This window comes from Semicossyphus pulcher, unplaced genomic scaffold (genome assembly GCF_022749685.1).
Source record: "Semicossyphus pulcher isolate SPU_LCO1_2020_fin unplaced genomic scaffold, fSemPul1.0.p SCAF_2, whole genome shotgun sequence".
In the NCBI taxonomy this organism is placed as follows: domain Eukaryota; kingdom Metazoa; phylum Chordata; class Actinopteri; order Labriformes; family Labridae; genus Semicossyphus; species Semicossyphus pulcher.
In genome coordinates this window covers 13805433-13877521 of record NW_027211693.1, presented here as the reverse complement: position 1 = coordinate 13877521, position 72089 = coordinate 13805433, and the positions used below count along the sequence as shown (strand labels likewise).

At 41.5% G+C, this 72089-nt stretch overlaps 1 protein-coding gene across 1 annotated transcript; it reads right to left on the bottom strand.

The window, feature by feature from the left end:
• Positions 1-47606: 47606 nt before the first annotated feature.
• On the bottom strand, positions 47607-71866 carry LOC138598091 (solute carrier family 4 member 11-like). Its single transcript, XM_069669782.1, has 20 exons — positions 71735-71866; positions 66198-66248; positions 65389-65484; positions 65005-65048; positions 63766-63985; positions 63588-63669; positions 63216-63339; positions 60739-60948; positions 58087-58171; positions 57867-57992; positions 57636-57749; positions 55785-55917; positions 55432-55505; positions 53788-54061; positions 52536-52642; positions 52062-52227; positions 50654-50827; positions 50264-50459; positions 49850-50019; positions 47607-48481 (listed from the first exon to the last, which is right to left on the bottom strand). The coding sequence occupies exons 1-20, from the start codon at positions 71769-71771 to the stop codon at positions 48415-48417; spliced, it is 2550 nt and encodes an 849-aa protein (XP_069525883.1). The 5' UTR covers positions 71772-71866; the 3' UTR covers positions 47607-48414.
• Between the last annotated feature and the right edge of the window lie 223 nt (positions 71867-72089).

The following is a 72089-nucleotide window of genomic DNA, read 5'->3' as shown; positions in this document are numbered from 1 at the left end:
TTCCCTGTTATTCTGATTAAACCAAATTAATTTTTGCGTCAGCATCTTGGAACATTTCATGGTATTTCACTTTTGAAGCTTCGATATGAAGTAAAAGACTTCTGATAGTGTGAGTTACAGTATGAAGACGGCAGATATGTGGGAAGTACGTGAGGTTGACACATGCTTCAATCTGGCAGTAACAGTTGATAACTGCATCTGTTTGGGAAAATAAATCTCAAGCTCAAAGTCGGTTATTTTCTGAGTTAGATTTTGTAATTAATAGTGTCAGTTACAGAAATAACACACATCAATTTGCTTTATTTGTTGAGGCATTAATTGGAAATCTATAACAGAAACTAGAGATATTAAACTGTTTCCTAGGTAATCTATTAATGCATCTTGTGTGTGTGTTTGTGAACCTTATAAATCTGTATGTTTCCCAAGCAGAACGACTCCCTGCCCCCTGTCAGCTGGACGCCTACAGGAACGAGGTGGAGCTGCTCAAACAGGAACAGGGCAAGAACCAGCCAATGAGGAGCGAGGAGGACAACACACACACTCTCAGCAGCTCAGCTTCCTGCAGCAGGCTCTGCAGGGCATGCAGAAGGTACTGAAACAAAGATATAAGATACCTCATACATCAGGTTAAACAATGCCATGGAAGGGAAATAAATCAAAGAATACAAAGACATAAATTATCAGGTCTGATGCAATAAAACTACAGTTTTTTTTAAGGTTGGCTTGGTGAGAAAAGTAGCCTCAATTTCAAAACTATGTATTGCATTTTATAACATCATTAGATGTCACCTATGATTTAAGTTTAGTGAGTTGTTTTGGCACATGTAAAACTGTAAGATAGTGTCACCAGAGGGTTTCTGGGGAGGTAGGAGGCAGACTCGAGAGACTGTTGAAGTCCCATCAGTGGATATTTATTTACAGGTGCCACCAGAATACATGCAGAACATATTAAGCTGAGTATGAATTAACTCATAACAGCATGGGTCCTGGCATCCTTCCTCTCTAGCTTCAAACCAATGACTGCATATATAGATGCATCTCCATCTGCCCCTATTGTATGAAATTGATGCCAAAATACCCCCCGTGACGGGCGCTGCCATCTTGAGATGGTGACATCATTTCATGCTAGAGTTGGGCAGTACAGATTGAGCTGCTGTAGCCACTTCTGCTAACCAAAACACTCGCTAAACTTAGCGAAAATAATGGCAAAGATCCTGCATGTCGGCGTGTTTAACAGCAGAACAGCTTCTTGTGTTGGTCTGAAGCAGACGTCCACAGATATGGAAACTTTAATGACTGTCGTGATTGTTTAGTTTCCTCTCGCCGATCCTCCTCTACTCTGCTAATCAGGAACAGATCGGCTGCAGGAGCCGTATTTGTCAACAGAGCTGTCAATCATAATTTTTACAGCATCAAATAACTAATTAAAAGAACTTGTCAGAAAAAAGAACACTTGGACGTAAATCAGCATGATAAGAACTAACTATAATGACAGAAACCATGTTTGAGAAAAATGTATTTGATGTGTACTTTATCGTGACTTTATAGTTTGACTCATGTCCCATCTGTTAACATGGAGGAGGCAGGCTTTATGACCTATACTGCAGACAGTCAGCAGGGGGCGATAGAGATGTTTTGGCTGTCATGTCGTCCCTTTTTTTATACACACTGCTTCAAACACACAGCTGAAGATATAGTGGCATACCTCTCCAGATGCTAGCATTTGCAGGGTTGGGCATCCTAGTTACCACCGTCTAGAAAAACCACACATACGGAACCATTGCGTGGTTCTAGCCATTCGGATCACATATTTCTAATACATATTAATAAGCAGGTCAGCCGATGCTACTTGTAAGGGAGCGATTTGGGGACCACCAACCTAACGATTAGAGGACGACACGCTCTACCTCTGAGCCACATCCACCCCAAATAGATTTTAATCAGTTGGATAAATGAGTATCTGAAGCACAATCAATAAAGTCACAATATCTTAGCTGTTAAAAATATCCACTTTTTCTACAACAACAACAATCAAAGCCCTTCTGTTTCCCGTGCAGCACTTCCTCCTTTGAGGGTTTTATTGTTACCAGAATAATAAGAGATCACTCCACTGTTGTTCTCCAAAAACACTCCTGAAACAGGTTGCTTTGCATCGAAAGCAGGTGACATTATCCCGCCTCAATCACACTCGGAAATTATTCACTTATCAGGGAATCAAGGCACAAAACAAAACCCCAGTTTGAGTCACGCACGAGGGCACAACAACACACCTCAGACACGTCCTGTGTGCTTCCTATCAGCTCCAGTTACATTTTTATTGCTGCTTCAATCAGAGAATTCTTGTACTGAATGAGATAATGTGATACACTTTTATGTATATCAGCTTTTGCCTATTATAGCTGACAGTGATCATTGATACTGTCAAAGATGTGATCAGACTCCACAGCTTAGACTTATTGCAGAGCATCTTCAAGGTGATGAAAGTGCATGATAACCTAGATGTACAGAAAGAAGCAGAGGTGGCGGTGAGTGTTTATCGACAATGATGCATTTGTGCTGGAAAACTAGTATTGAAGCAGTTCACATAGAGAGTTAGATTTCTGGCCAACATAGGAAGGGATTTAAAGTCTTTGTTACCTAAAATGGACTGACATTTTTCAAGATGAGGAAGAAAGTTTGTTCTCTGAGGGCAGTTCTAAAGTTCGTCAAATAGGATCCCAGAAATCATGCGGATGGTTGCTGAGGTAATCAAACTTTTAGCAGGGTGATGCCACCCCAGTGTTTCTGTTAGCTCATTAGCAACCGCCTACTTTACGAGCAGTAAGTACTGATCTGTAGTAAGCTAAAAAAAAATACCCAGATGTGCTGATTTGAAAATAATTCTCCTTAATTCATCAAACCAGTCTACCTTACCAACTGTGTTACACAGTGCAAAGAGCTGGAAGGGTCCCAACACATGTTAATGTAAATACATTTAACTTTTCAGGCTAATCTTATCAGACTGACTTTAAAGTTGTAATCTCGAAGATCTCAGTTCTGTTCTCTTTGGCGGCACCTGTGGCGATAAACAGTAATTGCGGGAGCACACGTCCCAGATATCCAGACAGTGTCGCATGTGTGACGCTCCAGTTGTAACTCTTGATTTTCCTCACTGACGGTCGCTTTCCTTTTTAGACTGTTTGCCTTCATCTGAGCGTCGAATTTGTTTCTTTTTCTTTAGATTTTCACTTCTTTTTGAAGTTGTATCTGTAGTCATCGATCTTTTCTTTGTTTGTTCAGCCATAGCAGATTACTGTTTACTCGCAACACTTGCAGAGAGCGGAAAAGCAGCCGCTTAGCTCCGCCTACCCTCTCTGGCAGACCAACCACTGCTGGCTGATGGAAAACGCATCACAAATTGGGCACCGCTTGTGAGATTATCACTTTAAAAGTGAAAGGACACAAATTAGATCAGTTTTTATGTTTTTGCTTTTATTTGATAGAACAGTGGATGGAGTCAGAAACACGGGAAGAGAGAACTGGGACGTCATGAAGCAAGGGGCCTAGGGTTGGAGTTGAACCCAAGGCTGCTCAGTCAAGGACTGAACCTCTGAACATGGGATCTGCTGAGCTAAACCGGCTCCTCATGTCATCGTTTTTGGTGTTTTTGTATGTGAACGTGCAGCTAATACAGTGGGAGAAATGTTCTCAACACGACCGAACCAGCATGGGCAAGTACATGAAAGAATCGTCCATCTGTCAGCAGAGATAAGGCCCTGAGTTTGATGGAAGCAAGGATTGCAAAGATAACGTTGTAAAAGTTATGAGAAAACCAATGTCGGCGTCACCGCTGAAGTGCTTATATCCTCTTGGGAAATGATCTTCTTTTGGAAAATCATGAAAATCTACATTTACACGTGTAACTTCTTTCTTTTAGAGCCTAAAAAGATGCTTCACAGCAACTGTTTGTCATTAGTTATGCTTTTAATCTGCTTTTTAAATCCAGAAACAGGCGAACACTGGGTCAAAAATACTGCAAAATACATTATTATAACTGCATGTATTATTAAATACAATCCTTCTGTCTCTTCAAAGAGCCTCTCAGGGTAGTGATCTTGGTCATTTGTGCTAATGATGCACACCTGGCGTAGCTGCCTTCAGGTGTATTTAACGGCCCGGCACACCCACCCTGTCTGATGAGGCCTCTGCTCATGTTGATGCATGGCTGAAATATGCGATGCCACCAAACTCCCAAGTACCAATTAAGATGATAAAGGTGGAAGTTTTCCCGCCCTGACTGATGAAACTAACTAACAAGAGAATGAGACGACAGTCACGAACACTCTGTTTACGCCCACTCTGTCCTGAGAAGAGCTCTAATCAGGTGATTAAGTGAAAACACCTGTGTGGATCAACAATGACTGTGTAGTGTGGGGCTTCAAGGCTGCTCATGTACGTTCGTTTTGTTGTAATTTTCATATTTCAGCAGCAATATGTCACTGGATGGGTAAAGTACATTTCTTTAATGTAGCTGATTGTAGGTTGCATTGCAGCTTTTACTGACTAATGTTTGTTACTCTGTTCTAATTTGACTCAGTGTTTGATAGCTGCAGGCATGTGTTTGTGGAGCAGACAGGATGTGAATTAATGTGTTGTTGTTTGGTTGAGTTTGGCATTCAGGCAGAGATTACTCCCTTTAAATGGCCAACGTGAAAAAAAAAGCAGTTAGTCTTTGTGTCCTGAGGACCAGCATTGAGAACCACCGCTTCGGGCCGTAGTTAATAGAATATTACCCTCAGGAACATTTTGTAATCCAGTTGAAAAAAGACAACACATCCTCCGGCGGCAGGCCACTTTCCCGATCACCTGCTGTGTTGTCAAATAGCCCCGGCTCGCAGTTACTCTCCCTGCAGAGATGTCAGAGATAATATTGTTTTTAAAGAAGAGAAGCTTTTCTCCACTTTCATCAGAGTGCATTGTAATTACCTTTTGTAAGTGTCACCAGCTTTTATATACAAGGAACAAATCTGTTAATTATTTGAACACACACTGCTGAAATGTTCTCTGGCCTTGAAAAGACTGAGGATTATCAGCTGATACGTTTATCCTGTGATGTCACACGTGACCTCCACTTTGACCCCTGATGGACTTTTGAATTGTCTTTAATACGCTGGTTCCCGAGCACCTCTCTGTGCCCTTTAAGTTAGCTGTTATTTTCTAGACAATTTTCTTCATAACCTTTATGAAAGAAGTGAACAAAGCTTTTAGGTCTGAAAAGTGAAGTTTACGTGGAAGTGCTTTAAACCTGCTGTCTCTCCAGTAACCAGCAGGGGACGACTCCATTGGTTGAATAAAAAAGTCAGATTTTATAGAAAGTTATGAGAAAATTCACAGTAAACTTTTTCCTTGTGAGTTTATGTCCTCAATCACTAGTTTAAAGTCTGTTTTTAATACAGCATTTAGTTCATTTTGTCAATTGTGGTTTAATTTAGAGTATAATGGACGATAACTAACGGTATGCTTTAAGCAGTCCATCCAGGAAGTTGCAAATTCACAATTGTCGCAACTTTTTCTCAACCTTGCATTTTTGGCTAATTGCTGCAACTTTTCCGCCTTGGTCCCCTGAGGTCTGCAATGTTGTCTAAACATCGGAGGGCACATTTTACTGTATTACTGACTGACTTTCTCATATTTGTTTTATGCTGAAACAAAGAATAGAACAGCATAAATACAATGAATAAAGTGTAGATTCTCTGTTGTGCATTGAATGTGCACATGCAGAGACAAAGGAGCATTTCATGGCTATTGACTTTAGTGTCATTCAATTTTTACACATTTTATTTGGAGTCCTGACATTGAAATTAACCGGAAGGGATGTCAGAAGACAAACAGCTTTATCTTTCAAAAGACAACTTTATTGGTGTTTGTCCCAGTTGTTCACAGTGGATGCATGATACACAGCAAAAGAAAACCTCAACAAATCACAACTTTCATTGCAACTTTTTAAAAAAGCTGCCGCAAAATTGGGCTTTTTTGGCCGCAACAATCACTGAAAATACTTCTTTAAGGCTTTGCTACACTGCTGCTACTGCCGCAACTTGAAAAATTGCTTGTTTAGTGTTTAGTCAAAAGACTTGTTTTAGCTAAGTACATTTTGATGAAAGCCTGATTTCTTGCTAGCCAGAATTTAAAATCACAGCTACCTTCAATGCAGAGGCACTCTTTGCACCAAGCTTGTGCTAGCATTGGCTAATAACTGAGCGTTCGCTAATATTACGCTCCTCTCCAGCCGCACTCCATTATACTCTACTATCTACTCAGGTGATGAAAAGCACTTTTCACATTTAGCTACATAATCATCATTCACTAAACCAAATAATCCTCAACACTCCATGTCATCATTTTAAGATTAAAGTTAGCTATAAAAGGTTGGCTGAGCACACTTGTTGATTTTCCAATGTTCCCACATAGACATTTACATGAGGGAAACCCTGCATCGTGCAGCCACAGTCCTCTGTCTATCACTGTGACAAGGTTCAGTCTCTGAGGGGTGTAAAGCGCATGTGGAGAATCGCCTCTGGTGCTGCCAATAGTCTATTCAGCACTAAGTCTAAATTAAAACAAATTGTGTTTCACTTCTGCAGTCGCTGTTATGACTTCAGGTTATTGAGTCAAACCTTTAAATCAGTGTTGCATCTAATAACGTGTTCAGTAGTATCCTCTTTCCGACCTTAAGCTTCTGATATCTACGTCCTCTGATAAATAAACCCCATTTAAACTTCTTAAATTAAGTTTGTCTTATCTGTATTAAGAATATTTAAATGTCAGATACAAACACTTAATGTGATAAGCTGCTGGTTTGCATGATGACTTGACCTTTGCATCTCATAGGCAGCCAGGTGTAACCGCAACAGTGATTGTCCTTAATGAGAAAATATCCTCCCATCAGATTAAAGGCCTCATTTACATCTGACACTGAAGATACAATCTATTGTAATATGAAGGTGTCATTGGATTATGACCTCGTCTATACATCAGATAGAGAATCTGTTGTTCGCTGTTTTATATCAGAATCTTGTAGGACATTTGATAAGAAGTTGGGAGAACATGAAAACAGCACAAACTTTCTCACAGATGCATCATTTACACTTATTTTAGCTTAATCAGCACTTAGATCAAAAGGTTACATCATAATCTGATGATGTGCTGTTATATTAACATGTCAACTTGTTTTGTTTTAGAAAATCAAATGAAGTAAAATGACACAAGTTAATACAAGGCTTCAAAAAAGATTAACATCTGCTGTGCATCTACATTTTGTGTTTCAGTTTCGGGCCTCTAATCCAGAACACTGGCATAATCAGCTACCCATCACAGTCACCCTGTTTCCTATTAGTATGCAAAGTAATACATTAGTCTTTTGGTTGATTAGCTAACGAGCCTAAAACCAGCTGTTAGTTCAGAAAACTCAAAGTGGTTGCTGTATATCAAACTCCCTTGAATTCACAAATTAAAGGTGTAATATGTCACATTTAATCCTCTATTAAATGTTACTGCGGCTGTGGCTCAGTGATATAGTCGGTCGTTCTTAATCGGATCGTTGGGGGTTTGATCCCTGAGTGCTACGGTCACATGTCGAAGTGTCTTTGGGCACAATCAGAGTTGCTCTCGAAGGCATAGCCAACGGGTATGAATGGGCATAGATCTGATTGGAGATTGGCACTAAGGCCTTTGCCATCAGTGTGTGAATGTGAGTGTGAATGGGTGAATGTGACATGTAGTGTAAAAGCGCTTTGCATGGTCAGAAGACGAGAAAAGCGCTATTATAAAGTACAGTCCATATTAACAAACTACCTTTATGAACCTTACACCCTCCCTTTAATTTTTTTCAATATAACAATATATATATTTCATATCACCAGACATCTCTCAGTCCAATAAAAACGAGGGTCAGAGGTTGGTGTGGACTTTTGTCTGAGGGTGGAGCTTTCCTTTCAGGAGGCAAAGCTGCATGGGACACAGTGCCAAGAAGCAGTAAGATCAATTTTTAACATCTTTAAATTAAAATAAATGTATATTTAAAAAATATATGCATGAACATGAGTATGTTAAGAGGCATGTTTGATTGTTAACATGTGTTTTTGTGTTTTTTGTGCATTTAGACCACTTTTGTTCTGGTAATATCGTGCTGAAATGTGGACATGTGCTCAGATGTTTTGTTATTGCCATAGTCAATGTTTTTACTTTAAAGGGGGGGCATTATTGTAATTTTCACTCTGTGATACCTGTGGAGTAGCTTAGCATAATTTACAGTTAAAAAAACTCCCTTTTAGAAACCCCGCCCCTACAAGCCCGCTTTCTTCTGATTGGTCAGCTCTCCGAAGCCTGCTGAGGCTGCACTTTGTGACGTCACAAAGCGCAGCGTGTTGAAAAAACTGTGTGAAACCTGGCGTTCACAGCAGACTGAGCTGAGAAGCCTGGGGATTACTCCAATATACTTTTACCTACAGATTTGAAACTTCACCCACGTTTAGTCTGAACATCCAACATTGTAACATTATATGTCTTAAAATGTGAAACAGCACAATAACCCCTCTTTAAGATCTACTGACACAGGAAATGGACACACGGGCGGGAAGGGACATGATCGAGTAGTTCGGGTCATTCCCTCTGACAGAGAGGACAGTGAGCCTGAAGAGAGTCAGGACGAGTGGATCAGTTAAACAGCCTAACCCATGTTATGTACTTTGTTGAAGTGGGTGCTTACATTATAGAAAATGTTTCCAACAATATTCCAATTGAAGAAATTATTTAATTTAGGTGCAAACAGTGCATTTCTCACAGGCAAACACAAAATGACATGTTAGAGAATGACGAAGGACAGTTTACAGTGGCCGCTATTTTATAAGAACTAGATGACATAATGTGCATACAACATTACCTCTTAAGTGAACAGGATTTCTGCCTGAGTCATTTCAGATTTCAGGTTGTATTTGGCAATGATTCATTTTAAATGTTAAATGGGCTGCACTTATAGAGCACTTTTCTCGTCTTCTGACCACTAAAAGCACTTTTAAACTACATGTCACATTCACCCTTTCACATACATTCACACACTGATGGCAGAGGCGTGCCAATCTCCAATCAGGAACTAAATACATTGATACAGTAGGAGGAGCATTTCGGAGTTCAGTGTCTTGCCCAAGGACACTTCAACATCTAGATTGTAGAAGTCAGGGATTGAACCACCAAACTTCTGCTTGAGAGATAGCCAACTATAACAGCAAAGACAACAACTCCCATGATCCCACTCTTTCTTCAGTGTCATGAAAATACCTTTCTTATTGTTTTGATGGAGAGACCATTAGCAGCCCATATTACAACATGTGAGGACTGTTAACATTCTCTTCATTGATCTTTAGCAAGAATATTTTCAGGTATTTGTTTGTATTTTGTCCTGTTTAACTCTTTTTTTTATTAATCGAAAGCTCTTTGATATTGCCTCAGGGTCTGAGTTGTGGAATGTATATCAATGAACTTTCTCTGCTTTACCTATTCTCTTCAGATCCTGGACATTTTACCATAACGTGGACATTAATCGTGCTGTATTGCACCACCATCACAGTGCTACGAGTGCTAGACTTGTGCTTCAGCCAACTGCCTACCTACCTGTACTGCAAAGTGTACAGCACACGATGCAGACAGAACACAGACCTTAACAATGAATAATGTAAGACTAATGGGTTGGAAATGGTTCATTCATTATCCAGACAGCACACACAGAAGCATGTTTTTAATGCTCAGTATGAATGAGGTCCCAGATATGCAGAGGAGCTCATTATGTGCAGGTCTGCCTCACTGACCAGCTGCATCTCTCCCGGCCTGCAGAACAGAGCTCATACTTCACCTCGCTTGACTCTGCACAGACCACATGAATTGTTTAGTAGCATATTAAAAGAAGAAGATGATGAGCGTCTCCTTATTTTGGATTCTTCTCAGCAGGAGTTTTACCGTCTGGATTTAAAGTTCATACCTCTGCGGTGCTGGTGCTGCTTCAGATTAACCTATTCCTCCAGCTCTAGTGAAGCATGGCTGCCATGAACATTAATGTCTAACCACTTCTCTTCTTCTTCATTTTTAGTGACTCTTGAAAATATGGGAAGAAGTTAAGGAGCGAGAGACAGAGCTTGAGAAGAATAACGAAGAAAAACATCACACACACTACAGGTCAGAACAAGCACACACACATGATAAATGAAGCTGTGTTCAGGTCCGTGTGTTTGTGAGAACCTTTAATTGAAAATTCTGAATCTGAAATTGAATAAAACGTGCCTCATTTACAGCCTAGTTAGAAAGAAATGACTTCGTAATGAGGTTCAGTCAATGAGAAATATTGCATGTTGGGAAAATGATTGGACACACCCCTGCCTGCGTGTTAGTGAGGATTGTCCCTGAATGAACCCAGCACAGCAAATAAAGGAGGGATGTTAGCTTTCAATCCACTGATAAGGAACAAGTAATCAAAGCTCTTCTGTATTAGTCATGACTGTTGAATAGAAGATTAAAAAAGACAGATGAATTTAATTACCAAAAAAAATCAATTACATGAGATTCAGGCTTCACAATAACAGAACAGACAAAGACAATGAAGGTAAAATATGGTGTCAAAGGCTGCAAATGATGTTAGATTTCAGTCATGGTAGACTTCGACGTGGTTGTTATGGTGACACAAAGTTTGGTTTAAACTCTTCATTGTCAGAAATACAACAGAAGAGCAACAGGTGTATTTGTTTAAATAAAAAGTCGGTTAATCATTCTTTTTTGTTTTGTCATTTGATTGCATTAAATTTGAAGTAACAGTTATATTAAATGTTAAAGTTGTAATCTCGAAGATCTCAGTTTCGTTCTCTTTGGCGGCACCTATGGCGATAAACGGTAATTGCGGGAGCACACAGCTTTCTCCTGAGAACTGTGGATATCTCTCACATGTCTGTGCACAACTTGGTCTCTTATCAACCTCTTACAACACATGTGCCTAACAAGAGACTAAAGAAAGGAAGAACAGTAGAGCAGCTGGAATAAGGAGCAAACATTACACTGAGCGTTGCATTTTCATATTTAAAATAAGATATCTAAAGTCTGACACAAGCTCGCCTATACGAATCTAATTAACCAACTGGGCTTCTTCTACAGTTAAAATAAGAAAGCCATGCTTCCAAAATAAGATCAAAGACAGGAGAGAAATCTGATTACTGACCTGCTGCATATATCATATTTACAGTAACATGGTTAAATCAGTGCTTATAGGGGCCTGTTCTCCAATTATCTGCAATCAACTGGTTTCTCTGAATTTCCAGGTTATGAAAAATAATGAGGCTTACAAGCTGCATTTCAAAAATGGGGCTTGATATATTAAAAATCTTAAGGATTACAAATCAATGTGAGTGAAATGTTAAGAGGATTTTACACCTAATCTGAGAAGTCCTACAGAAATCTCATGTGGTTATATTTTGCACATTGAGATTTCTCTCTAAATTTCAGACTCACATTGAGACGCAGTCTGAAGCTGTTCCCTGCAGCTGTTCCCTGTTTGAGGGCACAGGAAATCCTTGAATGAACTTTTACACCCAAATGAGATTTTTTTTTCACTGTATGAAGCTCTGAAGCAGGAAATGTTTGGGAAACAGTATCCTTGTACTGCTTTGTGTTGATGTTACACCATAAAACTGAAGGTAGGAAGCACAATGGGGGGGATTTTAAGAGGTAATTGATTATTTCTGGTCCAGTTTCAGACTTAAATGGGGAAAAGAGAATGTGTGATCTCCTTTTTGTTTAACAGTGTCGTTCAAGGTGCCCTTCAGTTGAGGACAAACTGACTCTAATGAGGCCGCTCCAACACTGACAAGAGATGACTGCAAATACAGACAATGTAAAGCTTGTTAAATTTAGAGACAAAAGCTTTAAAGAGATTAAACTCTCTGGAACCTGAAAGAAAAAACTACAAAGAAATGATTTCATATCAGGTCATTATTTGAAATTCTGCAGGATTTAAGTACAGGTTCGCTCCGCCACCTCTTACGATTTCCTTTCTGGCTGCTCCAGTCAGGCTCAGCGTGGGAACAGGAAAGAGGGCTGTCAAGAGAATGAGCTTCAAGTTCAATCAGCTATGTAATTGGATAATGATAATGCTAAAATGGTACTGTCAAGTGGTGCCTGATGACTCTGGCAGCTTGCTTCCTGCTCTCAGGTCATCTTTTTGATCGTCAGAGCAGAGTCTTCCTGTGAGCGGAAAAAGTCACTAAGCCGCACATATTCCAACTGTGTGAATTAGCTTTTCTCTTTCATATGTAACTCGCCCTTTAACAGGCCTCACTGTCTTCTGCAGATCAAACCCAATGAACCCCATACCTGCTACGTCGGCATTATGTTTTTTCTAGTTTTGTTGAGAACTAATGTTGTGTCTCTATAGGAGCAGTTTCTCCTCTGTAAAGTTTCTTTATTCTGGCCTCACTCTGCTTTTCTTGGCTGCCATCTTTTTCTCTTTTCAGACCTGGTACACTCTCAGTGGCTGAGGTTAATCTGTCTGGAGTGTTACATGGAGCCCCTTACCCACTACATTCATTCACCTATAAACCTTTACTTTTACCTTTTCTCATATTTTCATTGAAGCTTTCAAGAGAGAAATGTATTTTGGTCAGGCAGCATGGTTAGTGCTGTCGCCTCACAGCTAGAAGGTTCCGAGTTAGAACCCCGCTTCATACACAGTGGGCCTTTCTGTGTGGAGTTTGACAGCTGGGATAGGCTCCAGCCCCCCCCCCCCACCCTGAACAGGATAAGCGGCATAGATAATGGATGGATGATCAGGCAGCATCCTCTTGGGCTAAAAAATAAAGGTAATGCAAAAAATGCAGTACCTCAAATGGCCACTTGAGGCTTGCACCCAAAGCAAGTCAATCCCCATAGACACACATATTAAAATGTCCTTAAATGTATTTAAAATTTGCAACATATAGTCTCTATATGTAACTTTATATTCATTAACACTGTATGGGGACTTTAAAATTGTAACCCAAAACCAATGAATGATGTAAATCCACTTTTTACATAAAGTCTTTTAATATAATAAAATATGAGACAGGAAATAATCAGGTATCCCAGCGTTTACATCCATGTGTGTATTTGTTGTCCATCTCTTTTGGACCGGTTTTCACTAAAGGCGTTTTTTGCGCTGGTAGCACCCACGGCCTCAATTTCAGAGCGCTTCTCACCGACGCTTACTGTTGCTAGGCTACGAAAGTTGTCTGGCAGAACTTCCACTTCCCTTGGTAGTGACGGTTAGGTCTGTTTTAAATTGCTCTGTATGCTTAATATTTGCTTTTCTTCAAGGACATTTTACGAAGAAAACATCAAATGGAAAGGAATCGTGTGCTGGCGTTAGCAGCAGCTCTACACCTGGAAACTGTACCCTCGAAAAAACGAAAGGATTAGCTTCTCCTCTGCCATTGTTGTTGACAAAATTGATATTTGAAGTCCCGCCCCTTCTTGATTTGATGAGTCGTTGAGGGAGAAGTGACATTGACGAGCTTGGCGGTGTTCTAAAAGTTGAACTATTTTCAGCTGAGAGGACTGTGAGCGCAGCGACAAAAAACTGATGGCGCAGAAGACGTTTTAGCGCTGAGGACGCTGCACTGCATTGGCTTTGTATAGAAAATAGGCTGCAGGTGAACACAGGCCCTAGTAAGTAACAGTGAATACACAACACATTATTGGACAGCTAAAATAAAATAGACAACATTAAAGCATATTTCAAAGTTTTAAGTATCCACCAGTGAGAGTAAATGTGCCTAAAATGTCCATGAATTCATCTCCAACAGGGTCAAGAACTCAGGCGAGCTCAGGCATTAATGAGTCTGATGGAAGTCGGCAGGAGGCTTGACATGGCACGCTTGGTCTTGAATGGCAGTGACCTGTATTTGCAGCCGGAGGGTAAGTGGATAATGGTTTGTAGCGTGTATGTGAGCTATCTGAGGCTATTTGTAGTTATTACATTTATATCCAGTTAAAAACAATTTTATTCATCAAGCAGAAAGAAACACAACACAACAAAATAGAGCAGCTGTCATTCTAGAACACGCTGACTGACATTAGCAAGCTACCGCACCTTTAACGGCTACAGGAAGTAGGAGACGGTAGGATTTTGTTTCAAAAACGTACTCTCAAAGGCTGATCACACTAATTAAACATACATTTGAACAGCGTCAGTAATGGTAGGTAACATACTTAATCAATGTATTACTACTTATTCAAGTGGGTGTCAGAGTTGCTGAACCAAGAGTGGTAAAATGGTCTATTTCTATGAGTTTGTAATAGCTCCGCAATTTAACACATATTCATTAATAAGAACACTTACAGAGAAACAAATTTTGACATTAAAATAATACTGAAATAACAAATTATTTCAGGGCGTGTGAATTTGGAAAGATACTGGCCTAGAGTGCCAGTGGAAAATTGTGCTCGTTGTCGACCCCTGTAATGTATCTACCAAAAAATAACATCATATTACCATAATGTTGGTCTGCTGTGATTCAGGTTGCAAGTCCTCAAAATACAAGGAATCTGACAAATACTTAACCACTTCCTGAATAATTAGCAACTGAAAAAACATGGATAATAAAAACCTGGTGGGACCTCAGGCCATATTACAAGATAAAACGTATTTGATGGTGGACAACAGCCAATGTTAGCATTCAACCACTTCCTAGCTAGCTATTCTTGCTGAAACAAAGCATTTCTGAGGGTCTGGTGAAGAGACAGCAAGACAGTTAACGTTAGGTTACATTACACATTTGATGACATTAAGTGCATTTTACTTCCAGGCTTAAATTAATGTTTCCAAAGATGTTATTTCAGAATAATTCATGTATTTCCTAGCGTAACGTGTAACACTATCAAACGTTAATGTTAGTTGTCAAAACAACTATGTTTGCATTCAACCAATTCCCTCTGAATATTACCGTTAGCTGACATTACTATTAACACGCTAACAATACAATCAGCTGGGAATTTACTCCTTTCCTATCATATCCTGCTGTTGTTAGCTAGGAAGTGGTTAAATGCTAACATTAGCTGCTGTCTAACGTTAGCAAACGGGTTGTCAAATATTTTATTTACCTTGAAATATTGCCCAATGTCCCTTTGTATTCTTAATATCTGGTTCCCAACATATATAGGACTTGCAACTAGAAACCTAGCAGTACATTATCTAAATGACAACAACATTTGAGTGTAAACAAGGAATCAAAATGGCCGCCGTGTCTATGGTGATTTGGAATGGATTGGAACAGGTTGGGAGGGGTGAGTGGATGACATCACAGTGCCATCACATTCTGTGACATGACATCACATGACATCACATTCTACAAAGGATCAAGAGCTAAGATCAAAGGCAGCCGATCATAACATTAACTCTGTAAATACATATATACAAGAGACAGATACTAGAACAACCACAAACAAGAGACAGATACTAGAACAACCACAAACAAGAGACAGATACTAGAACAACCACAAACAAGAGCCATGTCTTTACAACTTAAACTAGAGAAAATCCTTCAGAAGGAACACAACGCAGAGATTAACATGGACAACATATCAACAACATCCTCTGAGCTTTCTGATTGTTCCGTCTCCGGTTGTGAGTCTGCAGCCAAGACAGAAAGTGAGAAGCAGCTCGATTTGTTTGTTACCCTGCTGACTGTGAGAGTGTTGACCAAATGTAACGCTTTCCAGAACCGCAGCCAGGAGGACTGGGTCGCCCATACTAAGAGACTGATTAACCAGACAATGGAGGGATTCACTTTAACTGAAGGCACCTGTCCGGGTGTGAAGAGCGTCAAGAAAGTGTGCAAGGCTGTGCTGAAAGACCTGACGAAGCAGTTCTGCGGGAAGCGCATGCTGGAGTCTGCAATATTATCAGAGGACCCAGTAGTGGAAGCAGCCATCGTGAAGTGTTTGCAGGTTTGCATCAAAGATCTGACTGCCAGGCCTGCACAGAAAAAGAGGATTTCCTGGAAGTCGTTCGTAAAGGTGCTGCCGGTCTTGCCTTTGGGTGCATCTGCAATATTTCTTGCCTTACTTTTAGTAGCACTGGTCCTATAACGCAGCATTTCCACTGTGTTAATTCTTAAGTGCCGCTCAGTGGTGAAACTGGCCTCACAGGAACAAGGTCGGGGTCATAGCCATCCCAATCCTGTGCCCAGTTTCAATCTGTGTCGGTTAGGGGTTTTCTCCGGGATGCTCCGGTTTACTCTCCCCGTCATAATTTGGATAATAAAAATATTCAACTTTATTTCTGATGTTTGAGAAACTTCCTAAATTACACTTATTTTGCAGACAATTCTTGTTTTCTGCTGGTGCGCTGTTGCATTTTAATTCTTTCATAAAATATCTGGGTGCTTCATGAAGCACTGGTGATGACCTGAGGTGTTTATAAAGTGTTAGTTCATATGTAACCCGCCCTTTAACAGGCCTCACTGTCTTCTGCAGATCAGACCCAATGAACCCCATGCCTGCTACGTCTGCATTATGTTTTTTCTAGTTTTGTTGAGAACTAATGTTGTGTCTCTATAGGAGCAGTTTCTCCTCTGTAAAGTTTCTTTATTCTGGCCTCACTCTGCTTTTCTTGGCTGCCATCTTTTTCTCTTTTCAGACCTGGTACACTCTCAGTGGCTGAGGTTAATCTGTCTGGAGTGTTACATGGAGCCCCTTACCCACTACATTCATTCACCTATAAACCTTTACTTTTACCTTTTCTCATATTTTCATTGAAGCTTTCAAGAGAGAAATGTATTTTGGTCAGGCAGCATGGTTAGTGCTGTCGCCTCACAGCTAGAAGGTTCCGAGTTAGAACCCCGCTTCATACACAGTGGGCCTTTCTGTGTGGAGTTTGACAGCTGGGATAGGCTCCAGCCCCCCCACCACCACCCTGAACAGGATAAGCGGCATAGATAATGGATGGATGATCAGGCAGCATCCTCTTGGGCTAAAAAATAAAGGTAATGCAAAAAATGCAGTACCTCAAATGGCCACTTGAGGCTTGCACCCAAAGCAAGTCAATCCCCATAGACACACATATTAAAATGTCCTTAAATGTATTTAAAATTTGCAACATATAGTCTCTATATGTAACTTTATATTCATTAACACTGTATGGGGACTTTAAAATTGTAACCCAAAACCAATGAATGATGTAAATCCACTTTTTACATAAAGTCTTTTAATATAATAAAATATGAGACAGGAAATAATCAGGTATCCCAGCGTTTACATCCATGTGTGTATTTGTTGTCCATCTCTTTTGGACCGGTTTTCACTAAAGGCGTTTTTTGCGCTGGTAGCACCCACGGCCTCAATTTCAGAGCGCTTCTCACCGACGCTTACTGTTGCTAGGCTACGAAAGTTGTCTGGCAGCACTTCCACTTCCCTTGGTAGTGACGGTTAGGTCTGTTTTAAATTGCTCTGTATGCTTAATATTTGCTTTTCTTCAAGGACATTTTACGAAGAAAACATCAAATGGAAAGGAATCGTGTGCTGGCGTTAGCAGCAGCTCTACACCTGGAAACTGTACCCTCGAAAAAACGAAAGGATTAGCTTCTCCTCTGCCATTGTTGTTGACAAAATTGATATTTGAAGTCCCGCCCCTTCTTGATTTGATGAGTCGTTGAGGGAGAAGTGACATTGACGAGCTTGGCGGTGTTCTAAAAGTTGAACTATTTTCAGCTGAGAGGACTGTGAGCGCAGCGACAAAAAACTGATGGCGCAGAGGACGTTTTAGCGCTGAGGACGCTGCACTGCATTGGCTTTGTATAGAAAATAGGCTGCAGGTGAACACAGGCCCTAGTAAGTAACAGTGAATACACAACACATTATTGGACAGCTAAAATAAAATAGACAACATTAAAGCATATTTCAAAGTTTTAAGTATCCACCAGTGAGAGCAAATGTGCCTAAAATGTCCATGAATTCATCTCCAACAGGGTCAAGAACTCAGGCAAGCTCAGGCATTAATGAGTCTGATGGAAGTCGGCAGGAGGCTTGACATGGCACGCTTGGTCTTGAATGGCAGTGACCTGTATTTGCAGCAGGAGGGTAAGTGGATAATGGTTTGTATGTGAGCTATCTGAGGCTATTTGTAGTTATTACATTTATATCCAGTTAAAAACAATTTTATTCATCAAGCAGAAAGAAACACAAAACAACAAAATAGAGCAGCTGTCATTCTAGAACACGCTGACTGACATTAGCAAGCTACCGCACCTCTAACGGCTACAGGAAGTAGGAGATGGTAAGATTTTGTTTCAAAAAGGCTGATCACACTAATTAAACATACATTTGTACAGCGTCAGTAATGGTAGGTAACATACTTAATCAATGTATTACTACTTATTCAAGCGGGTGTCAGAGTTGCTGGACCAAGAGTGGTAAAATGGTCTATTTCTATGAGTTTGTAATAGCTCCGCAATTTAACACATATTCATTAATAAGAACACTTACAGAGAAACAAATTTTGACATTAAAATAATACTGAAATAACAAATTATTTCAGGGCGTGTGAATTTGGAAAGATACTGGCCCGGAGTGCCAGTGGAAAATTGTGCTCGTTGTCGACCCCTGTAATGTATCTACCAAAAAATAACATCATATTACCATAATGTTGGTCTGCTGTGATTCAGGTTGCAAGTCCTCAAAATACAAGGAATCTGACAAATACTTAACCACTTCCTGAATAATTAGCAACTGAAAAAACATGGATAATAAAAACCTGGTGGGACCTCAGGCCATATTACAAGATAAAACGTATTTGATGGTGGACAACAGCCAATGTTAGCATTCAACCACTTCCTAGCTAGCTATTCTTGCTGAAACAAAGCATTTCTGAGGGTCTGGTGAAGAGACAGCAAGACAGTTAACGTTAGGTTACATTACACATTTGATGACATTAAGTGCATTTTACTTCCAGGCTTAAATTAATGTTTCCAAAGATGTTATTTCAGAATAATTCATGTATTTCCTAGCGTAACGTGTAACACTATCAAACGTTAATGTTAGTTGTCAAAACAACTATGTTTGCATTCAACCAATTCCCTCTGAATATTACCGTTAGCTGACATTACTATTAACACGCTAACAATACAATCAGCTGGGAATTTACTCCTTTCCTATCATATCCTGCTGTTGTTAGCTAGGAAGTGGTTAAATGCTAACATTAGCTGCTGTCTAACGTTAGCAAACGGGTTGTCAAATATTTTATTTACCTTGAAATATTGCCCAATGTCCCTTTGTATTCTTAATATCTGGTTCCCAACATATATAGGACTTGCAACTAGAAACCTAGCAGTACATTATCTAAATGACAACAACATTTGAGTGTAAACAAGGAATCAAAATGGCCGCCGTGTCTATGGTGATTTGGAATGGATTGGAACAGGTTGGGAGGGGTGAGTGGATGACATCACAGTGCCATCACATTCTGTGACATGACATCACATGACATCACATTCTACAAAGGATCAAGAGCTAAGATCAAAGGCAGCCGATCATAACATTAACTCTGTAAATACATATATACATTAGATCTGACTATTCAAGTACTGAGCACACTTAGGTATCAAAGATAATAGAACAACCACAAACAAGAGACAGATACTAGAACAACCACAAACAAGAGACAGATACTAGAACAACCACAAACAAGAGCCATGTCTTTACAACTTAAACTAGAGAAAATCCTTCAGAAGGAACACAACGCAGAGATTAACATGGACAACATATCAACAACATCCTCTGAGCTTTCTGATTGTTCCGTCTCCGGTTGTGAGTCTGCAGCCAAGACAGAAAGTGAGAAGCAGCTCGATTTGTTTGTTACCCTGCTGACTGTGAGAGTGTTGACCAAATGTAACGCTTTCCAGAACCGCAGCCAGGAGGACTGGGTCGCCCATACTAAGAGATTGATTAACCAGACAATGGAGGGATTCACTTTAACTGAAGGCACCTGTCCGGGTGTGAAGAGCGTCAAGAAAGTGTGCAAGGCTGTGCTGAAAGACCTGACGAAGCAGTTCTGCGGGAAGCGCATGCTGGAGTCTGCAATATTATCAGAGGACCCAGTAGTGGAAGCAGCCATCGTGAAGTGTTTGCAGGTTTGCATCAAAGATCTGACTGCCAGGCCTGCACAGAAAAAGAGGATTTCCTGGAAGTCGTTCGTAAAGGTGCTGCCGGTCTTGCCTTTGGGTGCATCTGCAATATTTCTTGCCTTACTTTTAGTAGCACTGGTCCTATAACGCAGCATTTCCACTGTGTTAATTCTTAAGTGCCGCTCAGTGGTGAAACTGGCCTCACAGGAACAAGGTCGGGGTCATAGCCATCCCAATCCTGTGCCCAGTTTCAATCTGTGTCGGTTAGGGGTTTTCTCCGGGATGCTCCGGTTTACTCTCCCCGTCATAATTTGGATAATAAAAATATTCAACTTTATTTCTGATGTTTGAGAAACTTCCTAAATTACACTTATTTTGCAGACAATTCTTGTTTTCTGCTGGTGCGCTGTTGCATTTTAATTCTTTCATAAAATATCTGGGTGCTTCATGAAGCACTGGTGATGACCTGAGGTGTTTATAAAGTGTTAGTTCATATGTAACCCGCCCTTTAACAGGCCTCACTGTCTTCTGCAGATCAGACCCAATGAACCCCATGCCTGCTACGTCTGCATTATGTTTTTTCTAGTTTTGTTGAGAACTAATGTTGTGTCTCTATAGGAGCAGTTTCTCCTCTGTAAAGTTTCTTTATTCTGGCCTCACTCTGCTTTTCTTGGCTGCCATCTTTTTCTCTTTTCAGACCTGGTACACTCTCAGTGGCTGAGGTTAATCTGTCTGGAGTGTTACATGGAGCCCCTTACCCACTACATTCATTCACCTATAAACCTTTACTTTTACCTTTTCTCATATTTTCATTGAAGCTTTCAAGAGAGAAATGTATTTTGGTCAGGCAGCATGGTTAGTGCTGTCGCCTCACAGCTAGAAGGTTCCGAGTTAGAACCCCGCTTCATACACAGTGGGCCTTTCTGTGTGGAGTTTGACAACTGGGATAGGCTCCAGCCCCCCCACCACCACCCTGAACAGGATAAGCAGCATAGATAATGGATGGATGATCAGGCAACATCCTCTTGGGCTAAAAAATAAAGGTAATGCAAAAAATGCAGTACCTCAAATGGCCACTTGAGGCTTGCACCCAAAGCAAGTCAATCCCCATAGACACACGTATTAAAATGTCCTTAAATGTATTTAAAATTTGCAACATATAGTCTCTATATGTAACTTTATATTCATTAACACTGTATGGGGACTTTAAAATTGTAACCCAAAACCAATGAATGATGTAAATCCACTTTTTACATAAAGTCTTTGATTTTTTAATATAATAAAATATGAGACAGGAAATAATCAGGTATCCCAGCGTTTACATCCATGTGTGTATTTGTTGTCCATATCTTTTGGACCGGTTTTCACTAAAGGCGTTTTTTGCGCTGGTAGCACCCACGGCCTCAATTTCAGAGCGCTTCTCACCGACGCTTACTGTTGCTAGGCTACGAAAGTTGTCTGGCAGCACTTCCACTTCCCTTGGTAGTGACGGTTAGGTCTGTTTTAAATTGCTCTGTATGCTTAATATTTGCTTTTCTTCAAGGACATTTTACGAAGAAAACATCAAATGGAAAGGAATCGTGTGCTGGTGTTAGCAGCAGCTCTACACCTGGAAACTGTACCCTCGAAAAAACGAAAGGATTAGCTTCTCCTCTGCCATTGTTGTTGACAAAATTGATATTTGAAGTCCCGCCCCTTCTTGATTTGATGAGTCGTTGAGGGAGAAGTGACATTGACGAGCTTGGCGGTGTTCTAAAAGTTGAACTATTTTCAGCTGAGAGGACTGTGAGCGCAGCGACAAAAAACTGATGGCGCAGAGGACGTTTTAGCGCTGAGGACGCTGCACTGCATTGGCTTTGTATAGAAAATAGGCTGCAGGTGAACACAGGCCCTAGTAAGTAACAGTGAATACACAACACATTATTGGACAGCTAAAATAAAATAGACAACATTAAAGCATATTTCAAAGTTTTAAGTATCCACCAGTGAGAGCAAATGTGCCTAAAATGTCCATGAATTCATCTCCAACAGGGTCAAGAACTCAGGCGAGCTCAGGCATTAATGAGTCTGATGGAAGTCGGCAGGAGGCTTGACATGGCACGCTTGGTCTTGAATGGCAGTGACCTGTATTTGCAGCCGGAGGGTAAGTGGATAATGGTTTGTAGCGTGTATGTGAGCTATCTGAGGCTATTTGTAGTTATTACATTTATATCCAGTTAAAAACAATTTTATTCATCAAGCAGAAAGAAACACAACACAACAAAATAGAGCAGCTGTCATTCTAGAACACGCTGACTGACATTAGCAAGCTACCGCACCTTTAACGGCTACAGGAAGTAGGAGACGGTAGGATTTTGTTTCAAAAACGTACTCTCAAAGGCTGATCACACTAATTAAACATACATTTGAACAGCGTCAGTAATGGTAGGTAACATACTTAATCAATGTATTACTACTTATTCAAGTGGGTGTCAGAGTTGCTGAACCAAGAGTGGTAAAATGGTCTATTTCTATGAGTTTGTAATAGCTCCGCAATTTAACACATATTCATTAATAAGAACACTTACAGAGAAACAAATTTTGACATTAAAATAATACTGAAATAACAAATTATTTCAGGGCGTGTGAATTTGGAAAGATACTGGCCTAGAGTGCCAGTGGAAAATTGTGCTCGTTGTCGACCCCTGTAATGTATCTACCAAAAAATAACATCATATTACCATAATGTTGGTCTGCTGTGATTCAGGTTGCAAGTCCTCAAAATACAAGGAATCTGACAAATACTTAACCACTTCCTGAATAATTAGCAACTGAAAAAACATGGATAATAAAAACCTGGTGGGACCTCAGGCCATATTACAAGATAAAACGTATTTGATGGTGGACAACAGCCAATGTTAGCATTCAACCACTTCCTAGCTAGCTATTCTTGCTGAAACAAAGCATTTCTGAGGGTCTGGTGAAGAGACAGCAAGACAGTTAACGTTAGGTTACATTACACATTTGATGACATTAAGTGCATTTTACTTCCAGGCTTAAATTAATGTTTCCAAAGATGTTATTTCAGAATAATTCATGTATTTCCTAGCGTAACGTGTAACACTATCAAACGTTAATGTTAGTTGTCAAAACAACTATGTTTGCATTCAACCAATTCCCTCTGAATATTACCGTTAGCTGACATTACTATTAACACGCTAACAATACAATCAGCTGGGAATTTACTCCTTTCCTATCATATCCTGCTGTTGTTAGCTAGGAAGTGGTTAAATGCTAACATTAGCTGCTGTCTAACGTTAGCAAACGGGTTGTCAAATATTTTATTTACCTTGAAATATTGCCCAATGTCCCTTTGTATTCTTAATATCTGGTTCCCAACATATATAGGACTTGCAACTAGAAACCTAGCAGTACATTATCTAAATGACAACAACATTTGAGTGTAAACAAGGAATCAAAATGGCCGCCGTGTCTATGGTGATTTGGAATGGATTGGAACAGGTTGGGAGGGGTGAGTGGATGACATCACAGTGCCATCACATTCTGTGACATGACATCACATGACATCACATTCTACAAAGGATCAAGAGCTAAGATCAAAGGCAGCCGATCATAACATTAACTCTGTAAATACATATATACAAGAGACAGATACTAGAACAACCACAAACAAGAGACAGATACTAGAACAACCACAAACAAGAGACAGATACTAGAACAACCACAAACAAGAGCCATGTCTTTACAACTTAAACTAGAGAAAATCCTTCAGAAGGAACACAACGCAGAGATTAACATGGACAACATATCAACAACATCCTCTGAGCTTTCTGATTGTTCCGTCTCCGGTTGTGAGTCTGCAGCCAAGACAGAAAGTGAGAAGCAGCTCGATTTGTTTGTTACCCTGCTGACTGTGAGAGTGTTGACCAAATGTAACGCTTTCCAGAACCGCAGCCAGGAGGACTGGGTCGCCCATACTAAGAGACTGATTAACCAGACAATGGAGGGATTCACTTTAACTGAAGGCACCTGTCCGGGTGTGAAGAGCGTCAAGAAAGTGTGCAAGGCTGTGCTGAAAGACCTGACGAAGCAGTTCTGCGGGAAGCGCATGCTGGAGTCTGCAATATTATCAGAGGACCCAGTAGTGGAAGCAGCCATCGTGAAGTGTTTGCAGGTTTGCATCAAAGATCTGACTGCCAGGCCTGCACAGAAAAAGAGGATTTCCTGGAAGTCGTTCGTAAAGGTGCTGCCGGTCTTGCCTTTGGGTGCATCTGCAATATTTCTTGCCTTACTTTTAGTAGCACTGGTCCTATAACGCAGCATTTCCACTGTGTTAATTCTTAAGTGCCGCTCAGTGGTGAAACTGGCCTCACAGGAACAAGGTCGGGGTCATAGCCATCCCAATCCTGTGCCCAGTTTCAATCTGTGTCGGTTAGGGGTTTTCTCCGGGATGCTCCGGTTTACTCTCCCCGTCATAATTTGGATAATAAAAATATTCAACTTTATTTCTGATGTTTGAGAAACTTCCTAAATTACACTTATTTTGCAGACAATTCTTGTTTTCTGCTGGTGCGCTGTTGCATTTTAATTCTTTCATAAAATATCTGGGTGCTTCATGAAGCACTGGTGATGACCTGAGGTGTTTATAAAGTGTTAGTTCATATGTAACCCGCCCTTTAACAGGCCTCACTGTCTTCTGCAGATCAGACCCAATGAACCCCATGCCTGCTACGTCTGCATTATGTTTTTTCTAGTTTTGTTGAGAACTAATGTTGTGTCTCTATAGGAGCAGTTTCTCCTCTGTAAAGTTTCTTTATTCTGGCCTCACTCTGCTTTTCTTGGCTGCCATCTTTTTCTCTTTTCAGACCTGGTACACTCTCAGTGGCTGAGGTTAATCTGTCTGGAGTGTTACATGGAGCCCCTTACCCACTACATTCATTCACCTATAAACCTTTACTTTTACCTTTTCTCATATTTTCATTGAAGCTTTCAAGAGAGAAATGTATTTTGGTCAGGCAGCATGGTTAGTGCTGTCGCCTCACAGCTAGAAGGTTCCGAGTTAGAACCCCGCTTCATACACAGTGGGCCTTTCTGTGTGGAGTTTGACAGCTGGGATAGGCTCCAGCCCCCCCACCACCACCCTGAACAGGATAAGCGGCATAGATAATGGATGGATGATCAGGCAGCATCCTCTTGGGCTAAAAAATAAAGGTAATGCAAAAAATGCAGTACCTCAAATGGCCACTTGAGGCTTGCACCCAAAGCAAGTCAATCCCCATAGACACACATATTAAAATGTCCTTAAATGTATTTAAAATTTGCAACATATAGTCTCTATATGTAACTTTATATTCATTAACACTGTATGGGGACTTTAAAATTGTAACCCAAAACCAATGAATGATGTAAATCCACTTTTTACATAAAGTCTTTTAATATAATAAAATATGAGACAGGAAATAATCAGGTATCCCAGCGTTTACATCCATGTGTGTATTTGTTGTCCATCTCTTTTGGACCGGTTTTCACTAAAGGCGTTTTTTGCGCTGGTAGCACCCACGGCCTCAATTTCAGAGCGCTTCTCACCGACGCTTACTGTTGCTAGGCTACGAAAGTTGTCTGGCAGCACTTCCACTTCCCTTGGTAGTGACGGTTAGGTCTGTTTTAAATTGCTCTGTATGCTTAATATTTGCTTTTCTTCAAGGACATTTTACGAAGAAAACATCAAATGGAAAGGAATCGTGTGCTGGCGTTAGCAGCAGCTCTACACCTGGAAACTGTACCCTCGAAAAAACGAAAGGATTAGCTTCTCCTCTGCCATTGTTGTTGACAAAATTGATATTTGAAGTCCCGCCCCTTCTTGATTTGATGAGTCGTTGAGGGAGAAGTGACATTGACGAGCTTGGCGGTGTTCTAAAAGTTGAACTATTTTCAGCTGAGAGGACTGTGAGCGCAGCGACAAAAAACTGATGGCGCAGAGGACGTTTTAGCGCTGAGGACGCTGCACTGCATTGGCTTTGTATAGAAAATAGGCTGCAGGTGAACACAGGCCCTAGTAAGTAACAGTGAATACACAACACATTATTGGACAGCTAAAATAAAATAGACAACATTAAAGCATATTTCAAAGTTTTAAGTATCCACCAGTGAGAGCAAATGTGCCTAAAATGTCCATGAATTCATCTCCAACAGGGTCAAGAACTCAGGCAAGCTCAGGCATTAATGAGTCTGATGGAAGTCGGCAGGAGGCTTGACATGGCACGCTTGGTCTTGAATGGCAGTGACCTGTATTTGCAGCAGGAGGGTAAGTGGATAATGGTTTGTATGTGAGCTATCTGAGACTATTTGTAGTTATTACATTTATATCCAGTTAAAAACAATTTTATTCATCAAGCAGAAAGAAACACAAAACAACAAAATAGAGCAGCTGTCATTCTAGAACACGCTGACTGACATTAGCAAGCTACCGCACCTCTAACGGCTACAGGAAGTAGGAGATGGTAAGATTTTGTTTCAAAAAGGCTGATCACACTAATTAAACATACATTTGTACAGCGTCAGTAATGGTAGGTAACATACTTAATCAATGTATTACTACTTATTCAAGCGGGTGTCAGAGTTGCTGGACCAAGAGTGGTAAAATGGTCTATTTCTATGAGTTTGTAATAGCTCCGCAATTTAACACATATTCATTAATAAGAACACTTACAGAGAAACAAATTTTGACATTAAAATAATACTGAAATAACAAATTATTTCAGGGCGTGTGAATTTGGAAAGATACTGGCCCGGAGTGCCAGTGGAAAATTGTGCTCGTTGTCGACCCCTGTAATGTATCTACCAAAAAATAACATCATATTACCATAATGTTGGTCTGCTGTGATTCAGGTTGCAAGTCCTCAAAATACAAGGAATCTGACAAATACTTAACCACTTCCTGAATAATTAGCAACTGAAAAAACATGGATAATAAAAACCTGGTGGGACCTCAGGCCATATTACAAGATAAAACGTATTTGATGGTGGACAACAGCCAATGTTAGCATTCAACCACTTCCTAGCTAGCTATTCTTGCTGAAACAAAGCATTTCTGAGGGTCTGGTGAAGAGACAGCAAGACAGTTAACGTTAGGTTACATTACACATTTGATGACATTAAGTGCATTTTACTTCCAGGCTTAAATTAATGTTTCCAAAGATGTTATTTCAGAATAATTCATGTATTTCCTAGCGTAACGTGTAACACTATCAAACGTTAATGTTAGTTGTCAAAACAACTATGTTTGCATTCAACCAATTCCCTCTGAATATTACCGTTAGCTGACATTACTATTAACACGCTAACAATACAATCAGCTGGGAATTTACTCCTTTCCTATCATATCCTGCTGTTGTTAGCTAGGAAGTGGTTAAATGCTAACATTAGCTGCTGTCTAACGTTAGCAAACGGGTTGTCAAATATTTTATTTACCTTGAAATATTGCCCAATGTCCCTTTGTATTCTTAATATCTGGTTCCCAACATATATAGGACTTGCAACTAGAAACCTAGCAGTACATTATCTAAATGACAACAACATTTGAGTGTAAACAAGGAATCAAAATGGCCGCCGTGTCTATGGTGATTTGGAATGGATTGGAACAGGTTGGGAGGGGTGAGTGGATGACATCACAGTGCCATCACATTCTGTGACATGACATCACATGACATCACATTCTACAAAGGATCAAGAGCTAAGATCAAAGGCAGCCGATCATAACATTAACTCTGTAAATACATATATACAAGAGACAGATACTAGAACAACCACAAACAAGAGACAGATACTAGAACAACCACAAACAAGAGACAGATACTAGAACAACCACAAACAAGAGCCATGTCTTTACAACTTAAACTAGAGAAAATCCTTCAGAAGGAACACAACGCAGAGATTAACATGGACAACATATCAACAACATCCTCTGAGCTTTCTGATTGTTCCGTCTCCGGTTGTGAGTCTGCAGCCAAGACAGAAAGTGAGAAGCAGCTCGATTTGTTTGTTACCCTGCTGACTGTGAGAGTGTTGACCAAATGTAACGCTTTCCAGAACCGCAGCCAGGAGGACTGGGTCGCCCATACTAAGAGATTGATTAACCAGACAATGGAGGGATTCACTTTAACTGAAGGCACCTGTCCGGGTGTGAAGAGCGTCAAGAAAGTGTGCAAGGCTGTGCTGAAAGACCTGACGAAGCAGTTCTGCGGGAAGCGCATGCTGGAGTCTGCAATATTATCAGAGGACCCAGTAGTGGAAGCAGCCATCGTGAAGTGTTTGCAGGTTTGCATCAAAGATCTGACTGCCAGGCCTGCACAGAAAAAGAGGATTTCCTGGAAGTCGTTCGTAAAGGTGCTGCCGGTCTTGCCTTTGGGTGCATCTGCAATATTTCTTGCCTTACTTTTAGTAGCACTGGTCCTATAACGCAGCATTTCCACTGTGTTAATTCTTAAGTGCCGCTCAGTGGTGAAACTGGCCTCACAGGAACAAGGTCGGGGTCATAGCCATCCCAATCCTGTGCCCAGTTTCAATCTGTGTCGGTTAGGGGTTTTCTCCGGGATGCTCCGGTTTACTCTCCCCGTCATAATTTGGATAATAAAAATATTCAACTTTATTTCTGATGTTTGAGAAACTTCCTAAATTACACTTATTTTGCAGACAATTCTTGTTTTCTGCTGGTGCGCTGTTGCATTTTAATTCTTTCATAAAATATCTGGGTGCTTCATGAAGCACTGGTGATGACCTGAGGTGTTTATAAAGTGTTAGTTCATATGTAACCCGCCCTTTAACAGGCCTCACTGTCTTCTGCAGATCAGACCCAATGAACCCCATGCCTGCTACGTCTGCATTATGTTTTTTCTAGTTTTGTTGAGAACTAATGTTGTGTCTCTATAGGAGCAGTTTCTCCTCTGTAAAGTTTCTTTATTCTGGCCTCACTCTGCTTTTCTTGGCTGCCATCTTTTTCTCTTTTCAGACCTGGTACACTCTCAGTGGCTGAGGTTAATCTGTCTGGAGTGTTACATGGAGCCCCTTACCCACTACATTCATTCACCTATAAACCTTTACTTTTACCTTTTCTCATATTTTCATTGAAGCTTTCAAGAGAGAAATGTATTTTGGTCAGGCAGCATGGTTAGTGCTGTCGCCTCACAGCTAGAAGGTTCCGAGTTAGAACCCCGCTTCATACACAGTGGGCCTTTCTGTGTGGAGTTTGACAACTGGGATAGGCTCCAGCCCCCCCACCACCACCCTGAACAGGATAAGCAGCATAGATAATGGATGGATGATCAGGCAACATCCTCTTGGGCTAAAAAATAAAGGTAATGCAAAAAATGCAGTACCTCAAATGGCCACTTGAGGCTTGCACCCAAAGCAAGTCAATCCCCATAGACACACGTATTAAAATGTCCTTAAATGTATTTAAAATTTGCAACATATAGTCTCTATATGTAACTTTATATTCATTAACACTGTATGGGGACTTTAAAATTGTAACCCAAAACCAATGAATGATGTAAATCCACTTTTTACATAAAGTCTTTGATTTTTTAATATAATAAAATATGAGACAGGAAATAATCAGGTATCCCAGCGTTTACATCCATGTGTGTATTTGTTGTCCATCTCTTTTGGACCGGTTTTCACTAAAGGCGTTTTTTGCGCTGGTAGCACCCACGGCCTCAATTTCAGAGCGCTTCTCACCGACGCTTACTGTTGCTAGGCTACGAAAGTTGTCTGGCAGCACTTCCACTTCCCTTGGTAGTGACGGTTAGGTCTGTTTTAAATTGCTCTGTATGCTTAATATTTGCTTTTCTTCAAGGACATTTTACGAAGAAAACATCAAATGGAAAGGAATCGTGTGCTGGTGTTAGCAGCAGCTCTACACCTGGAAACTGTACCCTCGAAAAAACGAAAGGATTAGCTTCTCCTCTGCCATTGTTGTTGACAAAATTGATATTTGAAGTCCCGCCCCTTCTTGATTTGATGAGTCGTTGAGGGAGAAGTGACATTGACGAGCTTGGCGGTGTTCTAAAAGTTGAACTATTTTCAGCTGAGAGGACTGTGAGCGCAGCGACAAAAAACTGATGGCGCAGAGGACGTTTTAGCGCTGAGGACGCTGCACTGCATTGGCTTTGTATAGAAAATAGGCTGCAGGTGAACACAGGCCCTAGTAAGTAACAGTGAATACACAACACATTATTGGACAGCTAAAATAAAATAGACAACATTAAAGCATATTTCAAAGTTTTAAGTATCCACCAGTGAGAGCAAATGTGCCTAAAATGTCCATGAATTCATCTCCAACAGGGTCAAGAACTCAGGCGAGCTCAGGCATTAATGAGTCTGATGGAAGTCGGCAGGAGGCTTGACATGGCACGCTTGGTCTTGAATGGCAGTGACCTGTATTTGCAGCCGGAGGGTAAGTGGATAATGGTTTGTAGCGTGTATGTGAGCTATCTGAGGCTATTTGTAGTTATTACATTTATATCCAGTTAAAAACAATTTTATTCATCAAGCAGAAAGAAACACAACACAACAAAATAGAGCAGCTGTCATTCTAGAACACGCTGACTGACATTAGCAAGCTACCGCACCTTTAACGGCTACAGGAAGTAGGAGACGGTAAGATTTTGTTTCAAAAACGTACTCTCAAAGGCTGATCACACTAATTAAACATACATTTGAACAGCGTCAGTAATGGTAGGTAACATACTTAATCAATGTATTACTACTTATTCAAGCGGGTGTCAGAGTTGCTGAACCAAGAGTGGTAAAATGGTCTATTTCTATGAGTTTATAATAGCTCCGCAATTTAACACATATTCATTAATAAGAACACTTACAGAGAAACAAATTTTGACATTAAAATAATACTGAAATAACAAATTATTTCAGGGCGTGTGAATTTGGAAAGATACTGGCCTGGAGTGCCAGTGGAAAATTGTGCTCGTTGTCGACCCCTGTAATGTATCTACCAAAAAATAACATATTACCATAATGTTGGTCTGCTGTGATTCAGGTTGCAAGTCCTCAAAATACAAGGAATCTGACAAATACTTAACCACTTCCTGAATAATTAGCAACTGAAAAAACATGGATAATAAAAACCTGGTGGGACCTCAGGCCATATTACAAGATAAAACGTATTTGATGGTGGACAACAGCCAATGTTAGCATTCAACCACTTCCTAGCTAGCTATTCTTGCTGAAACAAAGCATTTCTGAGGGTCTGGTGAAGAGACAGTAAGACAGTTAACGTTAGGTTACATTACACATTTGATGACATTAAGTGCATTTTACTTCCAGGCTTAAATTAATGTTTCCAAAGATGTTATTTCAGAATAATTCATGTATTTCCTAGCGTAACGTGTAACACTATCAAACGTTAATGTTAGTTGTCAAAACAACTATGTTTGCATTCAACCAATTCCCTCTGAATATTACCGTTAGCTGACATTACGGGTTGTCAAATATTTTATTTACCTTGAAATATTGCCCAATGTCCCTTTGTATTCTTAATATCTGGTTCCCAACATATATAGGACTTGCAACTAGAAACCTAGCAGTACATTATCTAAATGACAACAACATTTGAGTGTAAACAAGGAATCAAAATGGCCACCGTGTCTATGGTGATTTGGAATGGATTGGAACAGGTTGGGAGGGGTGAGTGGATGACATCACAGTGCCATCACATTCTGTGACATGACATCACATGACATCACATTCTACAAAGGATCAAGAGCTAAGATCAAAGGCAGCCGATCTAACATTAACTCTGTAAATACATATATACATTAGATCTGACTATTCAAGTACTGAGCACACGTAGGTATCAAAGATAATAGAACAACCACAAACAAGAGACAGATACTAGAACAACCACAAACAAGAGACAGATACTAGAACAACCACAAACAAGAGCCATGTCTTTACAACTTAAACTAGAGAAAATCCTTCAGAAGGAACACAACGCAGAGATTAACATGGACAACATATCAACAACATCCTCTGAGCTTTCTGATTGTTCCGTCTCCGGTTGTGAGTCTGCAGCCAAGACAGAAAGTGAGAAGCAGCTCGATTTGTTTGTTACCCTGCTGACTGTGAGAGTGTTGACCAAATGTAACGCTTTCCAGAACCGCAGCCAGGAGGACTGGGTCGCCCATACTAAGAGACTGATTAACCAGACAATGGAGGGATTCACTTTAACTGAAGGCACCTGTCCGGGTGTGAAGAGCGTCAAGAAAGTGTGCAAGGCTGTGCTGAAAGACCTGACGAAGCAGTTCTGCGGGAAGCGCATGCTGGAGTCTGCAATATTATCAGAGGACCCAGTGGTAGAAGCAGCCATCGTGAAGTGTTTGCAGGTTTGCATCAAAGATCTGACTGCCAGGCCTGCACAGAAAAAGAGGATTTCCTGGAAGTCGTTCGTAAAGGTGCTGCCGGTCTTGCCTTTGGGTGCATCTGCAATATTTCTTGCCTTACTTTTAGTAGCACTGGTCCTATAACGCAGCATTTCCACTGTGTTAATTCTTAAGTGCCGCTCAGTGGTGAAACTGGCCTCACAGGAACAAGGTCGGGGTCATAGCCATCCCAATCCTGTGCCCAGTTTCAATCTGTGTCGGTTAGGGGTTTTCTCCGGGATGCTCTGGTTTACTCTCCCCGTCATAATTTGGATAATAAAAATATTCAACTTTATTTCTGATGTTTGAGAAACTTCCTAAATTACACTTATTTTGCAGACAATTCTTGTTTTCTGCTGGTGCGCTGTTGCATTTTAATTCTTTCATAAAATATCTGGGTGCTTCATGAAGCACTGGTGATGACCTGAGGTGTTTATAAAGTGTTAGTTATTATTTACTTTCGAGTACGTCAGAGAATAAATCTTAAATCTAACTAATTCTAGAAAATGAAACAACAGATTTTCCTTTTCTTTGACTTTGCTCACACATACTGTTCACAAGTGATTCTGCCGAAACGAGGTTATAGAAATAAATATCAGCCTCTGGTGGTCTGTCGCATGTTAAAGCTACTGTGAATTTAGCTTGAAATGGGGCCAGATAAAAATGCATATATAATATAAAAGTTTTATCGAACAAAACAATGATTTTAAATTCAGGGTTCTAAGAAAGTTTATTATGAAAGGAATCAAACTCTTCCCCCCTGTACAAAAAGGAAAAACCTACATGATATGCCACACCTGTGAGGTGGATGGATTATCTCGACAAACGAGAAGTGCTCACTAACACAGATTTAGACAAATTGGTGAACAATATTTGAGAGAAATAGGCCTTTTGTGTACATAGAAAAAGTCTTAGATCTTTGAGTTCAGCTCATGAAAAATGGGAGCACAAACAAAAGTGTTGCATTTATATTTTTGTATGCACTGACACATACAGTATAAAACCACATTTTACAGGCTATCAGCTGTAATGCAGTGTGACAGGATGGTTCTGTGTTGACATCGGATGGTAGATTACATGTAAAACCGTGCAAATATTCATGCACTGTGTGTATTCATGCAGGATTGCCGCTGTCAGTTCTGCATTATTTCCTAATACTGTGTTTTATAATGCAGCAATCATATCAGTGATATAGTCTCCTAAATCCTCTTTTAAGGTGTCATTTTTCATCATACACCTGTCTGCACTGTTGTCATGTTATCACCGCCTCAAGAAAGAGAAGCTACTTTAATCATTTAGACTAGTGTGTCATTGTGTCAACTTAAAAGGAGGGGCATTTTTGAGAGTTGTGGATGCAATTGAGATCAAATAAATCAGAGTGTAGGATTAGTTTCCGGGACCTTTAATACTTCTATGACCTATTTGACTTTTCTTCGCCCGACTTTGTCTCCAAAAGTTGCAGCCCAATCAACCCCCCTCGCTCCCCCCGGCCTGCTCATGCAGTTCATGTTTGTGTGTGTGTGTGTGTGTGTGTGTCAGCGTGTGTGTGTGAGAAAGTCAAAGAGCGGTGTGGAGAGAGTTTTGGTGTGTCTGATTGCATTAGTGGCTGACTTGTCTCTCATTGACGTTTCCTCTCATTTTTCTAATTGACTCTAGCCGGAGACGTTAAAGCGAGATGACAGAGGGAGCGAGGGGAGTGCTAATCAAGTCAGTGTAAGAGGGGGAAAAATATCAGCCCTCTCTGCTCCACACTAAATGTTTGTCTTCCCACTTTTTTAAAAACTATTTCCCTTCCTCTCTGTCTCTCTCCTCTTTTCCCCCTTCTCTCTTAACTCCTCTGCCAACATGACATATCATTAAAGGGCCAGGCTTCACAGGGACTGTATTTGTCAGAGAATAAATCACCCCGACACAACTGGGTTAGAGTATGAAGGCCTTTTGCTGCACCGCAAAAAGACTCATATACACTTAATGTGCACACTCAAATAATCGCACACTCAAACATTAGATAAGTATTTGAATACAAGAAGAGCCACTAAATCCTGATTGGACTGGGCGACTGTACGCAGCCAGATCATCAGTTTAAACATGCCACTCATACAAGGCGCACGTAATATCTTTTTCTGCCACATACACACACATCCAATTTCCTTCTCTGTCCTCTCTCGTGTGTCTCTGCTGTCACAGACTCAAAGCAAACACCAGCTTGATCATGAGCATCACTGGCACTTCCTCTCTTCTTGTCAGAAATCTGGCTGGTGGCTTTTCCTTTTAAATCCTTCATCCTTTGCTTCATATCGTGTCCTTCTTTTTATGTCAATTATTTTTGTACTCTATTTTTGTGCTCCTTCAAAAACATTTTGGTGCATAAGTAGGCCCTTTTAAGATTGCTTTGTAGCATCGTGTTTCATGGTTTTCAACTGTGCTTTGTGATCTCTGCAGCCCTTTTTATGTGTGTGTTTCCTCAGGATGGAACAGCATCATCAGCGGTGTCCTGCAGTCAGACGGAGAAGAATCACCCCAGTCCTGCTCACTCAGAGAGGAATACACTGCGAGATGGTACGCTGTTATTGTATCTTGATGAAACCATTACAAATACAAGTTTTCACTTCGGAGGAAATGTATCTTTTTCACCACATCTCCATAATATGAGGTATAAAAACATAAACCATAAAAGCTGCATGTATAGGCTACATGATTTGTTATGCATTTAGCTGATGCAGCTATCCCAGGCGTTCTGTAAAGGCTTAGCTGGTTTAGATTTAAGGTTCTACTTTCAAAGGAAATGTACGTGTTGATGGACACATGAATGTCATGGCTGAGTCTACAGAATAAAACAGTCAGGACCAGGAGTAAAGCTGCAGTATGAAAATCCTGACAGCCTGTTTTCATCTTTTATCCTCTCAGTTTGAGACTTTTAACTCCGGCTGGTGCTATAGGGTCCGTTTGACAACCACAGTGTCATTTATTCAAAGTGCAGTCAGCAGTTTTAGCCATGTTGTGACTTGGCTTTAGGTAATGCAGTATCTCAACAATTACTTTATAGATTGCCATGAAGTTCCATGGCAGCCAGAGAATAAATCCTTATGACTTTGGTGATCATGTGAGACTATCTATTACTACTATCAGCCCCAGCCGTGCATTGATTAGCATAGATTAGCATGCTAATGTGCTGTGTCATAGCTGGCTCAAAACCAATGACAAATAACGAGAGAAAACAAGAAGTTATTTCAAAACAATAATCCATTTATTTTAACCAAACACAAATCAGGCAATTAACCAACATTATGAAGTGTGGAAATCAGTACGTCAGTGGTGGTAGCGAGTATGCACGAGTGAAAGTGTGACCTATGGGGAGCAGTAGTGAGGGATTCTTATGTAGGATAGGGAACACAGGTATTCCCAATCGTGATGACACGACCACACCCACTGGCATCTGAAACACAGACAGCAGACAACAGCACAAGATGGGGTCATCACAGCTGAACTAAGGTAGTTATTAACAAGACTAGGTCAAAACCTAGTATGTGGCTGACCGCTTCAGGTCAGTGCGCTTTTGTAGGCAACACTGGAAGTGTGGTGTGTGCGGCACGGCTGTGTGTTCATTTTCATTTTAAATGCATGAAAACAGATGAGAGTCTTCACGCTGCTGGTGTGACATGCGCCGAAAATCTAGAGAATAGGAGGCTCGCCTATTTTTACAGCAAGCCGCACGTGGTCAATATACACGGTGAAAATGAATTGTGATGAGTCCTGTTGATCTCTGACAGCAATATGAACATCTCTTCCTGTAGTAAAAGTCACAGGCATGTTGAGCAAAGTAAGTCAACACTTTTGGTATGCTTTTTCAAAGTAAAAGCCCGATCTGGAATTCTGACTCCCCTCGTTTGTACACAATGCTTTTATTTTGAACTTTGTAACTTTTCCAGGAAGTTATTTGATCGATAAAGCCAATCACAGGCTCCTTATTGCGGTTCCTACTTACTTTTCTTTGAAATAAAAACGTAGTCATAAGTCTCCCGCAGGCCGCAAGTCTATATGTTAGTAAAAATAAATAACATCATGTTACAGACGTAACTTGGGTGCGATCTGTCCCTCTCTCCCCCTCGCTCGCTCTCCGTCTCTTCGTCTCGGCTCATATGGTTGTTTTCGCTGTGTGTTAATTAAGTCCTCTTTCTAATGTAAATAAGATCGTTTTCTGTTAAGACCAGCCCACGGAAACCTTTAAAACAAGGACCTGAAACTACCCCTGGATACGCGCTGCGGACGTAGGTGACGACAGCGGACGAGCAGCGGAGGCTCTGAAAGTACACTCACTCACTCACATCAGACCCATGCGTAGGGCTGACCCCGGCGGTCAGCCAAAAATGTAAACATTATCTGCTAGTCATCAGCATTGTCATTGTGGGCATGTTAGCAGGTAGCTCAAAGCATAGCAGTGTAACAGCGCTGCTGCCATGACTGTAGACTTACTTAATCTCATTCACTGCAAAACACTGATCTACAAGACACACTCTGCAGTATATTGTTAATTTATACCGTTATGTTTTTAACAGTGCTAGCGTTAGCGCTGTAGCCTCACACCTAGAAGTGCCTGGTTCAAATCCCAGTTTGGACATACTGGGCCTTTCTGTGTGGAGTTTGCATGTTCTCCCCGTGTGTGTGTGGGTTCCTTCCAGATACTCCAGCTTCCTCCCACAGTCCAAAGACAAGCTTGTTATGTTCACTAGTGACTCTAAATTGCCTGTAGGTGTGGATGTAAGCGTGAAAGATTATGCGTCAGCCCTGTGATTGACTGGTGATGAGTCCAGGGTGTACCCCGCCTCTCCCACCAACAGCTGGGATAGGATCCAGCCCCCCGCGATCCTGAACAGAATAAGCGTTACAGATAATAGATGGATGTTTTAAACACAGTTTCTAACCCTCATACCAGCTTAAACTGCACCACCGATTTTAACAGCATAAACCAAGAAGGAGGAGTTAATATAATAATATAATATGATAAGAATGTAAATGATAATTAAAAAGTAAATGCTGATAATAAATAACAAAACAATAGGAATACTTTACTTTTCACAAAGGGAGTCTTTACTACACAGCTGTTGAATTGCATTGTATTTCATCCTTATGTTCTTTCATTGTCCCTGCCTTGTATTACAACATGCACAGTTCCCACCACTTCTACTGTAGCTGGATATGTCTGATGTGCTTCAGTCGCTTTGAGGTAATAACTAGCCTACACATAATTACATCGCCATTAGAGCGGAAGAGAGAGAGAGAGAGGAGGAAGATATGAGGAGACGAAGAGCCCTTTTTATGCATTAGATTACACAACACAGTGTGACTTTATGATAATGGGAAATATGGCCAACATCTCCCACGTGTATATTAAACTAAATATAGAAGCAAACAAAGCCTTGCCCTATTTTCGCCGCTTGTTTTCCAGCACGCTGCGTTTTTATGTTAATTTTCAAGGACGCCCGTTAGCTCACGAAAGATAAAACTATAAATGTGCTCAAGTTTAACAAATTCCACAATCTGTCCATTTGGTTCAGTTAAACCAGAAATACCTGCTTTAGTGTCTCACAGAAGAGCGACTGTGTGATTGTTTAAAGCTAGTTAGGTAATCAATGGTGTTTGTCCTCCTCATGCTCGCTCTATCTGAGAGATGGACCACAGTTTAAGATGCTGCCACCTTCTCTTGCCACAGTCACTCCTGATGTCGTGCGTGATGCTGAGCTGAAGTGAGCACCGCAGGGAAGTAAAGGGACACTCGGCTCCTGAAGGAAAAGGTTTCATCAGAAGACAAAAGGATTGAACCTCTTCTCTCTCCCTTCACACGGTGAATGAAGAAGAACTCAGCTGCATCGTCTTTGAACCTTTCTCTCCACCAGAAACGAGGAGGAAAAGTACACGAGATTAAAGAGTTTATTGGTTTTATTGTTGGCCATAAAGTCTTAAAACTTCTATTCTTTTAATAGCAGTGAAGCTGTTATTGAAAAGCATCATTGAAATAGTTTATTACACACTGTTAAAGTATAACTCTGGTTCATAACAACATGTGTCTTATCATCACTAGTATAATGTTTAATAAGAAGATTTAAGGCAAGAGCGGGGTCTTTAAAATGTTCCCAGTATTAAACGAAATAAGATCACATCTTATTTATTTATTTAATTGGTTAAATACATTTATATACCTACATTGTGGTTTTAGCATCCATTTACTTCCTTTAGTTTCTTCCTCTAAACTGGTAATTTCCCTTTTATCTTTAAATTCACTTTTTGCCTAAAAAAATAAAGAACAAAAAATTAAATCAGCCTTACTTGTGTAATATGTTCGTAATCATTTCATGTTAACTGAAATAACCTTCTGTAATCAAAGCCATACAATTCCAAGAATGTATTTTCCAGAACAAGACCATATTGTCCGTAAGAGCAGCTACTACAACCCTGTATGTTTATTGGTAAGATCAAGGGATGCTGCAACATTGCTAAACAAGCGATTTGTCCATAAAATCAGAATAATAAATATGTAGTGCTGTAAGATATACTAGGACTTTTCACTATTTAAGTTACAAAGAAACTTTTGGAGCGCTGCCGCGCTCGTCAGTGTCACTTCTCACCGACCAATCAAAATCAAGAAGGGGCGGGACTTCTGATATCAACTTTGTCAACAACAACAACAACAGGAGAAGCTAATCCTTTCGTTTTCTCTTGGGTACAATTTCCAGGTGTAGAGCTGCTGCTGATGCCAGGAGATGATTTGTTTCGTTTGTTTTTTTTTGTTTAATTTCCATTAATAAAAGCAAATATTAAACAATTTAAAGACTTAACGACACTACCGAGGGAAGCGGAAGTGCCGCCAGACAACTTTCGTAACCTAGCAACAGTAAGCGCCAGTGAGAAGCGCTCTGAAATTGAGGTCGTGGCCGCTGCCAGTGCAAAGAACGCTGGAAGTGGACAAAAAACAGGTGTGCAAAGCGTCTTTAAAATATAGAGATGGTCTGTTTGGCCTTGATTGAAATGAATGTTGATGTGAGAATGAAAGATTTTTAAGTCCTCATGTGTAATTGCCTTGACCATGGGAAAGTCAACTACATAATATATATATATATATATATATATTTTTTGATAATATCACCATCCTTTAGCATTCAACCATACATGAAATCTCTGAGAGGACACTTGAGTGTTGCTCAGAAGTTAACCTATTTTTTAAACTAGATTTAGTCGGAAAAAAAATATCTTTCTTTCTTATTTGTGACATTTTTAATGGATTTAAGTTCCTCTTGGTGTTCTGTGTAGAAAGTTGAATTTTAGCCCAGCTCTTCTTCTCTGTAGAGTCCAGATCATCTTAAGACCCATCAACCAAACCTCAGCTGACATTTTTCATCTTTTTACAGCCTCACGGTGCTCGATCGACGAGCAGAGGTTGGAGGATTGTCTCTCTCCTGGCCCTATTGGAGAGTGGAGAGCAGATGCTTTGGTGTGGCTGGTGGAGAGTTTCAGTCGTACACGGCTTTGATGAGAGATAACGGCATCAAAACCATCATCAAACACTCGCTCTAATCTGAAGCCACAGTATACAAGAGGCTCTTAACTGTGTTGTGAGTCTGAGAGGAGCCACTTGATGCAACCTTGCTTGTTTTTCAGTCACACTAAAGGAGCGAGAATCACACAAAGTGATTCTTTATTAATCTGTTGTGGTTTAAAGTCGTGTTTGAGAGGCAACAGAAAATCAAGAGCTGGAGCTATGTGACGTTTTAATTAGCACGCCTGTGTGACCTGTTTGTTTAACCTCAGGGATCATTTCGACCTCCCTGCACGTCCACCTGTTTGGAGCCAGCATGCAGTACATCTGTTACTACCTGCAGCGCTTGGACACAAAGGTAACAGGCACACACACACACACACACACACACACGCACACATCGCAGACATAGTGACATAGATTAAATCCTCCTGCCGAGCTGACATATGGGCCTGCTGTATGCCAGGGTCCCACTGTGCCGTTTTAGACTGCTGGCATGTAAAAAACAAGCCTGAAGTGCAGGAGAGCCATCAGTTACCCTGAGGCTGCTGAACACACATCATTATAAAGCTGCACTGCTTCACACTCATATGCCTATACTTAGGGGTGTATGTAAGTCAGACACACATATATCACTGTTCAAACTGGATTGGTTGAGCTGTGTAGCTGATGTTCCACAGGTGTTTTGTTTTTTTTACCTTACCATCTGCTATAGAAAGAAGTCTGAAGCGGGGGACCTCAAAGTGCATGCAAACGGCCCAGGTGGCATTATTATTATTTAAAGTGCAATTCAAACTAATTGTGCTTTTATCTTGAGAGACTTTTGCCCCACTCATTGCATGCACAATTTTCTGTGACCTTCTGATGAGAGTTATTATCGTCTGCTTTTTGGGCATTTCAGATCAGCCTTGATGAGTCACATCTTCCGCTTATTAAGTAAAATAAATCAACGCATGGCCCAAAGCTAGAAAAAGAAAAAATGTGAGATTACAAGAATAAAATCGTGATAATACTTGAACTGACAATCTTGAAGATTTCAGTTTTGTTCTCTTGGGCGTCACCTAATGGCGATACACGGTAATTGCGGGAGGACACTTCCCAATTTAACCAGACGTCCACGGTTGGCTCCAGTTGTAACTCTTGATTTTCCTCGCTGACGGCCGCTTTGCTTTTTGGACTGTTTGCCTTCATCTGAGCGTCCAATTTGTTTCTTTTTCTTTGGATTTTCACTTATTTTTGAAGTTGTATCTGTAGTCATCGATCTTTTCTTTGTTTGTTCAGCCATAGTAGATTACTGTTTACACGCAACACTTGCAGAGACCGGAAAAGCAGACGCTTAGCTCCGCCTACCCTCTCTGGCAGACCAACCACTGCTGGGTGATGGAAAATGTGTCGCTAACTGGGCACTGCTTGTGATTTGTTCCGGGAAAGTCGCCACAGACACCCAGTCCATAATTGTTTCATTGCGTTACCTCATTCAGCGATAGATAGTGAGAATGTCACTTTAATAATACGTGAAAAAAGTCGTAAGAGAAGAAAGTTCTAATATTACGAGAACAAAGTCATAATTTTAGGCTACTGTTAGCCTATATGTTATAATGAAGGGGAATGTCAGAAGAGCAGCCAGCCGCCAAAATGAGGAACATGTGAAGTATAACTTCACAGTGAGATCTTGTGAACGTATGCTTGTAAATAATTGCACAGGAGGCTCAATACAACTTTAGCTGGACCTATATTTATGGAGCGCAGCTGGTAGCATGGAACACAGAGCATCCGTCTCCTAGGTTTGGCTGCAGGGGCCGGTTTAGTCAAAGTCTAACAATAGATATATCAAATAGTCAGACATCAGACAGACGTCTAAATTCATCAGTTTCACAAAGCAGTTTTGTTCTTAAGCAGGACTATGCTGCATTGAATTCTTGGTAAATGAAGATTTTTTTTTAAAACAAAAAAAATGGCCAACTGAGTAACCGCATCTAACCGTTCAAGTCTGTTTACCCGAGCAGAAACTGTTTGTTTAATGGAGGAATTCAACAGTTTTTACTTCAAACATTCAGCAAAGAGTTTAGCAACAACAAAAAACCTGATATGGAAACAATTTGCAGCAACAGTAAACAGTGTTAATCCGACCGTTGAAAGGACCGTCAAAGATGTTCAAAATGTGGTGCTACTGGTCAGCAGGTGTCACTGATTGTTACCATGGTAACACGGGTCTTAGAGCTGAGTTAGCCTGGGGTAACTGTAAGGTGTCTAATTTTTTTGGCTTAAGATTAGTCTTTATTTTAGTGAAGCACTTCCATTAGACGAATATATGAGCAATATTAAGACTGGCCCTGACACCAGTCTGAAAGACCAGTCTAAAACATTTTTGTGAAACCAGCTCCTGATTGTGTTACCGTATAACCCGTAGTAATGCGCAAGCACACTACACAGCTTTATATGACAATACTTTAGTATAGGTTTCACAAATACAAAATACTTTATCAGGACTTTATTTAAAAAGGACTCTTAGTTTTAGTTATTTTAGCCCAGGTGGTTGGCTGCTCTTCTGACATTCCCCTTCAAAACAACACATAGGCTAAAAATAGCCTAAAATTACGACTTTATTGTCCTATTATTACGACTTTATTTTGGTAATCTCAGCTTTTTATTTCTTTAATGTGGCCCTAATACAAAAGAAATTACGACTTTTGGAAATGGACTGTCTTCCAACCACTTCTTTCTAGTCTTCCAAAAACTCAAAGCACTTTTACACTACATGTCACATTCACCCTTTCACACTCAAGGCTACAACACCAATCTCCAATCAGGATCTGTGCACATTCATACACTGAAGGTTTTGTCTTCAAGAGCAATTTTGGGTTCAGTGTTTTGCCCAAGGACACTTCAAGGACATGTAGACGGCAGTCAGGGATTAATTGAATGGCAATAATGGGCATCAGAATGCAGTGATGACACTGGGAGAGTAATGTGAGCAGCTGATTGAATCCACAGTTATTGTTGGAGCAGGCTCACACTCGTTCCACACTCACATGTGCCTGTCTTACTCGCTGAATTATTAGTTTTATAATGGAAGCATTCTTACCAAGTTTGGACCTATTTGCGTTAAGGGATATCCTTGTATGGAATAGGCTGGATAGGCATGAGAAAGGTTAAATACTGAACACGAGGAATGGTCTGTTAGAATTGGCTTGGCGTTACACTGCACCTCCAAGTGTATTGTTTCCGTCACTTCTTCTTTCATCAGGATATATAAACTACTTCATCTGAAGTCATTTGAAGTCATCTGAGTCTCCTGAGTCTCCTTCCTCTTCTGGGTTGTCAAGCTTCGTGAAACTCCTCAGCATATCCCACCAGGTTTTTGTGGCTGACGAAGGACGAATGTTGTTGACCTTCCCTTTGGTCACAATCTAGGTTTATCTTTGCTTCATTTTAGCCTCTCTGATTCTGTCCTGTCGCTTTCTAATTTTATCAAACGTCCCCATTTGCGAACTTATTGATAAATATATTAATGGTCTGCGTCCGTCTGCTGCTGCCTGTCGCTGCCAGTTAACTCTGTTTGTCAGCCTGATTCCTCTTCATGTCTGAGCTCGTTCCTGGTTTATGACTGAGCTGAGCTTTATCACCACCGTCTCTAGATGTGCTCTCATTACGTCCTGACGCCCAGCCGACTGTCGCTTCCATTATGACTTTGATGTAATGTTGTTAAATGAGCTGATAGACTTCTTGTTTTCTTGTTTTTTTATCTAATAAAGGTCACTGATTCTCACCAAGTACTCATCCAACAGTGTGTAATATTAAAGGTGGTCAGTTATTCTCATCATTATCTGTTTCTAACGGGTTGTTGTGATGTCTAACACAGGAATTGTACTGGGATTGGCTGAATCAGTGTCTGTATTAAAAATTTAGTAGCTAAGTCTTCAAATAAGAAGTTTTTTAGTATACTTTGTTTTGTCCGACCAACAGACCAGAACGCATTTTTCCTCTTAAAAAAACAGAAAAACAGCAAATTCTGTTGTTTTTTTTTTCTTCTTTTTTTTTATAAAATACTTTGAAGTAATAATCTTGAAGATTTCCATTTAAATAAATGTCTGTTAAGTCACTATCTATCGCCGAATCAGGTAACACAATGGTGATTGAGCCTGTGGCCCTCTGATGAAAGCCTTTGCATTTGTAGTATTACAGACTGGGTGTCTGGTGCAACTTTCGCTGAAAAAATCACAAGCGACGCCCAGTTAGTGACGCGTTTTCCATCATCCAGTGTTTGGTCTGCCAGGGAGGGTAGGCGGAGCTAAGCGGCTGCTTGTCCGGTCTCTGCAAGTGTTTTTCGATTAAACAGTAATCTACTATGGCTGAACAAACAAAGAAAAGATCGATGACTACAGATACAACCTCAACAAGACTAGGTCAAAACCTAGTGTGTGGCTAACCGCATCAGGTCAATGTGCACTTTTGTGGGCAACGTGTTACTAGGACTGTCGTTATGAGGCCGATGACAACGTGTTTGTAAGCAGGTGCGTCCTGCGGATGTAGGTGAGGGTAGCGGATGAGCAGCGGAGGGGCAGTATGCTCCATGGTCCACCATTGCGATGTTGCAACTCTCTCTCTCTACGGCTCTAAAAGTCACTCAGTCAGTCACGTACAGACCCATGTGTAGGGCACCCTGCAGCAGGGATGTTAAAGTGTACTCAGGGGTGTGTCAGCAAACTGTGACATCACTGTTGGGTCACCTGTGGTTCCAGGTGCAAAACACTTGAGACTTCTGTTTTAAAGCATAACCGACAGCGAGTAGAGACTTTGAGCACACAAGGAAAGAAGAAAGTCCAGCTCACATAAGGAAATTGCATTTCTCGGTTACATGGACTTCTAACAGGGCTTTAAATTCATCCAAGGGAACGTCATAATTAAGAAGAACTATGCTCTGCTGATTATTCCAAGTGCAGGGAGCAAAGTAAGAGAAGTCCCCTTTTTCCCCAACTCTCTGCAAAACATTTAAACCTACATAAGACTTGTATGGGGCTGCACGGTGCTGCAGTGGGTGTCGCCTTGCAGCTAGAAGGTTACTGGTTGGAATCCCGGTTCGAATGGAGGGGGCCTTTCTTTGTTCTCCCTGTGCATGCGTCGGTTCTCTCTGGGTACTCGGGCTCCCTCCCACAGTCCAGAGACATGTTAGTAGGTTTATTGGTGACTCTAAATTGACCGTAGGTGTGACTGTATGTGTGAATGGTTGTCTGTCTCTGTCGCCGCTTTCCCACCGGTCCAAAAAACCCAGCTTTTATTTGTGGGAAAGGCTGCAATCGGCATTCAGACCCGGGTCAAATGACTCTGCACCCGGGTAATTATCGGCATTGATGGGAACTCAAAACCCATGTCAACACGCTGATATCTACCCCTTCCGGTGCGATGCTATGCTCCGTCGGTAACTTCTGCGACTCCTTGTCATCTCAGCTACAAATTCCGCCCTTCCCCCTGGAAAAGAGACAATCTGCATCTATAACCGGGTCATCCCGGGGCCGAAAAAACCTGCGTCAGTGTGCTAATTTCGGTGGGAAAGAGGTACGTGTGTCAGCTAATCGATCAGTCCAGGGTGTACCCCCTCATTTCCCCTCACCCCACCGCCCTGGACAGGATAAGCGGTATAGATAATGGATGGATACGCTACACAGAATCTACACACGTCTCTCTTTGTTAGCTTTAAGGTGATGATGGGCAGCTTTTTTGCTTTTCCACAGGCGAGCCGTTTCCACTTGTTTCGAGTTGTTGTGCTAAGCTAAGCTAACTGTCTCCTGGCTCAAGCTTAATATTTACCATACAGGCATAAGCAATATTTTCTTTTAACTTTAAGGGGGAAAAACTATAAAAGCAGGATCCCACATAACACACTGTTGCTCCAAATGCGTGTATGTGTTTAGCATGCTGTATCCGTCCCTGTGTGCCTGTTTCTGTGTGCAGCTGTTTGCCCGTCTCTCTGTTGTTTCAACACCGACTCTGCAAGCTGCCCACAGAGTTTTGTCAATACCACCGAGCTGGACTCCCCAACAACAACAACAAGCCCAATCCTCTCTGCTTATCTACCAGCTCCACACATGCACGGCTCCATTGTCTGCAATGACACACCTCCTATCTCCATGATGGACCTTAATGCGTCCTGACATGAACACCGGGCCTGAACAATCTGGTTATTAATGCGGGACACACCGTGGGTTGTTTACAGCCGATTACAAAGTGGATTTCTGTCACCTTAGCATCTCTGATGTTCCTCAGCCGACCCGGGTGGTGTTAGCCAGCGTGAGTCCTGTCATGTAGCTCCTATCGTTTCAATGCGTGCCCAATTCATTGAGTTTAATAAAGGTGAGAATGTCTGTGGCAATTTGTGCGAAAAAGTTGTTTTTTGTGGCGTCTAAATCTTGCCTGTGTCCTGTCCGTTTCCTGCAGATTAACCCCGGCGAGGTGGAGGCTCTTCTTTCCTTCCAGTGTGGAAAAAACGCTGCAAGTTCTGCAGAAATCAAGAGCACGTAGCCACTGCTGGTGACACTTCTGGGACATGCAAGACATCACAGGTACTCACGGTGACTTAGACACCCCGAGGATGAACTCAAATGATTAGAAGGACCACAACTAAATGAGGCATTGCGCTCCACCTACACAGACAAAAGCACAAATTATTCACCGCAGATCTCACATCAGGAGGAGGTGTCCTGAGAGATGCATATTCAGGTTTTTGTGATGGCATAATAATTGGCAGCATCTCCGTGGTGATAAAGCGGCGAGTGTATCTCTATGGTGACAGTGGCATCATCTCTAACTCTCTCCCTCCTCCTTTTTTGTACTCATGGGATTGAAGTAGAAGTCCATTCAGAGAGACAATCTCAGGAGAATCATGGGATTGGTTGTATTTTTCTACTTGAGTTGAAAGGTGGCTCAGCAGCTAGACAGACCTGGACTAACAGGAAGGTCAGACTCTCTGGATACTTGTTTCATTATTAAACAAGGAAGGCGAACAGATTGGCTGTTAATTTTACAAAGACAGAGTCTTTTCTCTTTGAGCAATTAAACTCCAAAATACTGAACGTGAACTACAACAAACTCTTTTATTCTGCTGCACTCGTGATTATATTTTCAGACTCGTAGCCACAGATGATTGTGTGAAAAAGAGCTTCCTTTTGTTTGCCAGAGGCTCAAACAAACAGTTGGGCGGTTTTTCTTCCTGCAAATACGTTCGAGCAACCCACTACAGACAATTAATACAAGCCTGTGAAACCGTCATGATGAATGAGTTGATGCATTAATAGTGGAGTAACAATTTCAAGCATTGTAAAAGGCTTTCAGAATAAAAGCACGAGGTGGTTTATCGGCTTGCAAAAGTAATGCAACAAAACATCCAAAGGTCGTGACCCCTGAGGAAACTGTTCATGCTTTATATCTGTGCAATCTTAACTCCATTATTCCAGCTTATTATACTGCATGATATGAATCAGGATCTTTTTCTTCTGTGTGGCAGGTGTGAGCTCAAGCCGGCCTGAAGATGAGCCTCTACTGCCATCTATTGGAGAAAATATCACCCTCCTGAGCAGGTGAGGTCCTCCTGCAGCTCTGGAGAGGTTCAGTGTCATGAAAAGTGTTAGTTCAGTTCCTTTAAAGGGCTTTATTTCTTCAACAACAGCTTGATTTAATCCCAACGGAACAAATTACCTTTACACTTACATTACTATCATGCTATTTCTCCTCTTTCGCGTGGAACATCTGGCTGCTGTGTGCTTCATTAAAACCAATGTGAGCGACACTTCACGCTGCATGTTTTAAACTGTGAAAAATTCCTTCTCTCTCTGTAAAATTATTATGACCTGTTAAATACTGAAATCAGCATGCCCCTCATCCCCTCATTAGCATCACACTTTGAACCTAAGAACACACAACAAGCAGCTTTCTCTTCAACAACACGGCGCCTAAACTAAATGAAATTATTAACGCTTTTTTTTTAAATATTACAAAAAAACAGGACATTCATTTGTGCTCCTGTTGGTTACCAGCTTATGAAAAGTGTGTGTTAAATATCAGAAGGTGCGGGAATGTTACATAGACATGCTAAATGTGCGGTGAACAATGAGAAAGCTTATGATCCGTGCAAACGGTCGTCCAGTCACCGGCAGAGAGCAAGAGCGCTTTGGATCCTCGCAGTCCAAATGCATTTGGTTTAGTTAGTAACACAATCACTGAGTTGTGAGTCTGTTTCCCTTCCAGCTGGATAAGATTCATGTTTTCACACAGTCGCTCTGTTGTTCTACATGTGCTGGGAGTCCATGATGTCCAGATACTTGGCGTCGATGACTCTGGGAAGCAGGCTGGTCCTGAGAGGAAACACAGAGAGATGGGTTATATATACTGTATCTAATAACCCTTAAGTAAGACCCACACATCTGTTCTGACCATCCTTGAATGATTGCATTGCTAAATTTTTTCAAACAGCCCTGACTGAGACAGCAGTGATGCTATCAGCTAGGTTTTTGTAAGAATTTAGAAAGCTCCTCAAAGGTGTTTTCCACCTGTTTTCATGCTGAGTCTGACCAGTAAACTGATCCTCATGTGTAAAACTTAGAGGAGTGCCCCTTTAAAAACAGCCAAGCATGAATCTTGTCATTTATTTATTTGGCGTTTTTATGCCTTTATTGAAAGAGACCGAGTGTCAGAAAAAGCAGAAGAGAGACTGGGGCTGTTATGCGACAAAGGGCCGAGGATGGGAGTCGAACCCGGGGCCGCAGCATCGCCTCTGTATGTGGGACCAGCGATTTAACCACTGAACTAAACCAGCACTCAGCTCAGCGTGATTATTTCAATTTTTCTCATAAAATCCAGAAAATATCCAGAGAATCAGGTTTGGATATTGTCCTGAGATGGTTTGTGTCAGACGCATTTTAAGCTACTGGAAATTCTGGGTAGAGTGAAGATGATGTGTCTATTATAATGACTGTTTTTGCATTTATATCGATACAACATGTGTGTAGATATATCGTTAATATTTTTTAAAGATTATTTTTATGGCTTTTTGCCTTTATTCGTAGGACAGCCGAAGAGAGACAGGAAATGTGGGGAGCAGAGAGTGGGAGATGACATGCACCAAATGATCGGCAGACTGGGAGTCGAACCTGCGATCAGTGCGACGAGGACTGTAGCCTCTATACATGAGGCGCCTGCTCTACCAACCGAGCCAAACCAGCGCCCCATATATCGTTAATGTTGATGAATATTGAAAAACAATAAACATTGAGGCTTAAAGGCTTTGGGGTAGGCAGTAGCTCAGTCTGTAGGGACTTGGATTGGGAACTGGAGGGGTTGCCGGTTCAAGTCCTGGTGTGGACCAAGAATGGAATGAGTTCCTTTCCTGGGCACTGTCGATGTGTCCTTGAGCAAGGCAGCGAATCCCCCAACTGGTCGGGGCGCATGTCCATGTGCAGCCCCCTCACTCAAACACCTCTGCATTAACGCACATGACACATCCATAGGTTTCTGTTGGTGCATGTTTGTATTTCGGGCGTATGTTTCTGTAGCATGTTTGTAAAAACAGAGTGAAAACATTGAATTTCCCCTTGAGGATTAATAAAGTATGTCTTCTTCTTCAAAGAGTATGAAGTAGCAACACTGTGCAAGTTAACATTTGACAGACATTTGTTGTTTTCCTTGGTCCCACTCCGCCCCCTGTAGGTCAGGGTCAATCTTACCTGATGGGGACGAGCAGGATCATCAGCAGGGGGAACACCATCTTCATGTAGGGCAGAGGATACATCCCGAACGCACACAGGATGATCAGCTGGATCATCTGCAGGCCGGTGAAGTAGTGCACTTTCCTCTGAGGCACACGGCGGATGTAGTGGGTGGGAGGGTACGAGGTCTAGACAGGCACAAGAATGACGTGGTTACAGTGCTGTTTTATAACTGACATTTTGATTAAGACATTGGTCTTATTTTGAATATACGTTTTTCTCTTGATAACAAAATATCACCACCCATCGTTGCTGCCAGGTTGTGAGGTTTAGAGGATAAACAGGACAGACACATGATGAGCTCCAGACAGCTGAACTGACCACTGCGGTAAACAAACCAACCCATCAAACCGCAGTGTCCTCGCCGCTCACCTGTTCCTTCAGCAGCAGGGCCATGCGATCCACCATCTGGTTCCCATCGAGCGACGTGGCGGCGATGTAGAGGAAGAGGCCGTAGAGGACGGGTTTGGGGATCCACTGCAGAGGGATGGGCAGCATGAAGACAGACAGGCCGATCAGGACGTTCGCCACCAGAGAGGTCAGACGCGTCTCCTTCACACTGACGATTCTGTGCGACACAAAAGTAGAGAAAAGGACTTTAAATATCCCACTTCTGATCTGTTAGTATCTACTTAAATCTTTTTTAAGCAACCCCAAATCACAGATAATGGCCTCCGTATATAAACTGACCCCGCTGTTACAAAGCGTCTGATCAGAGTGTTAAACAGGTGAAGACAGGTGCCCTTGTTTCCCTTCACTCACGTGGTGTAGAGGTGTCCGTTCTCCACGTGCTGCTCCACTTTGGCCAGCTGACGGGCGTGCAGGGACGAATGTGGGAAGGCAGCGTGCATCCATGGCAACCCCAGACAGGACATGAGGATGTTGATGAAGCCCGTCAGCATCAAGTCCCAGTGGAACGCCGTGCCTTTTAGCAGCCTGGAACAGACAGACACACACAGACGGCTTTCAAGCGGTTTGTCAATGAAGGACGGCAGCAGCACGAGACACAACTGGACGTGTTCGCCACTGAAGAGAAACATGAAGATAGGTTTCTTTTTGTTCTTATTAATATATTTTTCTCTTGTTATTAATCCTTTTTTTACCAGGTGATTCCCTGTGATATGACACCATCTCATATTTGAGAAGCAACTCTCAGAATCGCATATCTAAAGGATGAAAAAGAGGAAACAGATCTAGCAAGGGAAGCCATTACGAATCCAATTTACATTTCTGCATGTCTCCGTCCCCTTTATGACTATTTTAATGCTTTAATCCGATACCAATTTTCCTTCCCGATTGTAAATCAGACACCTAGACTTGAATGTTTGCCAATAAGGAGCACACCGATGATGCTGTGCGATATAACAAATATACATAATATCGGCGGGAAAACACTGATTTGCTCACATTTTGCTCGCTTTGACATACATGACACTCTCTGCTAGCACCACACTGTTGATGTTTGTTATTGTAACCCAATAATTTATCTAAAAACAGTTGATTTTTTGGGGCGTGAGGGGGATATTTGGTTGGTGCATGGATCCGATCGGACTGGAATACTCGCCGATACCTTGTAACGCATTTGAGGCAGAATAGGAGGCCGGTATTGGATGCTGCTATCAGTATAACTCAGGATCAGAATATCTAACTGTAAATATGCTGGTTACAGGCTGTGGGGTCTGTGTTCAAAGTTAAATGCAAACCTAAGGTGACTGAAAATAAATGGGTGTCATTTTAGAGATAAGAGGGGTAGACAGACTAAACAGACTAAAGATGGAAAACAGGACTCTGACGCATAGAGGCTTAAAGTTGTAATCTGGAAGATCTGTTTTGTTCTCTTTGGCGGCACCGATGGTGATAAACGGTTATTGCGGGAGCACACTTCCCAGATATCCAAATAAAGTTGCATGTGTGACGTCCGCGGTTGGCTCCGGTTGTAACTCTCGATTTTCCTCGCTGACGGTCGCTTTCCTTTTCAGACTGTTTGCCTTCATCTGAGTGTCGAGTTTGTTTCTTTTTCTTTGGATTTTCTCTTATTTTTGAAGTTGTATCTGTAGTCATCGATCTTTTCTTTGTTTGTTCAGCCATAGTAGATTACTGTTTACTCGCAACACTTGCAGAGGGTTAGAGGAAATGAAAGTAGGAGAATGAAAAGCAGGACTGGTCTTACTTGTGTTCTGGTACGTGTGTGAGCGAGATGACGATGTTCTGGTCGATGAAGATGAGCAATGCGAGGAGGAAACCCAGCCCGACCGCGCTCAGCATGTTCATCCCTGACAGCTTCTCAAACGGAGGGAACCTGAAGATGGGGCCATCGTGGACGTTGAACACAGGAACTGATAGGAGCGTAAGATTTATAGAACACGTGAACATCTAAAGCAGAGTATTATCACTCTTACATGGTGAGAACTGACATTAAATAATAAAACAAAGGTCTGAACAGTGAGCTTTGTTTTACAAGCAACAGTCAGCCCGGTGTCTTTGACCCTGTGTTGAAAGCGCTCCAGGAGCAAATATTTTCCTTGTTTTCCTTGCCAGCAGAGAATAAAAGAACAGTGAAAGGTGTTTACTGTGCCAAGGTTGTGACTTAAAGTCCGCAGGGGATTCTTCTATCGGTTCTTTTATATGAGAGATGTGTACTCACGCTGGATGTCGAGGAAAAGGTAGGAGCCAATGAAGGAGCATACCACCACGGATATCGGCAGAGCACAGTCAGACACCACCTCTCTGACTCTGGCGTTCAGGTACGGGCTGTGAGGGGAAGAAGCGACAAATATTTTTACATTGTGCAACTCTGATAAAGTAAATTGAACAACTTTACAGCACTCCAGGCTTAAAAACATATTCCATGTCAAGTGCTGACAGTTTGTCACTGAAGGGAAAGAACGAGTCACACATGGAGATGCACGGCGGATGAGTCACATTCATCTCCCGCATGTATTACATTATGATGCCTGAAGGGTGAAGATGTGTAACCTTCTGCCTCACTCCTGGGATGAATTCATTTCCTTTTGCGTCAGGTGCTTCCAACATCATACACGTGGAACTAGCTAAATGCAGCTTCTGCAGGCAGTGATGCAAAGTAACTCGTTGTTTGTACACGTTAAAGGTGCTCTGATGAAGTGGCAGAAGAAGTTAATTAAAGTAGCGCTACAACAATGTAAAATATAACGCTGCTGCGTGTGTATGAATCCCACATTTAAAATGTTGCTTAATTGATAGAATACCATATTATTGGAGTATTATTAGTGATGCATCAACATGTAAGCAGGATTTAAAGGTGTAGCTGCCTCAGGTTGAACTGATACAAGTTTATTCTTTTATTACCAGAGAGAGGACAGTGGATAGTGTCGGAAGCAGGGGAAGAGAGAGTGGGGATGGCACATGGCAAGAGGCTTGAGGTTGGGCGTCGAACCCGGCGCCACACCGACTGATGCCTCTGTATAAGGGATGTGTGATTTAACCGCTGAGCTAAACCAGCGCCCTGAGATAAAAAGGCTCCTGTGAGGAACTTTCTGTATGTGTTGATTTTGGCGCCCCCTGTGGACGAAGCCGTACCTCTTATCTCTTTGCTGATTTTGTCCTGTACGTGCTTAAGTGTACCGGGAAAAACCTCATCCTGCTTTCTTTAACACTCATGTATCACTCACTTAAAAAATTTGCCCGGGAAAATGTAAACAAATGCAGCGTGCAGTTAATCGCTTTGTCTGACACCTACCCCCCCACCAGCAGTTTCAGGCATTAAAAATAACTATATAGAAATAATCAATCTTGTCGCTGATGGTCTGGTTCGCTTTTGTAGGTCATATAGAGTAATGAGAATCAATTTCAGTCTGTTTCATAACCAGCAAAAAACTTCTCACAGGAGCTTTAAACAGTCCAGTAAATGAGCTCACCTCCTCTTGATGAGGTAGAGGGCGTATCCCAGCCACAGAGTCCCCAGCATCAGCAGCAGACAGAGGACGGGTCTTTCTCTCGTGCACACTACCAGCGACTCCGGCAGGAAGACGTTCACGTGTTCTTCTGCCTGTCCCATCACAGTTCCATTTAGACGCTCTGACGTGTTCCCCGTCTGGTTGTTTGCCTTCTCTAGTATTTCAGTGATCTGCTGAAGCACCAGCGTGCTGTTGGTGGTCACCAGAGTGGGCCCATGGTAGAAGTGCTTAAAGACTGGGAAGTGTGGGGAAAATAAGAACAACAGAAATAAATATTTGCTCAGTTTCTTGTTATAATAAGAGACTTTTTTCATTTTTACAAGATTTCTTTCACATAAACGCAACATTATTTTGAAAAAATACACCTGTTGGTTAACCAAAAAGCGACAAAAAAGTAAATTTAGCTTAAATACAGCTCCAGAAAAATTGAGAGACCACTTCAAAAATATGTTTTCTCTTGTTTTACTATTTATAGGTTTGTGTTTGTGATAAAATAACTTTTGTTTTGATGTTAACAAAATTTCTCTCAACTTCCAAATCAAATATTCTCATTAAGGTTTTTTGTTCGCAGAAAATGACGACTGGTTTGAATAATGCAAAGAAAACAAGTTCATTTTCATGTTTAGAATACTAATGTTTTAACTCAGGAAGAGTTCACTAATCAATATCTGGTGGAATAACCTGGTTTTTAATCACAGCTTTCATGCATCTTGGCATGCTCTGCAGCAGTCTGTCACAGTGCTGTTGAGTGACATTATGCCGCACGTCTTTGTTTGATTTTCTTGTGACCATCCATCCTCCTCTTGATCACATTCAGGAGGTTTTTAATGGGGTTCAGATCTGGATTGGTCATGTAGGGAGAGATGCGGCTTTAAGGAACATTTGGAGTGCTCTCTTATTTATTTACTGAGCTCTATATTAAATTTGTCCTGCAGGTTATTACTGCAGACATTCACTTATTTTCAGAGGATATTTTCCAAGTTAAAACAGGTTTTTTAAAGCACTATGGATTTTGATCAAGGGAGAAACTTTTGTGATGTAAAAAGAAAATAATTTGGTATTCAGAAAAAACTCAAAAGTTTCAGAACAGCATGAAATGTATCAGGATAAAACATGAAAAGCATGTTTTTAAAATACCGTACGAACAAATTTAAAATATGTGCATATTGTACCATGTTATTGATGAAACTCCCCTTTTGCTTTGTCATTCTCTTTATTTATTTAAGCTGTGCACTGTTTTCAGGCTTTGCTCAGTTTGGTGTAGTTTATTAGAAAACAGCCCGAGGCCTGAAGATGAAACACGAAGGGTCTAAAGACTCCACCACGTGCTCGCCCAGCTCTTTCCTGCCTCGTGATAAAACCATGTGAGGAACATACAAACAGACGCAATGATAAAGACTCCATTATGTTATAATGTGTCTATTATTCCACAACACAGAGGCGCCTTGTTTGATTTCATGCTCTCCTCTAAAGACTGCATGATAGATCTGTATATTTGCTGAGCTACGTTACCTAAAACACACGATACGCAGGACGTTTAGTGTTCTCCTGCAGAGTGAAAGATCACTTTTAAAACATGTCTAATGTAGTCTGACCTTGACTTACTTTTGATGGTGCCTTTCACCGCATCCCCGACGAATGCTACAGAGATGAACAGCGCAATGACTTCTTCTGTCGAGCTGGGAGATAATGGAAATAAAGCATTTGTTAAAAAGCAGCATTTTGTTTGATGGAAATGGGGTTTTTCTCCTTTCAGACGCAGACGTAACAGTCTGTTAAACCTGAAATGATGCCCCCAGATAGCAATAATTAAATATTATGGCTGCAAACAGGAAGTCATAACAGATGTGTTCTCTCTTATCAGACACCTCAGTGCACGGCCACATGCTTAGTTACATTAATCACAAGTATAGGGGTTCCTCTGTGATATGTATTGTGCAGATGTGTTGTGTATTCACCGTTTGAAGAGTTTCATCAGCAGGCTGACGTTGAATAAGCCTCCGAGGATGAGGAACAGACTGTTCCATAAACCGATGCAGGCGTAGAAGGCGTCAAAGTCGAGGTCGTAGTCGTCACAGATGCCCCTGATGACTGTAGAACACAGACACAAGCTCAGACATGTGGTGCACTGCAATATAATCGATAACAGTTTCACAGCAGCTGATCTTTGTAATGTCTTTAAAGGCATTTTAAAATTATGTTTACAGTGTGTATAGTGTTTTATTGATATGATTGTGTGGGTTTGTTTTTAGAATGTGTTCCTAATGTTGTGACCTCTTAACATTTAGTATTTATTGATGATTGAGGTGGAAGGAAAAAAGGTTTCTTAAAGGAGATTTTTAATGTCCATAAAATTTTGACACTTGTTTTCCCTGTTTTAATGTAGCTCAGTGTAAGTTCAAGCAGGAAGACTGGTTCAGACTCATTCATAAAGGAGCAGTTCGCCCCTGGAAAAAGTCACTGTCAGTCAAAGCTGGTGTTCTCTGTTATCGATAGAAGCAATAATATTTGACATTGGTGCCATATCTGTGGAGATTAACAGGTCATGGTTTCCCCCATTCTACATTCCAACAACACCCAGCGTGCACTGCGCCCCTTCCTCTGAAAGGAACGGCCCAGCGAGAGACGCTGGAGTGAAATACTAAATAAATATTGTTTTCGCTGCAGGCAACGGCTCAGAGCGGTACAGAATCCGAAATACGACGAGAGTATACCGGTGGATCATCTAAAAAATCTTCAGGTCTGCAGTCTACATTTCAAACCTGACGATTCTGAACGAGACATGACATAGGAGGCGGGGGTCCTAGATTGAGGAAGTGTAGTTTAGCGAGCTCCCTGGCCTCCACCAGATGGTCTGGTGGAGGTTTCACAGGGCCTGTTGGAGAAGCAGATAGCGCCCTCCAAAAGCACAGAGCGAAACAGCATTTTTTTCTGCCATAATGGCATTAGCTCCCCATGATAGCATGATAGGACTAATGTTGAAAATCAGTGAACTGGCCCTTTAAGTCATCATTCATTCATGTCTCGTTCTCTCTCTCCCCTCTCTGTCCTTCCTGTCTGGTGATCAGCTGACTATGGCCGTCAACCACCAACCAGAGTTAGCCTGGACTTCTGTCGACCAATCATTCTGCTGCTGCCAAATTTTAAATCTGTCCTCCTCTCTTCTCTGTCAGTTTGTCGTTTCAGCTCGATCACTGCGAGAACTGAAAAAGCCTTTAGGATGAGAGGTGAAACGTCTTCAAGAACTTCAACCGAGTTGCCTTTTGGATTAAGCTTTGATATTGCAAACAAATAATTGTTAACTCATAATGAAGTGTCTCCTGATCGAACTGCTATTATTTAAAGTTTATCATGTGCCAAAAGCACACAAATGACCACCCCTGTAGACGCAGTGTAAGCTTAAAGCTGCACTAATCACTTGGCCAATAGGGAGCTGGAAACAGACACAAAGCCCTGATATATTACTGTTGTGGTTTTTGCTATCAGACATCGATATCTCAGCATGCTCATGTGAAACAAACCTACAAACCCAATAAGGCTGCTGGTATTGAAGGTAGAAGATAAAGAAGCTAATACATAATAATAATAACTACATATTTGCAATAAACAACTTATTATGTGATTAGATACGAGGTCAAAGATCCTCCTGATGTCACAGAGAATCTGAAAAAGGAGTCAGAACTTCTTGTAACAGGTATCATTTCTTCAATAATGTTCATAAAAACATTGCTGTTTGTACTGAATTGACCTTAAGCCATGTATAAAAGACACATTTATATTCCCTCGTATTTGTCGTTCATTATACACACCGCTTATGAAGATGGCCAGTGGCGCGGTGGTGAGTGGAATAACGAGCGGTGAGCCGGCAAATAAAGAATAAATCACTCCTCCGATGCTCTGGCCGACAATAGTCTTCTGAACATCTGTCAAAAAACAAACAATTACACGTCGGCGCCTTTGTTTGCTGCAGATTAAGAAGTTAATAGTTAATAATATTACAGGATATTGCTGACGGAGACGATAAAGACTGGGCTCCGTACCTATCTCTCCTCTTGTGCTTTCATCATTCAGTGAGCCGAAGGCGATGGCAGGCAGGAGAATGGCGATGTAAAGGAAGATAGCAGTGGTGGTGTACTTCAGCAGACAGCGGTCCTTCCCAGTGATACCTGCAGGGATTGTTCAAAGGGTATTTAAGATATAACAGAACTGAAACTAAATTGAAGAAGTGGTCGCCCTCTTATAAAGCAGTGTGACTGTTACCATCTGTGAAGTCTGAAGGGTAGAGGGGGAGTCTGCGGCGGAGGTCATCGTAAACACCTTTACCGAATTTAAAGAAATCTAGGCACTGTGAAGACAAAGAGTTTAGTTAGTTAGTGTGAATGACCATAAAGGAAACAACAATTGTACACATACTACAACTCCAGTGTTTCTATAAGCCGGAGAGCTTTCAAACGGTACCATCGAATTAAAGGCCAATCATGAGGAGCACGAGCAGGAGCAACAAATCCACTGAGGAACCAGGGGAACAGCGAGGTGATTGTTATAAGGGGGCTAAATGTGATCACAGAGCCAATGTTACTACCAGGAAAAGCTTGGTCCTGGGTGTACACAGGACTTAAATGATATCACACATCGTGCTTTAGGACGGACTGGTTGTTGTTGATACTGTGATTAAAAGGAAACAAGCAATCTTTTGCTTTGGTTAGTTCAGGTACCAGTGGGAAGATCATACACGATCAAGGAAGGCAACTGAGTAGCACAATAATTAAGCTCAGCAGATGCCAAAACATCCGTGTGTCACGAGTTGTTCTTGTCTGGTTTTGTGTTCGGTCTGTTCCTTTGTTCATTAAACGTTTCCTGTTTTATTTTGTAGTCCTACTGTCACAGTCGTGAGATTGTTTTTTAGTGTTTCCTGTTTTATTTTGTAGTCCTGCTGTCACAGTCCTGAGTTAGTTTTTTAGTGTTTCCTGTTTTATTTTGTAGTCCTACTGTCACAGTCCTGAGTTAGTTTTTTAGTGTTTCCTGTTTTATTTTGTAGTCCTACTGTCACAGTCCTGAGTTTGGTTTTTAGTGTTTCCTGTTTTATTTTGTAGTCCTACCATCACAGTCCTGAGTTTGGTTTTTAGTGTTTCCTGTTTTATTTTGTAGTCCTATTGTCACAGTCCTGAGTTAGTTTTTTAGTGTTTCCTGTTTTATTTTGTAGTCCTACCATCACAGTCCTGAGTTTGGTTTTTAGTGTTTCCTGTTTTATTTTGTAGTCCTATTGTCACAGTCCTGAGTTAGTTTTTTAGTGTTTCCTGTTTTATTTTGTAGTCCTACCGTCACAGTCCTGAGTTTGGTTTTTAGTGTTTCCTGTTTTATTTTGTCGTTCTTGCCCCATATACGTCAGGTCTTCTACAACTTCCTTCCTCTGTTCCGCCTTTGTGACTGTGTGCTCCGCCCTTATTGTTTACACCTGTGTTTGATTAGGCTTACCTGTCCCTGGTTCCCCTCAGCGTATATAGGCTTTGTCTTCCCCTGTTTCTTTGTAGAGTCTCCTGTGTGTTATTGGGCAGAGCTTTTTGTTGGATTATGTTACCTTGGACTTTTGCAAATAAGCCTTTTGTTTTTTAAGATAAGATAAGATAGTAGTTTTAATTAAAATTAAAATTAAAGTCTGCACCTGGGTCCTCTCCTTTTTTATTTAAACCTTAAAACGTGACACTGTTGTCTAAATACAACAGTGAGAAAGGATTTCACAACTCTGGGAAGTTGTTACTGCAATCATTTTATCCTAGATGTAAGGATTGTGTACCTGCATCTTGTTTTTTTGCCAGTGTAGTGTTGAAGGAGCTGGATGACCCTTCATGTTTCTTTATTTGGCTGCTGTAAGAAGTTAGGCTATGTCCTCACGAATTAGCATGCGCGTATGTAAACAGGAAGCAGTTTGTGGTCTCTGCAGTTGGTGCATGGTTGTATTATTTAGATTTGGATTAGGTGGTGTTGCTCAACCTTGCTAGTTTTTTAGCCTTGTGGTCGCTCACGGAAGTCTCCATCATGGTCTAATGATATATCATAGGGTCGGTTGCTTAGTTACAGAGTACAAGATTCCGGAGCTTTACAAACCCAACACTGCTACTGGTGGTCTGAACACAACCGTACCATGAAACATTCCTTTGACTGTGACTTTGGTTCGTAAGAGAGGACGGTACAATACTTGACGTCCAGTTTAAAACCATCAATCAGAGTGTTGCGTAGTTGTGTTTGTATTATACGATTTGGACTGTTTGTTCTGCAGCAACAACCTGCTCTTAAATGCTGTGTTAAAACTGTTCAGGACATCAGGTGCGGCCACAACCTGTTGTTTCATTTGCTCTTTTACAACACAAATACACGCTTTCTCTCTAGGCTGTAACTCCGTGTTCCCTGTTGTCCCACCTCCTGCTGGGCGCACACACATTTCCTCTTAATTTAAACACTGGACATAATGAAGTAGTTCATCATTACACGGAGCTGCGCACATTCTGCTGCCAGAAACCATGGCAGACTTTGGCAGCTCTGTCGGTCTGTTGCCCAGCTGCTTCTCATTCCTCAGGCCTGGCCGAGAGAGTGTGGAAACAGGATAATCAGATAATCTGGCTCAAATGCTTTCCTTTAATGCATCACATCTTTATATGCCTGGATGGAGTGGGAAAACATGCTGGTGGTCCACATGTGGAGAGACAGAACAGTCGGTAGACTGTTTGCTTGTAAAACCAACGTTTACATTCTCTGTGTTAGGTCCAGTTATGTTCCCTTATTGTTTGATATTATCTGTTACTTTTAATGGTTCTTGGCTTTGCCGTCATATGCCCTCTTCCGATGATTTTAATTAATTCTGCACTGATTACAGCACAAAGCAAACGTGTCCTCTACTTTGCTCCTCTTTCACACCTGAATTGGTTTTCCTCTCCGTGGATCTGAGTCCTCCACCTCCTCTAAAACGGGCTTCTCGCTGACTACGGAGAGCTGCTGTCGCTGGAACATCAGCTCCTGTTTGAACTCCTCCTGGGTCTTTGCCTCCAGAAGCTTCTGTCTGAAGGAAATGTCGGACAACATCGTGGAAAATGTTCTTCCCAGTTCAATGGCCGTCTTGGTGCTTTTCTGAAAAGGATAAAGAGAGGGTTAATTCGGTGTATTTCCCTACATTCTGTTAAATATCAGACTAAATAACATTTTATTTATTACATCATCTGCAAACTCAGAACCCATCGGCTATCATATGACGACGATATGACCTCTGGGAGTGACGGTGAATTTTGCAGGCATCTCGGTTGAGCCAGTGGTGAGCAATAAGGACTTCTAGCCAAGACTTTCTTTTCTATCCGCTGCATTGTTTACAGTCCAATTAGCAACTTGAGAAGAGACTGTGTATTCAGATCAAAATTGAAGGATAATTCGCCCCTCCAGGTATGTCTGCAAAATATACGGCGCCATTTCTCGGTTCATTAAATCCCCCAGAGGAGCGCCCGTTTATCTGTCTCTTGTGAGTGTCAGTTTCACTTTAAATAGTGAGTTACACAGAAGCGGCACTCTGGCTAACTACTGTGGTATGGACCCAAAAAAGAAACAGATTTTCTTGTGATCAACCTAAGTTTGCTGAAATTATAACATCATGCAGATTTGTATAAAGTAAAAATGAAGCTTTGTCAGGTCTGTCCTCAAGAGGAGAAGAAAACTACTTTTAAATTGCTTGTTTGTTAAATGGAGGTGGGATCGATCATTTCTGATGCATTCGAGGAAGTCAGGAAATCTAAACACTCAACGGCTTTGGCAAAACAGCGTCAAGCAAATTTTCTCAAGTTGAATTTTTGATCAAGAGCAGGTTGTCAGCTGAGCTTACATGCAGATGTCTGTTTATAGCGACTAATAAGAAGCTGAATCGTTGTCAGATGACTGCTGATCGGAGCCGGGATGACATTACGGCAGCTGCTGATACGTGATTGGGCAATACAACTCCGACTACAACAGTACTACAAACAGAAACCAGAACACTTCCTGTACTAAAAATCCACGTCCCTGCCTACAGGTTCTATATTTCTATGTAGGAGCTGTAAATAGAGATTCCATCATCTATAACAGCACCCTCTCACAGAAAAAATGTCATCACGTGATCACATGCTAGCGGGTTCCTTAAATTCAGCCCTTAATTACAACCTCAATGCAGCCTTTATGTTTCACAATCTCCAGAACAACATTTCGCTTTGCGTGACAAAAAGAAAGGGGATAAAGCCAGACGTCACCCAAACCTCAAACCTAAACTATGTGGCTTCTCAGAAGGACCGGATTAGTGCTGCAAATAATGATTATTCTATTATTTATTATTCTGCCTCCTATTTTTTCAATCCTTTTGCAGTTTGTCACATAACTAGTCCAAAGGCCAAAGATCATCGGCTTAATTTCATAGAAGCAGTACATGTACATAAAACAGATGTAAATGCATCAGAGTTGGCTGTGGGGTGTTTTTTATCGGTTTGGCATCTTAGAATAATAAAAGAGAAACAATATAATACACGTTAGTTAAAATATACCGCCCTAGGGTAAACAAAGTATAAACAATCCAGCAACTTGAGCAGACAAACTCCAAATCACAGGTCATACAGTCATTTTAAAGGTAGATTAATAAATCATTAATCCCGACTGTACACAGTAATTGTGTTGACATTGCTGCTTCTCGGTAAGCCATTTGTTAACATTGCATAGAAAGGAGTTTTCCCAGTTAAGCAGATGTTTTCTCAGCAAAGCCGATTATGTTTCTTCAGGACATGGCAGCGATTCAAACTTCAAACAAAGCAGCTTCTCGTCAAAATTGGAGTGCTTTTTTGTTCAACAATTAAGGCTGTAGAGTGTGATTAAGACTAACTTATCAGACTATTAGTGGTGTTGGAGAGAACAACTGAGCGGAAGAATATCTTTCCAGCTTGAGTTGAAGATGTTAATGAACCTAAAATGAGCTAAACTAAGCTTTGCTTTATTGAGCCCTTTCAGTCTTTGTTTAGAAGCTGAGGTTTGAATCGATGCTCTACATCCGTGCTCTGGCCTTTTGAGAAAAACATACAAACTCTTTTTCTACACATGAAACTGTAAACATCTCTGGTTAAGCAAGGATGTGACTTTGAACATAACACCAACTAGCTTAGCTGCAACCTCCTCTGCAGTTTCACCCTGGATAGAAATCACTATATCATCTGCATACGGTATGATATTGCACTTTCCACACACATCAGCAAGTTTTTTGTTACATCAAATAAGTTTGATGTAAATGCATAATCAAATCATCCCTTCTGCTCAACACCTGAGCCAAGTAAGCATCCAGACTGCTAAAAAAAACAGCAAAGTTTTGAAACGAGGAACAGAGAATTAGTGGTTACCGTTCTGGGAGGAGCCAGGATGAGGATGACGTAGCGCGCCTCGCAGCAGTTGACTCCCCAGTTCTGTGGCCTCTCTAGACGGGCGATGCAGACGTGACGTCTCTGCAGGCTCCGCACGTTGGAGCTGAATTGATAGAAAAACCATGTATTTTGAATCAGTGGTGCAAAGATGATTGATCGTGCTGAATTCTGTATTGGCAGGTGGAAATTAGAGCCCCCTTGTCAAGGCCAAAACACAATTACTTTTCTAATGATATTATATGGATATTTTGTGTGTTGAACTCGAAAAACATTCACCCTGCTGAGCTGCTGGCGGGAAGAATCAGTCAGAATAGCACCTTTTAACATAGATATTATTGCAGATGAACTCACAGAATACAAAGCCAGGACTGCTGATAACGAACGCCGGTTGAAGTCGAAGTCACACCCTGAATGGTCTCTGACAGCAGGTGAACTAAGGGAGCATAAAATATATAATTAAGCTTTAATATTGAGCAGCCATTAAAGCAAACATCTTAAAGTGCTTCAGAGTGCGATATGTTTTGCCCACCGTTACACTCCTTCCCTCCTGCGTCTGTGAACAGAGAATCCATGACCTCGTCCACGTCACAGCTCTCGTGGCCGTCCTCCACCACATGACTCAGCATCCGCCTCAGGACCTCGTCCAGGGTAGCGGCTTTCTCGTCCAAAAGGATGCTCGCCTGGGCCAGGAAGCTGTCCAGGTCTCTGTGGGCGCGCACTTCCTCCTGGAAGTTCATCGGCTTCACATACTAGTGAGCAAAGAACAGAAGAGATTTAAATCAAGGTGTAGTAGAGCAAGAGCAGTTCTCAGTAAGTTTAAAACATCAAGCGTGAGCTGGGTAGAAACTTTGGGATGTGAGGTTTAAAATGAAACCGTTGAGATTTACTGGGTTGTTTATTAATGTGTAAGAAAAGAAACAGTAAATGCTGTTTTGCTGTAGTAATTCTGCCCTAATGATTTTGACATAGACATTAGGGATGCACTGATTTGACTGATAACGGATATTGGTTCAATATTGACCAAATAGCGAGATCAAAACAACCATGTGTATATCCCATGTTTTCCAAGTATGATCCACGTGATCACACGCAAGTAGGATTTTAAAATTCAGCACTAAATTACAACTTCAATGCAGCCTTTATGTTTCACAATCTCACAGACGGTTTAATAGTTGGTATCCCAGAAATCAGAAATGGGGACTGAAAAAGACATATTAGTGCATTCCCGCTAGACATTAAAGTGATAATCTCAAAGATCTCAGTTTTGTTCTCTTTGGCGGCACCTGTGGCGATAAACGATAATTGCGGGAGCACACTTCCCAGATATCCAGACAGTGCTGCATGTGTGACGTCCACGGTTGGCTCCGGTTGTAACTCTTGATTTTCCTCACTGACGGTCGCTTTCCTCTTTAGACTGTTTGCCTTCATCTGAGCGTCGAGTTTGTTTCTTTTTCTTTGGATTTTCACTTATTGTTGAAGTTGTATCTGTAGTCATCGATCTTTTCTTTGTTTGTTCAGCCATAGTAGATTACTGTTTACTTGCAACACTTGCAGAGACCGGAAAAGCAGCCGCTTAGCTCCGCCTACCCTCTCTGGCAGACCAATCACTGCTGGCTGATGGAAAACACGTCACTAACTGGGCGCCGCTTGTGATTTTTTCTGTGAATGTCGCCACAGACACCCAGTCTTAAGGCTGTCATCAGTGGGCCATAGGCTCAATCACCATTGTGTTACATACATGTAACTGACTGTGGAAAACAAATCTTACTTTTCTTGTTGTGTTTAAAAGTCCAAATCCAGGGTAGTCAGGATCTGCAAAAAAAAGGCACACAGAAAAATCAACTTTGCTCTTTGCACACTGTCTCACTCTCAGATCCTCATGAGTTAATCCCTACGGCAAAAAGTTCTTTCATACTTGTAATGTTATCCCTGGAAATGACTAAAGTACAGGGTTAATTCACACTGGTATTAATAGTTAATAGAGGGAGCTAGCTGCCAGTTAATGTCCATGAACTTTGTCTCAGTTATTATGGCTCAGGGAATCACAGCTGGCACACACGGTTTCCTATTTGCAGAGGCTGCAGATTGTTCTCTGACAAGGGAGGTCACAAGAGTAGGAAACAACCTGGAAACAACACATTGAAACACACACCTGAAACACTGATCTCGATGTTGTTGTCATAGATGTGGTCCTTGTTACTGGTGGGTGGATCCTGCCCACAGTCCTCCTGGTCTCCATCCTGCAGCTCTGTGGAGAAAACACAAACGCTCACAGTGAGTATACAGTTTGTTCTATAGATACAGTTCTTTCATTCCAACTGTTTACTTTGCTAAAAGAGGATAAAAAATAACTATTAATAATCTAGGCTTTATATAGACCTAACACTGCCTCCCACCACTCTGCCATCTGTTGACAAGAAGAGGGAGAAGGAGAGACCCAATAAAAAATCCCCCTCAAACCAGACATGCAGCAATATAACAATAGCAGCCCCTCGTAAATTCCTTAATTGTATAGAAGATAAATATGGCATCTCAACAGCAGGTTTTATGAGGGGAGAAAGAAACAGACACAGAATTAGAGAATTAACCTTAACCCTTCACGGGCGAAGCTCTGAGCTATGATTATTCCCTCTGCCCATCATTGACTCGGAGATCATCAGCCTCGTTATTTGCTCATTAATTAACCTCGCAACACACCAGCGAGGGGCCGGGATGTGCTCACCAGCATGTGAAATGGGTCATCAGTGAGCAGCCAGAAGCATTTGCATTAGCATGAATAACTGCTGCAATAAATTTGCATGTGAAAAACTGCTCTAATCTCCCCGTGCATCCTGAAGGAAAAGACCTGAATGATGTTTTCTGTACTTGTAAAGGCGGTTACATCGTGCACATAAAAGAGCAGGACCCACGCTGAGAGAAGTAATCAAAGTAAATATGATATGCATCACTGCAGCTACGCACCCATGCCTTGGAAAACATATCCATTCTTGGACCCCCCGGTGGATGGAGAGTCTGTGGGAGAAAAGACAAATGTGATATTAACACAAAGTGTTTCATATTAAAAGGATTCATTATTGTCTGTATTAACCTGAGACATTCATCCACCTTATGGATCGTTAGAGGATATGAAATATATAAACAGAATTAATTCGTTTTTGGCCAATTAGGCGTCGTAGAAAGAGCTGTAAAGACTCCAGAAGCAAACAGCTGCTTATTTTCACACTGAGCAGATTGGAGCGACTTTCATTTCCAGTCTTGTTTCTGGTGCATGTAACTCCAACATCCACTCCTCTTGTTGTTCCGTTTTGTTCTCCACCAACTCCAGAAGGAAGTATCTGATTCTCTCATTGCTAAAGGCTCCGCTATGTTTCACCATATAGTTTCTAAATACCTTTTAACTGTACGGTTCTGCCACAGAGCCGTGACAAAGCTCCGCCATTACGCTACCTTTGGCTTAAAGCCATCCCATTATGTGTTTTTACACTGCGTTCTGGCGTTGCTGAAGCCAAAGGCACACTCCATGTAAACAAAAAGCGCAAGCTTCATATAAACACAAACGGCGCTGTTCTGCTCTGCCGGCTCTGCTGTTTCGCCTCATAAAAGACAAGGCGAAACAGATGTGTAATAATGAACGGCTTGAACTGGCAGTGTAAAAGGGGCTTCAGTTTGTTAGTCAGCTATTAGTTTCTGTGTAGGTAGCTTACAGAGGGCTTATCGAAGCCTTTTTACTAAACAACTTCTTGCTACAAACGAGGTTGATAAGAGATGTGAGAGTGACCCACAGCAGTTAAAATGTGGGCTGTTAAACCAAAACAATGAGCTGAAAGATGCTGAAAACGCTGTCAGGCAAAGGAAAAGACATCTGTGGGCTTATTAGTACGAGTGCCTCCTTTCATGTTAGACTTATTTATTTGACCTGTTCTCAATAAATAACTTTAATTATAACTTCAGTTCACCTAAAAAAAAATCTGCACTTTACGTCTTCCATGCTATCAATGTATATAATGTTTTACAGTCAAAGGCACATGCAGGTTGAGTATATTAAAGGCTCTTTCTGCTTTGAAGTAAATTAAATACATTAAATACAAAATGTAAATACACTGGTGTGAAGAAGAGCATGTTGAGACGATAAATTAGAAATAAAAATCCAAACATTTTTGTGTAAGGTAACATGGAAAGTTACATCACCACTGAAGACAAAACATATTTCTTGCCAGATGTGACAGAAAGAAGGGGAGAGAGAGACGCATCATTAAATAATGCACCAAAAGTCTGGGTCAGACCCGAGCCCTCAGGCCCTTAGGGCACCCCGACACTATCTTTAATATAAACACATGAAAGAAGGCAGTGAAATCCCTTCACTTGTATGTTTTCATGCAGCCGTTTGACGGACACAAACTGACCAGCACACGGTGGTTAAGCCGTGAAACTGAACTCCATGTTGCCTGACACAGTTTGACCCTGTTGTTTTCACACTATGAAGCAGTAGCTCTCACGTAACGCGCAGCAAACACCGTCTGCATGGTTTCCACCCTGAGGGAAAATATTCCAGCTGCTCCAATCGCACATAGTGACAAAGTTTATGGACAGAAATTTGTAAATCAAAAAGCTGGCTTATTTTCCAATATATCTGAGCTTGTTGAATCACATGCTCAGACCTTGATGGCCTTTAAAGTCACGTGACGCATGATATGATATGAGTTCAGGTCGGTTACATAGGTTTGGATGAGGACAATGGAAAACTCTCTCAGTTACAACAAAAATCTCCCACCAGCTGCGTCTGCTGTTTGTGCGGGAGCTCATGTTTCTGCGAGACGCTGCTGCAGGTGTAGAGATGAGCTTCTCCTTGCCCGAGGCACAGACTGGCTCCAGGGACTCCCCAGCAAGGCCGTATCTCAAAGCAGATTAGGCGGAACATTCCCAGGCCTCCTGGTATACACAGGAGTCTGCACGGACGACGGGAGGGCTCACAGCTTATGAAACTGTTTGCACCACAGAGTGATGGTTTAGTCTGCCTGATTGGGACCTTTACTGTCTCATAAAGATAAAGGTCAAGCTTGTTGTAAACACTCTCGATTAGAATGAGCATTATAAACAACAGAGACCGACTTCCACTGAGCAGTAATGCCACACACTGTTCTGATCAGTTGATGTGAAGACTTAAAGTACAGACTCTCGCAGTTAAGAGATGGTATTAATAGTTTTCCTGCAGGCCTCCTGTGTGGCACGATGGCGCTTGCTTGTGGGTTTCCTGTCAGCCGGCAGCACGACTTCCTCACCGTACTCTGCACGGCGACACAAGTTTTGTTCAAGCCTTTCAATCACAAGGGCTGCGACAACTTCGACACCGACACGACTCCTTAAAATAGTCTGTTTCCTGACCTCCTGACCCTGTTTGTGAACTGGTTCAAAACAAACTGGTGTTTTTTTCATGCAGGATGACAGAGCTGCAATCTCTGACTACTTTCAGTAGTTTTCAAGAACTGATTCCAGTTCCCTAAAGACTTTTGGTTGCCTTCATGAGATAGGACAGTGGAGGGTGACAAGAAACATGGGGAAAGAGTGGGATAGACCGTCCCTTGGAGTTGAAGTTGAACCAATGCATCAAGAACATCAACTCCTCTGTGACAGACAACTGAATATCTTTGGGTTGTGGATAAAACAAGACATCTGAGATCATTCTCATGAGCTTTTGCTGCGTGGTGGTGCGGGGGTTAGCGCTGTTACCTCACAGCTAGAAGGTTCCGAGTTCGAACCCTGGTTTGGGCCTTTCTGTGCAGAGTTTGCATGTTCTCCTCGTGCATGCGTGGGGTCCCTCCGGCATACTCCAGGCTCCCTCCAACAGTCCAAAGACATGCTCGTGTGAATATGAGCGTGACAGGTTGTCTGTCTCTGTGTGTCGACTGGCGATCAATCCAGGTGTAACCCCGCCTCTCGCCCAATGACAGCTGGGATGGGCTCCAGCCCCCCTTAGACCCTGAACAGGATCAGCGGTATAGATAATGGATGGACGGGTGGATCATGAGCTTTAGGAAACACTAATCCAAGTTTTCTGACATCTTATAGACCAAACAATCGACAGATAATCAGCAGATGAGTTGAGATTGAAAATAACCTTTAGCTGCAGCCCGTCAGTTCAAACACGGGTGAGTGCAATAAGAAAATACATCATCATTTGATCCTGGGTTACAGTTAAAGCTCTCCTGGTAAAGGACAAATATATGATTAAAAACATAAATCTTATGTCTTCCTGTAAAACACAGCCACATTTCAAACTCATCTTCGCTTGTACATAATTCATCCAATCAAACATGACTCACTAACCCCACCTATCATATCTAACAGCTCTGCATGTTTCGATGTAGCAAAGCAAAGCTGTGTAAGAGGAGAGGAAGTGTTGCTGTTAGGCCACTTCCACATTTAAGCAAATCTGTTTGATTACTAAAGGCAGAGAGACACAGACTGACTGCTGCTGTTCATCACTGTTACAAAACACATATTTGTTCATGTTTCCAAGTGATGTATCAGCATCAGACGACACGATGATTCATATTTTTCACCACATGTACCAGCCACGAGTTCATCCTCTTGTTTCTCTTTAAAACTTCAAATCTAAAACAGTTTTGCGCCGCAGATTTAAAGCCGGTAATTCCTCTCTCTGGCTGGACAAACCGGGCTAACTCGCTGCCTGAGGCATGTTTCATTAATCCCTGCCAGCCTGCTATCTGTGGGCACAGGATGTCCTTGAGCAATAGGAAACAGAGGAATCCTTGTCGGGTCTCTGGAAACAAGTGCACCAAACTACAAAGCTGGAAAACTTTGCGCTGAACTCCACAAGGTCAAACCGTCGAGGCAGAAGGGACGTGGTATTCTTAAACACAAGGGGTAAGCGCACGATTATGTGCTTTCTGAGAAAACGCCTAAAACTTCTCCTTTGAAAGCTTAATCAACCTTATCACGAGTACATTTGTCCACTGTGTGTGTGCGAGCAGCTGCAGCATGAGCGGTGTGTGCTCTGTAGGTCCCAATGTACACATTCATATATGGAAATAAAGGCAATAACAGGATGGAGGAACTGCAGCTCATTCCACTTCAACACCTCAGAGGGCGACGATACAGGCTGACCTGATGTTTGTTTATCCAGCGCGGTGAATATGACCACTGGACCAACAGTAATTAAAGACACACAAGTCGCACTTCACAAGCCAAAGTACACAACAGAAGGGGAGTCTTTTCTCACTTAGACATCAGAGGAAGGTGAAGTGGCGTATGTACAAATCCTCCAGGAGACAAAATGAAATGATGATAACAGACTTTAGGTTTGATGCAGCTCCAGTATAACTAATATGACTGAATTGTAACTGACATATCATCACCGTTAATTAGATGATGCCTTAAATAAGAGCTAGCAAGATTAGCCGGATTATAACATGGGACATTTTTCTGCTAGATAATCTTCTTAAACCCAGACCTGAGACAAGTCAAGTACGACTTTTTAACCCGTTAATGGCACCGAACTGAAAATACTTTCACACTTAGTTTGTTTAGTTTCATTATTAATCCACCAATGACCTTTTGAATTGATGAATTTAGAGTAAAATGTGGTAAAAAAAAGAGGACACGTCTGAACATGGTGACAGTGAAAACAGCCAGAAACCCAAACATAACCGCTTTACTGTCACATGAGAAGAAAAGCAGAAAATGATCACTTATGCTGCTAAACCCATTCATTTTATCGTATTTATTTAAGCATTACTTGAACAATTAATCTATCATCTGAAAACATTGCATCTAATTCTCTGTCAAATTACTGTTTTGGCTCTAAGCAGCGGCTAAAGTTGTGTTTTTGCCTGCTCTTAACATGATACCACCGCAGCATGAAGGTATAAACATCTTCTAGGCAAAATCACAGTTTTTGGCAGCTTTGAAGAGAAATGTACCAGCTGGTAATGGGTTAAAAAAAACAGCAGAAAAGTTCAATCAAATTCAGTGTTTAAAGCCCTTTTCTGGAACGATTCCCTCCAGCGGTGTGGCGCTATCACAGAGTGAAAACAGAAGCTCAACACTATCTGCAGCTCAGCTGTAAAAACCCTCCATGACAGCCAAGTGTATCAGTTATTGCCATGTTGTAAATATTGACCCGTATCCTTCCCTTTTTGACTTTCTGGCTGTAAAAGCTTCTGGCTCACTTTGTGTGGTTTTGCTATCAACGCCACAAAGGCGTGAGACTATTAAACAGCAGCCAAAGAAGCTCACAGGCACGTAAGATAGAAGTGTTGTGAAATGATTGTACTCCTAAAGATTGAAGCTGGCAGGAAGTACGCTAGAAAAACACATTTCACACTAGTTTCCAGATGCTATCAGCCCACACACACACACACACACACACACACACACACACACACACAGTCGAGACGTCCCTCCACGTGTTTGACACAGTTGGCTCGGGTTGCACCGTGAAAGACCTCCTCACCCCTCTCCACCCCCGTTAAACTTACCAGATGGCACGAAATGGAGGACCTTTTTAGCTTCCATGTTCTCCAGGGTTTGTGGGGTTTTTTTTTTAAAGGTGAGTTGTTTCCAAAAGGTCAACCCATCATCATTCTCTCTGCTACCAAACACTCACTGCTGAGCTCCTCTCAAAGAGTCTGCTACACACACCCAAACACACACACACACACACACGTGGAGGTGAAAGCACCTTCGTGCACCTCCTCCGGCAGCACATGGGTTTGAGGGAGGAAGTGGGAGGGCAGAGAGAGAGGACGTGGGGGTGAGAGGGTTGTTTGTTTCTGCTGGGTCCTTGTGCCTATATGAACTGGTATATAGGCAACTTAAATAAGTGAATAAGTG

What these genes read in the sequence shown, in the direction of transcription:
- LOC138598091 (XM_069669782.1), bottom strand. Translation starts at nt 71,771, where the DNA reads ATGGAAGCTAAAAAGGTCCTCCATTTCGTGCCATCTG. An exon ending in ACTGGCCATCTTCATAAGCG is followed by an intron (nt 55,918 to 57,635) that starts GTGTGTATAATG and finishes TGTGTTCTACAG; the next exon opens with TCATCAGGGGCATCTGTGAC. An exon ending in CTCTACCTCATCAAGAGGAG is followed by an intron (nt 52,643 to 53,787) that starts GTGAGCTCATTT and finishes TTCCCCTCACAG; the next exon opens with CCCGTACCTGAACGCCAGAG.